This window comes from Nicotiana sylvestris, chromosome 1, assembly GCF_000393655.2.
Source record: "Nicotiana sylvestris chromosome 1, ASM39365v2, whole genome shotgun sequence".
NCBI lineage: Eukaryota > Viridiplantae > Streptophyta > Magnoliopsida > Solanales > Solanaceae > Nicotiana > Nicotiana sylvestris.
The window spans coordinates 133,461,964-133,534,052 of NC_091057.1; the positions used below are offsets into that span (position 1 = coordinate 133,461,964).

Here is a 72,089-nt window from a genome sequence, read left to right on the forward strand (position 1 = left end):
TACTTTGGTCACTTGGTGACGACGGTTGGGAAATCCTTCAATGAAGTAGTAAAGATAGGGGTCATGATAGAGGAGGGTCTGAGGTCTGACAAAATCCTGAATTACTCAGCGCTCAAGGCAACGACCCAAGCTATTCAGAACGACACGGGAGGTGCCCTGGGAAGGAGGAAGAAAGAAGAAATTGCCACGATCGAGGCAAGCAGTGGGTCCAGGTCTGGTAAGCCATACTACAACCAACCCAGACCCCACGAACCAAGCTACCCATATAGCCCACCTCAACACCACTATTCACTTCAAGAACCACACTTCCCCGTGCACCAAGCTCAAACATATACTCGGCCTCCGGTTCGCACGCAATGGCGCGTGTCGGCTCCCCAGAACACACATACACCACCGCAAAACACCTATCCACCGCCGAGAGCCTACAAGAACCCTCCAGGGGTAGGTTTTCGGGGAAAGCAGGCTTTCAGAAATGAAAGAATCCAAAGAACATTCACTGAGTTGGGGGAAACCTATACTATCGTGTTCCACAAATTAAGGCAATTAGGTTTGTTGAGTCCTGTTGAGCCCCGATTGCCAAATCCCCTTCCCAAAAATACGGACCACTCGGTGAGCTGTGAGTATTGTTCGGGGGCTCCCGGACATGATACCGAGAAGTGTTGGAAGTTGAAACATGCAGTACAGAATCTTATTGACACCAACAAGATTGAGGTTCAGACACCAGAGGCTGAAAGCAAAGATTCCTTATTTTGAAAGCAAAGATCAACAGTTGAATGGCCACTCCTCTTCTTATACGAAGGGAGTCTTGGTAGTGGGCTCTGATTTTCTTTTCTTGTTTGGATTATTGCAGAGTTGTAATCCAGTTTTGTTTTAGTGTGAAACTCTGTTATCCCGTATTTCTATAAAGCGAAAGCTTTTCTCTTCTTATTTTGTTTTGAGTCTATTTTTCTTCCTTTTCTCTTTCTAAACAATGCTCTTTATACTGATTCCAATGACATGGCATGCATAACGGATCTTCAACTTAGTCTAAAAATCAATCTGATTTCGAACTGATTATACAAAAGGTCAATCACGATGACGAATTGGGATACGATGATAATAAAGCCTTCAAAGAGACAAACAGAGAGTTAAGCTAGTTGGAAGAGAAATCCAAGCCCAACTTAAATGACGCATAAGACATCAATTTAGGGGATGCAGACGATATCAGGAAATTTAAAGAGGGACAGCAAGTGTTGAAACGGATCCTCCCACATCAGGCCAAAACAAAATGGCAAATTTGTCCCGAATTGGCAGTGGCCGTCTATTGTGACCAAGATGTTATCCAGTTGCACTTCATGTCAGACAGATGTCGAGGGAAGATGCATCGACATGGCTATTAATTGTTGTTTGTTTGTTTATACTTGGCATTTATCGGAGAATGAAATGACGGAGGCAATTTTTTCTTCTATCCAAACATTTTAACCTTTGCTTCCCCTTTTGAGCCTTATTTATTCTTTCATACCCCTCTTTTGGAATCAGTAATGAAAATAAGAAAAAAGAGAAGAAAATATAATGATAATAAAAACAAAAGAAAAGTCAAAAAAAAAAGGAAAAAAGGGAGTTGTGAACTACGTTTGACCTGATTCCTCAAAGAAGGATACGTAGGCGCCTCACGGCTCGGTCATAGTGTAACCAAAAAATAAGAATCCCCAAGCGAGAAACTGGGGCAGAAGTTATGTTTGTAATGTTGGGAAAGAAGTTCGATTCCAAGAGTTGTAATGGTTTTTACCCATCAGAATTATTTTGAACCCTTTTTGATGCCCTCTTTTTCTTTTAGCCATAAACAAAAAAAAACCCATGTTAATGTCCAAAAAAGACCTCCCGATCAGAATCCGAGGAAAGCCAAGTTAAGCAAATAAAAGCAGAGAAAGTCGGCAACGAATTGATAACCTAAAGAATCCCCAGCAAAGAGTCATATCGGCACCATAAGGCGACGAGAATTGAGAGAAATGAGAGAGTCTCATCAGTGAAAACCCCTCGAAGGGCACTATGAGGCGACAAGGATATAAAGGGGGCTAGCAAGATAAGATTGGCAAAAAATGGGCCGCATCCGGCGAAAGTTGGGCTTCTGCACATCCCCAGTAAAGAGTCATGTCGGTAACACTCCAATCTCCAGCTTAGAAAATAAAATGAGAAGAGTCTTATCGGTGAAAACCTTCACAGGCACCATAAGGCGACGAGAATTGAGAGAAATGAGAGAGCCTCATCAGTGAAAACCCCTCGAAGGGCACTATGAGGCGACAAGGATATAAAGGGGGCTAGCAAGATAAGATCCGCATCCGGCGAAAGTTGGGCTTCTGCACATCCCCAGCAAAGTAAGGCCGTCAGAAAAATTGATCGATATGAATAGACTGAGTTGGTTAATCCAGAAATGCATGACATGATCATTGGGATTGATTGTACCATTCGGATAAGTTCTTTTCTTTCTTTTTCCCCAGCATTTGTTCAGAAAGACTTCTTCTTTTTCTATTTTTGAAATTCTTCACTTTTTCATTTCTTGGTTTAAAGATTTTACCTCCCCAACAGTTTATTTTTGAAAAGGATTTTCAGAGCTTGCTACCAGTTGCCAAAATGATGCAGAGCAAAATGCGAATAGGACATGCCAAAGATAAGACGATAAAGCGAAAAGAAGTTGGTCGCAAGACCAAATGTTGAATGGGTCTAGACCCCAAGAGGACCAAATTTCCAAGGGTAGCCGGAGGAAAACAGGAAAGCAACAGTTGAGAAAATAAAAGGAAAATTCATTCCCAGCAAAATAACCCCCAGCAAGTTTGATAGTGTAATGAAGCACAAAGCGGGGGAGAGAGGAAAGGAGAAACCATCCCCAGCAGGAGTGGCACGACCACTCACCACCGCGTTTTAAAACTAACAAAATTTTGTTTGATTTGAAGCAGGTAACGGCAATGGCATTGATGCCAAAACTGCGTGCCACAAGGGATATTATCAAACTGGGGCAGAAAATTTTCCTTCCATTTAGAAAATTTTCTGGAAGTCAGCTGATAACATTTTATCCCCAACAGGTAAGTAAAGAATTCCCCAACAAATAATAATAATAATAATAATAAATAGAAAAAAAAATATATAAATAAATGGGGAAGGTAGAAAGGGAAAATTCATCCCAACAAGTATTCAAGGTAAGACATCTTCAAGTCTTAAGGATATTTTGGGTTCATCCGCCCTCGAATAGGATATTTTGGGTTCATCCGCCCTCGAACAGGATATTTTGGGTTCATCCGCCCTCGAACAGGATATTTTGGGTTCATCCGCCCTCGAACAGGATATTTTGGGTTCATCCGCCCTCGAACAGGATATTTTGGGTTCATCCGCCCTCGAACAGGATATTTTGGGTTCATCCGCCCTCGAATAGGATATTTTGGGTTCATCCGCCCTCGAATAGGATATTTTGGGTTCATCCGCCCTCGAATAGGATATTTTGGGTTCATCCGCCCTCGAATAGGATATTTTGGGTTCATCCGCCCTCGAATAGGATATTTTGGGTTCATCCGCCCTCGAATAGGATATTTTGGGTTCATCCGCCCTCGAATAGGATACTTTGGGTTCATCCGCCCTCGAATAGGATACTTTGGGTTCATCCGCCCTCGAACAGGATATTTTGGGTTCATCCGCCCTCGAATAGGATATTTTGGGTTCATCCGCCCTCGAATAGGATATTTTGGGTTCATCCGCCCTTGAATAGGATATTTTGGGTTCATCCGCCCTCGAATAGGATATTTTGGGTTCATCCGCCCTCGAATAGGATACTTTGGGTTCATCCGCCCTCGAATAGGATACTTTGGGTTCATCCGCCCTCGAATAGGATACTTTGGGTTCATCCGCCCTCGAATAGGATACTTTGGGTTCATCCGCCCTCGAATAGGATACTTTGGGTTCATCCGCCCTCGAATAGGATATTTTGGGTTCATCCGCCTTCGAATAGGATATTTTGGGTTCATCCGCCCTCGAATAGGATATTTTGGGTTCATCCGCCCTCGAATAGGATATTTTGGGTTCATCCGCCCTCGAATAGGATATTTTGGGTTCATCCGCCCTCGAATAGGATATTTTGGGTCCATCCGCCCTCGAATAGGATATTTTGGGTCCATCCGCCCTCGAATAGGATACTTTGGGTCCATCCGCCCTCGAATAGGATTTTATTTTCTAAATTGTTGTTGAAACCAGGCGCCCACCTGTATAACGAGAGGAATACATTTTGTTGAACCCAGGCGCCCACCTGAATAACGAGAGGAACACATTTCAGTATTTGCATTTCATGTTCCAGGCGCCCACCTGAATAACGAGAGGAACACATTTCAGTATTTGCATTTCATGTTCCAGGCACCCACCTGAATAACGAGAGGAACACATTTCAGTATTTGCATTTCATGTCCCAGGCGCCCACCTGTATAACGAGAGGAATACATTCCAGTTTTTATTTCAAGTGTTGAAATTGGGAGCCCGCCCATAATAACAGAGGCATACATTTCAGTCTTTACTTTTCAGGTGTTGAAATTGGGAGCCCGCCCATAATAACAGAGGAATACATTCAGTCTTTAAATTTCTTGCTAGGCGCCCACCTGTATAACAAGGGAATACACCCTAATCTAGTGTTTAGTTCACTCTCAGCGCTGCATCAGTAGTATCAGTGGGCTACGATTTTGCTAACGACTCACAAACCTTCCCAGTGCCAACTGGGTTAGGAAATTTTGTTTGTTTTGATTGTTTTGACTGTCAGGGACCCGCCTGTAGAACGGAGTTTGTGGTATGTCAAAGATCGAAGAAGTCAGGAGTCCACCTGTCAAAGATCAAGCAGTGACCCACTGGAAAGCAGAAGGATTACAACAGAAATCCCTAGCACTCAATCCAAGATAGAAGCAACAAGAAGCTCGCCCCAAGAATGCAAGTCAACAGTCTGGGATGATCAACAAAAGCTGGTCACCAAAAAAAAAAAACAAGAAGAAAAAAAAAAGAAAAGAAAAATGAATGAATCCAAAGCACGGAAGTGGAGAACAGATGTGATCTGCTCAAGAACTAGCGCCTACAACTAGCAAGTATCAAGATTCAAATCCAAAGTCTGTATGAAGCACCATTCAAGACTCAAGACCAAGTTTCAGAAGACTTAAGAGATAGGAATCCTTGTAACTAGTAGCTGATAGGCTTAGTTAGTCTTTTTCAGTTTTCATTTTTGTTGTAACGACAGGACCGCGGACCGGAACCTCAACGGAACGGCACCTCGATCGGCTCTTCACCTCGGTACACTTCACTATCTCTCTCATTTCCGAACTACACGTGGCCTGATTCCTGTATAACCAAGGATATGTAGGCAGCTCAGATACCAGGGCTCGGTCACATTCCCTCCCTTTCCTTAAGTGTAGTCCGTTCAAGCAATGGTCGGGTCAAAAACACGTCTAGTCGTTCTTTGTCGGAAAACTCTTCGTGTTTCCAGTCAAAGAGGGCAGCTGTAAGCACGTGATTTTTGACCCTTCCCGAAAATTTTCACATTTTTAGTGTGAATATGTGAAATTGGGTCTAGTATAGCTATTTTAACTATTTTTACTTTATTTCGTTGCAAAAAGAAAATTTCAAAAAATATATATATAAATTTTAGTTTATGTATTTCTCATAAACTTGAAAAATACAAAAAATTGCACTTTATTTTTGTACCTTATATAATTTCGAAAAAATACAAAAATAATAATTCTATTAAAGTTTTATAGGCATTTTTAACTTTGGAAAAAATACAAAAATATTATCTCATATTTTATCTTAATGTTTAAAAAACGAAAATTACAAAAAATATAGTTTTATTAATATTTTGTAGCTATTTTAAATCTTGGAAAATATTCAAAAAGATATAGTTTTGTTTAAATACTAGTCTTATTTTTGGTAGTTATTTTGCTTACATAGGACTAGTTAAGCAACGTGTTCCTATTTCTCGGGTCCTGGCAAAAGAATAATATTCGGGTTTAAACTACCCGGTTTTAGGCCTAATTTTCGGACCGAGCCCATAATAAACCGTGTCCAGGACACGTGGGGAACCCCACCACGCGTGGGGGACATATGCCTTGAACCCCACCACGCGTGGGGCTCATTTTTTGAGGGCAAAACATTACAAATACACGGACAAAACATGAAAGGGAGGAGGATTTTTGAATTGAAAAAAAACGGACAGATTTTCAAAAAATAACTGGGAACACTGTTCATTCATCTCCTTCCTAAAAAGGAAGAAGATAGAAAAAACCTAAAGGAGGGGCTACTGTCCGAAAAAACTGAGGTCCAAAGCAGCCCAACTCCCCGTCGCCTTCCTCACCAGCGAACACCTCCGTTCGACGCCATAACCACCAACCAAACGACACCATAACCACCAGCTGACCCCTCCCCGTCACCTCCACGCCATAACCACCATAACCAACACCCAAACCCACCATTCCTCACGTCTCAAAACGCCATAACCACCAGCTCCACCTTCTCGTTGTCACTTTCCAGTCGACAACCAGTCCCTAACCCCCTAGCCTGCGAGCTCCAGCTCTACCCAAAACCACCATCGTCTTCCTCCTTTCCTCAAGACCGAGAAAACCCTAGCAAAAACCTACCCGAACCAGTCACACCCCCCACGACCACCTGCCGAACCAGCAAACTCCGGCGACCATCGTCATCATCTTCTTCGTCATTCAGCCCGTCGCCCCCTACTGCTGCTTCGTCGTCAGGGAGGCAGCCGTTGCTGCGTCGGAGATACAGCAGCAACTAACAATCTTGGGGCGTCGACAGTTGTGGGGTCCAAGCTTTCCATCGAGGTCGTCTTTGGTTCGTCGAGGTCCGGTACGTCGAGGTTGTTGTCCGAGGTTTCGTCGCAGGTCCAACGCATCGGACGTTAATCTCAAGTAGGTTATCTCTGCCCGTGTCCTTCATGTTTGCTGTTTAGTAATATGTATAGGTGTTTTGTTGAAATACAATCCTAGTTCATGCGGATAGTACGCGAAATTACGCGAGACATATATACATGATGATTGCGAATTGCTATATTTGATAATTAAATCCGTATGGTATTGAAATTTGGCCGTGAATGTCTCTTCCGTTGTTTCGTTATTTTTAGTAGCTATTTGACATTTTGTTTCTTCATGTTTAAATTGTTGTTATCCAAATATTTGTCGTAATAGAGGTTTGCATGAAAGGTGTTAATTATTTAGTTTGTCTTAATAGTTGTTTATACATGTGGTAGTAATGTTGAAATTATAGTAGCAATTTTAATTCCGCGGAAAAATACTCGCTTCATCAAATAGGTTCAATCTATAACCTATGACCTCGCAAAGTAGCAAAGAATGTAGTTATTTTAGCCTTATCCCTTTTTTTTCTTTTGAAAATAAATAAATAAATAATAAATAAATAAAAAAACGAGACAAGCTTCACCATAAATGAAAAGTGTACAGACTGCGGAGCCCTCACAAAAATGTATGTATTAAATACTTAGATTCCGGGATAGGCCGTTTAGCAAATTTCACGGCCCTACCCAAAATAATAATGCGCTAGTTGCTTTAGGCGCGCCTTTAATAATATTATCTCCTTAAGCTCGGGTGCACATTTATGTGACCCAAATCCAAGTCTCAGCGAAATCGAAATGTGTCTCTAATCACGGGTACATTGATTGTGACGTGGTCTGAGATGCGTTTCCACGACGTTGCAAATTCCTTAAAAAAAAAACAAGAATGAGATGAGCCTCCCGAATAAAAATACAAATTGCGGGGCCCTCAGTGAATACTTGTTTTAAATTACTTAGAATTCAGGAGGGCCGCTTAGCGAATTTCGTGGCCTTCCCAAAATAATAACACGATAGTCTCTTTAGGCGCGTGTTTAATAATCTACTTTCTTAAAACTTGGGTGTGCATTTCATGCGACCCAGATCCAAATCCCAAAACATCAAATAAAATATGTTCCGGATTGTGGGTGCATTTCATGTGACGCAGTCCAAAGACATGTTTTAAGCGATGTTCACATTCTTGTAAAAATAACAATAATAAAGCGGTAAAAAGTTAAAATTGGCACATTGGTTCATAATTGTATTTAAAATCAGATAAATAAGCCGAATATAACAGTTGAGCGACCGTGCTAGAACCACGGAACTCGGGAATGCCTAACACCTTCTCCCGGGTTAACAGAATTCCTTATCCGGATTTCTGGTACGCAGACTGTAATATAGAGTCATTCTTTTCCTCGATTCGGGATTAAAATTGGTGACTTGGGACACCCTAAATCTCCCAAGTGGCGACTCTGAAATAATTAAACCAATCCCGTTTCGATTGTCCTTTAATTGGAAAAAACTCCCCCTGCGCCCCCCGGGCTCGGAAAAAGGAGGTGTGACAGCTATTGTAACCCCTAGCAGCCCTCTACCTAATTTAGATAACTTTTTAGCAACCCCTACATTATTTTAAGTGCTTTTAACTCCTATAAATAAGGAGTTCTTCTCATTCATAAGACACAACATTTATTGATTAAGTATATCATACTTTGAGAGTTCTTTTGAACCTTTGTTACTTGTGCTTTGAGATTTATCTTTCAACCTTTACTAGTTCTTAGTTCAAGGTAGTAAGATTACTTCTCTTTTATGATATCTTTGATTCCTTTGTGGTATTCTTAGAAGGCGATTAATACTAGTTATTAATTGTTGTCTCAAGTTACTCGTAAAGTGGTCAAGATCCGAATCTATTGTTTTGATTTGCTTTTTAAGTAAAGGCGTTTGATTTCTTCCATAAATCAAGACGTTGTTACTTTGATCTTGTCAAGGCTATAGAACTTGCGTTCTTGGAAGTTCTTGGAATTCTTTCCTTGAATTCTTCCCCATATCCTTTATTTTCATCTCTTTAATTCTAGTTGTTCAATTCCTTGTTGTTATTGCTTCCGCATTTACTTCTCAAATTCTTACTCTAATTTGGATTCCCGACCTAGTTGTTATCAAGTGGTATCAGAGCGGTTTTATCAAGATTTCGTTCTTGGTAAGTCTTGGGATTTCTTGAATACTAAGAGCAAAGAAAAGAAAAGAAAAAAAATTGAAAAAAAAACGAAAATCAGTTTTTAGAACAAAAAATAGAATTGCGTGCTCTCCGGGATATTTTTTTTGTATCTAATTTGTTACCAAAAATTAATAAAGGAAACAAGAAGAGGGTATCCTAGATTTTCTTACTCTTTCTAATCTAAACATATAATCCTTTCCTTTTTGTTCGCGTCATGTTTCAACCGAGCCTAATAGTTCTAGGATTTGGTTTTTCTTTCATTAGTTCTCCAAAAATCTGAATTTTACTACTAAGAATTTCATACGAGTTGGGTTTAATTATAAATCTACAAAGTATTTTGTTCAAAGGTTATTCCGAGAAAAAAAAGAGTCAATTTTTGTGATACAGTTTACACTTTTTTTTAAAGATGTCACGTACAGGTAGTGATGATGAACGAAGGGTTCTCCAAGAAGCTGAAATCAAAGCAAGAAATGATTTTACCTTGCAAGCTATGCATCAACAATTTGAAAGGTTGAATTTGCAACTCCAAGAGATGAGGGATACCATTGCTGATCAAAATGATACAATAGCTGAACTTAGGAGGGAAAATAATGTTAGACCCCAAGCTAGGAGAAATGTACCCCATGCTCCCATTGTAAATCAAGAAAACCCTATAGATGATTTTAATGATATTGATTTTGATAGGGTGGGAAGAGATAGGAGGGGACAAAGAGGTAGAGTAGAAGATGACAATATAAGTAGTATAAAGATGAAGATGCCATCATTCAAGGGAGCAAGGGACCCAGACTTGTACCTTGATTGGGAGAGAAAGGTTGAAGCCATCTTTGATTGTCACAACTACTCTGAGGGTAAGAAAGTTAAACTTGTTGTTGTTGAGTTTTCTGACTATGCTGCTATTTGGTGGAAAAAGCTTGCTAGGGACAGATTGCAAGAAGGACAAGCACCAGTTGCTACTTGGGCTGAGATGAAGAGGGTGATGAGGAAGAGATTCGTGCCATCACACTTTCAAAGAGAGCTACAACAACGTCTTCAAACATTGAAGCAAGGGTCCATGTCTGTGGATGAGTACTTTAAGGCTATGGATATGGCTATGATCCAAGCTAATTGTACAGAGGAAGAAGAGGCTACAATGGCTAGGTTTTTAAATGGTTTAAATAAGGAAATAGCTGATGTAGTAGAATTACAACAATATGTAACAATAGATGAGTTAGTTGATTTGTGTGTAAAGATAGAAAATCAAAATAAAAGAAAGCAGACTAGCTCGTGGAAAGGTCGGACAAGCACCATCTCCAAGAAGCCATGGCCATATCATGAGATGAAGAGTTCTTCTAGACCTCAAGAAGACAAGGGTAAAGGTAAATTTGAGAACAAAGAGGGAGGTAAAACCTTTAACCCTAAACCTTTTACACCTTCTAGTTCTATTCAATGTCATAAATGTAAAGGAAGGGGACATATGATGCATGAATGTCCAAGTAGAAGAAACATCATTCTTAGAGAAGATGGAGGATATGAGAGTGAAAAAGGTGAGGGAGAAGAAGAGGGAGATGTGAGTGATGAAGATGATGTAGAACTACCTAATGAGGGCATGATTGGGGTAGTTAGAAGGATTATGACTATCAATTTGGCAAGCAATAGTGAAGAACAAAGGGAGAATATATTCCATACTAGGTGTGGGATAAAGGGAAAAACTTGCTCTATGATCATTGATAGTGGTAGTTGTGCTAATGTGGTGAGTTCATACTTTGTGGAAAAATTGGGACTTGCATGCATGAAACACCCTACTCCATATAGACTCCAATGGTTAAATGATAGTGGTGAACTAAAGGTAAACAAACAGTGCATGATTTCATTTAATGTTGGTAGATATGAGGATGATATTCTTTGTGACATAATACCTATGCAAGCTTGTCATATCTTACTGGGTCGTCCTTGGCAGTATGACAGGAATGTTTTTCATGATGGAAGAAAGAATAGATATTCTCTTGAACTAAATGGCAGGAAATTTACTCTTGCACCTTTATCTCCTTCTCAAGTGTTTGAAGATCAAAAGAGATTAAGAGAAACAATGGGAAAACCAAGGGGAGAGATAAAAAGTGAGCTTGAGGAAAAAGAAAAGAAAGAAGGCCAAGAATTAGAAAAAAAGAGAGATGGCCGAGAGAAAGAGAGAGAGGGCAGCAATTTGAGAGAAGAGATAAAAAAGGGTTTGAATGAAAAAATAGACAGTCTTGGTGAGAGGAAAGAGGTTAAGGAAAGAAAAAAAGAGAGTTTTTATATAAAAACCAAAGAGTGTTTAAATGCAAGAAAAGAGGGGCTGCCCATAATACTACTTACTTACAAAGAGACTTTGATTAATTCTGAGTTGCTAACTTCTTCTTTGCCAAGTAGTATTTCTTCTCTTTTGCAGGATTTTGAAGATGTCTTTCCAGAAGATATTCCTAATGGATTGCCACCTTTACGTGGCATTGAGCATCAAATTGATTTTGTACCTGGATCACAAATCCCAAATAGGCCAGCCTATAGGAGTAATCCAGAAGAGACAAAAGAACTTCAAAGGCAAGTTGAGGAGTTGCTTGAGAAAGGTTTTGTGAGAGAGAGCATGAGCCCTTGCTCGGTTCCCGTCCTATTGGTACCAAAAAAGGATGGAACTTGGAGGATGTGCGTGGATTGTAGAGCAATCAACAAGATTACGGTAAAGTATCGCCACCCTATTCCTCGTCTTGATGACATGTTGGATCAATTACATGGATCCAAAATCTTTTCTAAAATTGATCTAAAAAGTGGTTACCATCAGATTCGAATGAATCCTGGAGATGAATGGAAAACTGCTTTTAAGACCAAATATGGGCTTTATGAGTGGTTAGTTATGCCTTTCGGCTTGACTAATGCACCTAGCACTTTCATGAGATTAATGAATCATGTTTTTAAGGATTTTCATGGAAAATTTGTTGTGGTGTACTTCGATGATATCTTGGTCTTTTCTAACACTTTAGAAGAGCATGTAGAACACCTAAAACAAGTTTTTGAAGTTCTTAGAAAGCAATTTTTATTTGCTAATCTTAAAAAGTGTACTTTTTATGTGGATCGTGTGATTTTCTTGGGTTTTGTAGTTAGTTCTAAAGGAGTTGAGGTTGATGAAGAGAAAATCAAAGCAATAAAAGAATGGCCTAAACCTAAGAGTGTAACTGAAGTTAGGAGTTTTCATGGACTTGCTAGTTTTTATAGGAGGTTTGTGAGAGACTTTAGTACCATTGCTTCTCCTTTAACTGAAGTTATTAAAAAGGATAAGATTTTTAAATGGGGAAAAGAACAAGATGATGCTTTTAACTTGTTGAAAGAAAAGTTATGTTCTGCTCCATTGTTACAATTGCCTGATTTTTCTAAATCTTTTGAAATTGAATGTGATGCTTCGGGCAAAGGAATAGGTGCTGTTTTGATGCAAGATTCTAAACCTATTGCCTACTTTAGTGAAAAGTTAAGTGGAGCCACATTGAACTATTCCACTTATGACAAAGAGCTATATGCTTTGGTAAGGGCTTTAGCCACATGGCAACATTACTTGTGGCCAAGAGAGTTTGTCATTAAAACTGATCATGAATCCTTGAAATACTTGAAGAGTCAAGGTAAGCTTAGTAGAAGGCATGCTAAGTGGGTTGAATTCATTGAAACGTTTCCTTATGTAATTTCTTACAAACAAGGGAAAGAAAATGTTGTTGCTGATGCACTTTCAAGGAGGTATGTCTTAGTTTCTACCCTGACTTCTAAATTAATGGGTTTTGATCAAATCAAGGGACTTTATGCTAATGATGTTGATTTTGGCAAAAATTTTGCAGATTGTAAGTTGAGTCCTTTTGAGAGGTTTAACCTCCAAGATGGCTTTCTCTTTAAGGAAAATAAGTTTTGTATTCCCAATTGCTCTTTGCGTGAAGTATTTGTAAGGGAAGCACATTGTGGAGGGCTTATGGGACACTTTGGAGTCTCAAAGACACTAGACATACTGGCTGAAAATTTCTTTTGGCCTGGAATGAAAAAAGATGTTGAAAGAATGTGCGCACAGTGTTTGGAATGTAAACAAGCTAAATCTAAAGTGTTACCACATGGTCTTTACACGCCATTACCTGTTCCTACTTCACCTTGGATTGATATTTCCATGGATTTTGTGTTAGGTTTGCCTAGGACAAGATATGGTAAGGATAGTATATTTGTTGTGGTAGATAGGTTCTCCAAAACGGCTTATTTTATTCCTTGTTTAAAGACTAATGATGCCTCACATGTTGCTGATCTTTTTGTAAAAGAGGTTGTCAAATTTCATGGTATACCTAGAACTATTGTTAGTGATAGGGATGCTAAGTTTTTGAGCCACTTTTGGCGTGTGTTTTGGGGGAAGTTAGGTACTAAATTGTTGTTTTCTACTTCTTGTCACCCACAAACTGATGGACAAACTGAAGTAGTTAATAGAACCTTAGGAAACATGTTGAGGGCTGTTTTGAAAGGTAAATTAACTTCATGGGAAGATCACTTACCTATGATTGAATTTGCTTACAATAGAACAATCCATTCTTCTACAGGTATGTCTCCTTTTGAGGTTGTTTATGGTTTTAATCCCTTCACTCCCCTTGATTTATTACCATTACAAACTAATGATATTGCTAATCTTGATGGTAGGACAAAGGCTGAGATGATGAAAAAAATTCATGAACAAACAAGGCTTGCAATTGAGAAGAAAAATGAGCAAACTGCCTTGAGAAAGAATAAGGGACGAAAGCAAGTTATTTTTAAACCTGGAGATTTAGTTTGGGTTCACTTTAGAAAGGAGAGATTTCCTTCCAAAAGGAAGTCAAAGTTGCATCCTAGAGGAGATGGCCCATTTCAAGTCCTTGAAAGGATTGGAGACAATGCTTACAAGTTGGACCTTCCTGGTGAGTTCCAAGTAAGTGCCACATTTAATGTTGCTGACTTATCTTTGTTTGATGTAGGATCGAATTCGAGGACGAATTCTTTTCAAGAAGGGGGGAATGATAGCATCAAGAACAAGGATATAGTTAAGGACAATGATAGAGATGATAGAGTTTTGGAAGCTCCAAGGCCATTTACAAGATCTCAAGCTAAAGAGTTGCAAGCTAAGGTTGCTAGACTTCAATGGCAAATAAAGAAGCTTTTAATTGTAGAGGAAGAGCTCAAGCCCAAAGGAGATGAATTGTCCAAGTTTTACAATTATTTGGTAGTCCAAATTGAAGTCCAAGAGGAGGAAGATTGGGTTACCAAATTAGCCCTTGAAGTCCACCAATAGGGCTCAAAATGACCTTAAAAGAGGTCCAAAAGGGGTGTTTCAAAAGGAGCCCGATTGGAGTCCAAACCAATGGCCCAAACTAATAGTTTTAAGGCTCAAATCTGCCCCAAAAGGATTTGGCCGCTCCCCACTTAATTTTGATGGCTTTTGTTACCCCTTAGGAGCCATCTACCTAAGTTTGATGGCTATTGTGACCCCTAGCAGCCCCCTACCTAATTTAGATGACTTTTTAGCAACCCCAAACATTATTTTAAGTGTTTTTAACTCCTATAAATAAGGAGTTCTTCTCATTCATAAGACACTACATTTATTGATTAAGTATATCATACTTTGAGAGTTCTTTTGAACCTTTGTTACTTGTGCTTTGAGATTTATCTTTCAATCTTTACTAGTTCTTAGTTCAAGGTAGTAAGATTACTTCTCTTTTATGATATCTTTGATTCCTTTGTGGTATTCTTAGAAGGCGATTAATACTAGTTATTAATTGTTGTCTCAAGTTACTCATAAAGTGGTCAAGATCCGAATCTATTGTTTTGATTTGCTTTTTAAGTAAAGGCGTTTGATTTCTTCCATAAATCAAGACGTTGTTACTTTGATCTTGTCAAGGCTATAGAACTTGCGTTCTTGGAAGTTCTTGGAATTCTTTCCTTGAATTCTTCCCATATCCTTTATTTTCATCTCTTTAATTCTAGTTGTTCAATTCCTTATTGTTATTGCTTCCGCATTTACTTCTCAAATTCTTACTCTAATTTGGATTCTCGACCTAGTTGTTATCACCAAGTCTCCCTTCGTAAGGTAGAAACATATATGGTCAACTTTTTTTTGTTGTTGCATTTGGAAGGATATTTTTATTTTTCTCTCTTTTGGGCCGGGTGTTTTTGTGTGTGTGTGTGTTCGGAACATCAGCCTCCACATTTTCAAGCTTCAGCGCCTCAGAAAATCCGTTGGCAATAAAGCAACTTTCTTTACTATCTTTACTTTACATATGAGCTGCTTTTAAAATGTAACATAACCACTATCAAGGGAACAAGTAGTCTAATTCCTGCCTTCTCATCAGAAATACATCCAAAGCTAAACCAAATTCATTATGTGTGGGCTAAGAAATTCTACTGTGGTGTCATTTTACAAGTCAATGAGGTAAAAAGGTTCCTATAACAGACTCAAATACAAACCTCCTCCTCCCCTCCCCAAACAAATCCCTGTACAAATAGTGATAAAGCAAAGGACAAATGATTAATAATATGAAAAGAACCATGTATAACACAGCTTGAAATTCATCTGATCTAAAATTCTTCACGGACTTCAGGGTCCTCATAAGCAGGAGCCTCATAACTACCAGACTCTTCAGAAGCTTCAAGGCTCGTATACGTAGTTGATTCACCATAATACGAGTCCTTGGGGACCTCGGAACTTTCAGCTATACTATCCTTGTAAAATTCATCTGACAGGGTGGCAGCGACTTCTATTTCCTTTAGTTGGAGAAATACAAGTAAATGATCCATTCCGTTAACTAAATCATACACCATCAGCCCAACCTTTCCTCCAACCCAACTGCCCAACTCGCTTCCAACCAGGTAACCAAACCTACCCATGGTCTGCTCCCCTAGATAGCCAACCCAATAGGCACCAAATAAGGTACCCGAACCCCTCAGGAACCCCTCAGTTGGTGTACCCCCAAGATAAAGTGCTTCAAAAAAGTCCCATCCCCCAGAAATAATCGGACCAACAATGCGCTTGGTTTGTCGCACTGCCAGTTTTGCAGCTTTTGCTCCTTCTTTCTGAGCTAGCTTAGCTGCCTCTTTTGCTGCCATGCCTTGTGCCACGGCATCAGTCAGAGCAGCCTCAATTGCTGAGTTCCTTGCTCTCTCCACATGAGAAGACCTGATGTTATAAGCGTACAGCTTCACGCCTTCCTTGACCAAACATGCTACGGTTCCTGTACTCCCATCAAAACAGTGCAGCCAAGTAAACTCCCCACTCTTCGATGCAGCCTCTTGACCAACCAACTCCCTACATTTTTCAGCTGTAAAGCAACAAGATAATAGAAAATTAATTTGTATACATAAAATAAGGTGGAACAGAATAAGCAAAGCACCAAATAATGGTATGTAGGACTGTTAAACTGAAGAAAATCCTTAACCTTAAAAGTTAGTGACCATGTCAATAATACAATTCAAAGCACAAAATACGAAGAAAAAATTGCCTCAATATAGCCCCTTGATGAAACTGATGCTAGGCAGGGAAATAAAAGCAGATTATGAAGTATGGACATAAAAGTGTCCTGTAACAATTCACCTTACCTTATCCCCAAAAGAAGTGTCCTGTAGCAATGAATGCACAATATGATAACAAAATTGCAACATCTCAAAGGTTTAAAAACTTCCAACATTCAACGCAAAGTGATTGCTATATTGAGAACAATGAACATGGTTAGCACTCGACCCACCTAGAACCTAACTTCAGGACTTAAGCATGAAATACTTCTCTACAAGATATTAACCACGATAGGTAAAAAGAAGTAAAAACTTTAAGGAGTCAAAAACCACAAGATTAATCTAGAGGGGGCAAATGGAAAAAATGAAGAATTGATAATGCGGGCTATAAAATTGATTACTCTATAAAAAATGGAGTGCACTTTTAGCTTCAGGAGTTGCTCTCAGCAATTGACTCATCCAGCATTCTAATGTCAAGTGAAAGTCGTCTGCAACTCCAGGTAGGAGATTGGTCAGTATGTCGTACTATCTTACCATCATACGCTTGAATAACTCATTCGGTATTGATATTGCTAGTCAAAATTTACAGGATCCTCGTGACAGCCATTGGGAAGCAGTGGTATGCATCCATCAATATATCAAGACCCACCAGGGACAAAGCGTTCAATATGAAGGCTGAATGAATGCTTATATTACAGGAGATGCCTATACAGATTGGTTAGGCCATCCAGATAGTCCATATTCGAACACTATGTTTGATAAACGGAAACTTGACATGTGTGATTTTGGAGCAGCATCTTTTGCAGAATTAGAAGCGATAGAAGTCTACCGAAAACTACCATGAGTCAAGTCCAGTTGGACCAAGAAGCTTGCTTTCATCATTGACACCCCTAGGAAGAAGAAGATTCTTATGGTGTCAGAGAACCCCTTTTGGCTCCATGAAAAACTAAGAAGCAAGATGTGGTTGCAAGGTCCAAGGTATAGGATGAGAACCAAGCTACCACCGTAGCGACATGTGAGCTTATGTGATTAAAACAGCGGTTTCAAAAGTTAAGTTCGGAAAGAATACAAAAATGGAATTGATAAATAACACAAGGCACGAAATACACTGTCTCCGCTTTAGTCTTCCATATAGTAATTACCAAACATATTTGAGATCGATAAACACTTTATTTGTGAAAAATCCAATCTTAACTCATCTCCATCGATTCCATTAGTCCAAATGATCAGCTAGCAGATACATTCAACAAGACGCTCTGAGGCCTGGGAATTAATCATATATGTGACAATCTAGGAGCCTATGACGTATATGCTCCACCTTGAAGAAACATGTCAACAATATTTCCAGATTCATCTAAAATACTCCAGATTATTCTGTAATGATTAAGATATTGCTTCTATTTCACAGAATCCTTGTAAATATGTTTACTTGTTAAAGCAGGCAAACAATTCCTCAATAAAGAGTCGTGCATCGACTTTAACCATCAAGACAAGTAGTCTTTGTCTCCTCTCATCTCTCTTTTACACGGTTCAGCATTCCAACTAGGTATGTGCTTCACAAATCACAAAGATAGTTCTCATGCCTTTTTATCCTAGAATGGTAGGCATAATATATAAACAACAAAAATTCATAAGCCGAGTATTGTTAACTTCACAGCATATTTACCTCTCACTATCATTAAATCAGGAATTGGAGACCTACGATCTTGTGATATAAGCTGACCCATCTTCTTTCCTTTTCTCCATCTTATTCTTTCATTTGTCTTTTAATTTCTCTTAATCATAGATGGGGTTCTTTACCCTTTTTCGATCATAAAAACCGTGTTTACCATGTCAACTTCTTCTTCTTTGGCTATCTCTTTATTTTATATCCTCTCAAATGATTAAAAAGAATCTAATGTTTCCACTTCATGTCATAGCCACCAGATTAAACCTCCTTATAGATGCCTCTCCCGTTTTTATTTTTTTATGGAGAATATCTTCTACACCACTAATGACAAGTATAATATCTAAACCAAGCATGTCACAATATTCTAATTTAGAATCTATTATTCAAACTAAATATGCCATAATATTTTAATTTGTAATACATTATTCAGATACTATAATATTCTAATTTGGAATACAACAATCAAACTAAATATACCATAATATTCTAATTTGGAATACAATATTCAAACCAAATATATATTCTTCATTAAATTATTGTAATTTGGTATATTGGATTTGAATACTGTATTCCAAATTAGAATATTGTGGTATGTTTGATTTGAATACTATATTCAATATTAGAATATTATCGTATGTTTGATTTGAATATTGTATTCCAAACTAGAAAATTGTGGTATATTCGGTTTGAATATTGTATTCTAAATTAGAATATTATAGTTGTTTGATTTAAATATTGTATTCTTCATTAGGATATTGTGGTGTATTGGTTTGAATAGCATATTCTAATATTTTATTTTAGTTTAGACATTGTATCCTAAATTAGTAGGGTGGTTCAAAACCGAACCGTAACCATTAACCGAACCGCAAAAACGGCTTATTGGCTTACTGGTATCGCTATCGGGTTATCGGGGTAATGGTTGGTGAACGGCTTAAAATTTTATAATTGACGTCTTAACGGTTTGGGGGCGGATTACTCAATTTCCTTATCGGGTAAATTGTTAACCCATTAAGAATTTTATATTTATACTTTTACCCTATATATATAAATTAATATTTGAAACCTTAAATCCCTAATTTATCAAATCTCAATTCGTCTTTTTTCTCTTCTTTATCACCTAAATCCCTAATTAAAATTTCTCCCGATCTCGTATGTATGATTGGATTTGTTTGATTTTCCTATGGAAATGGTATTTAAGTGATTAGATAAGTTAGATGCAAAACAACATTGTTAAACTAAATTGAAGAAGAATCCGAGTGCAAATCACCTTAAACTTTGTTAGTTGAAGTGGGAAATCAAGGTCAAGCTGAACCACTAGGAATTTTTGACTTGAACCGTAAATGCATGACAAACAGACTTGGCACAAAACCAATCAACTGGATAGGTATATATACATACATCTGAGCAGATGTGATGCTTTACTCTAAATTTTTCCTTATCTCTTAAATCAATTTTTTTTAATTGTCTATTTGATTTAGCCGATAAACCATCCAATAATCGTTAATCCGATACCAATCCGTCTGATGTCTTATTAGATGGCTAGTGGATTACTACATTTATAAATTGATAACCGATAAGTCAAACCGTTAGCGTAAATATCCGCTTGATAAGCACCCCTACAAATTAGAACATTTCACCTTATTTTGTTTTTCTTTTGATTACATAGATGAAAGAGAAGAAAAAGATTATGAAGGACTTCGTAGAGAAATTACTGGGATTTGGACTTTTGGTGAACATATATAGTTCCAATTCCTTAAAACGTGGGATGATGGAGTGTTATAAGGGATTTATTAAGTTGAAGTGAGAGATAATTTAGTTCCTTAAAAAGTGGGATTTATTTAATGGCATATAATAATATTAAATGTTTAAAAAGTAATAAACTTTTATAAAGTAGGTATACAAGGTAAAATAAATGTTTCAAAGGTATATGGAGTTAACTGGCATTTCCAATGGCATACCATGTAGATTTCTCAAAAAGGAATGCCAGCAATTCACCTTGTTTTTCAAAAATTATGCTGATGCGTATTTCGCAACAGAATGTGGGATATAAGGGATAGGAAAGGATATACCATCTTGGTGAGAGGATAATATCCACCTAATCTATGAAAAACATGGGTTGTTTGTAAGGATGCCAAGTAGTGTTTGGTTGGTGTTGTTGAGCGGATGATGGGTTGTTTGTAAGGATGCCAAGTAGTGTTTGGTTGGTATTGTTCAGTAGATGAGTATCAGTCCTATACTAAATATTTGGTTTGCAGGCAGGGGGTTTGATTGTGCATGCTAGCTTTGAGCCGAGGGTCTATCGAAAACAGCCTTTCTACCTGCACAAGGTAGGGTGTAAGGTTGTGTACTCACTACACTCCCCAAACCTTACTTGTGGGATTATACTGGGAGTATTGTTGTTGTTGTTGTAGCAGACACGGGGTTACAAATGTGGATGTCCCCCTAAAGGAATTGGATTTCATGATCTTTATCAAACAAAAGGCAGTGGATTCCAAGATATGCAGAGTACTTGTCTTCCTTTAGTTAAAGGATTTAATTAAAATTTAAAAGATCTTAAATCTAATTATTCATTATGGATACTTGAAGAGAAATACAGGGCTGTTGAAGAAGTGGAGAACCCATGGTTTGATTAGTCTCCATTGCACAGGGATTTGGTAGGGAGTCATGCATTTTTTTTAAAACTTTCTCTAATTAGTCAAGAGGAACCAGTACATTAGGTAGGTGAAATCCAGGTTTCTTATATACGTGGTTCTTTACCATTTTTTTTCAATCATAAAGCCCATGTTACCATGTCAAAATAAGAAAAGAAATAAATGAAAAGCAGACTCCCCAAACTCTACATCACAATCTACTAATCTAGTATACTTGCATAAGCAGTACAATCTTTCATTCTTGTAGCCTCAAGAATGTCGATACCATGATACTGTGAGATGATTGTGCTTCATCTAGACTTAGCAACTTTAAAAACCATTAATCACAAGAAGCTTAAAGAGATGTTTCAACTTTGCAACGTTCTTCTAAAGACTGTCCATAATAACTATCTTTTGATGAAGACTCCGTAATAATTATGTCATCAACATAGCTCAATGCAATTTCTAAAGCTAAATACAAAACTTGTTATATTTTGGTAAAAGAGGAGGTACATGTGAGTATATAAACAATTTGGACTTGTTTGCTAATTGTGATTAAGCTACATCTTCACTTGTATATAATTTTTTCCACACTAACGGTACTGAAGAAATGGTAATTACTTAAATTATCAAAAAGTTGCTAAACTATGTGTACTTTTCTTTGGAACCATCTTGGAGCATATTCAATGAAATGATTATTTGATTTATCAAAGAAGAAAAGGGGCAAGACATTACTGTTCGCGCATTCTTTTTCTTATTTCTCACACAGTGTAATATGGAAGAGTCCTTCCCATCCAACTATAATTTCCTTACTTTCTAACTTAAAGCAGGAAAGTCTGGCTGGGGGAGTGATAAATAAAGCATTTGACTAAAATGATGTAGCACGCTTGCAAATTGCAAGAAAGAGTAGCTATCACTACTGTAGGAACTTAAAACTTAATGACACTGATAAAGAAAACTGAGTCTTTTCCCCATTTCATAGCACAGACTAAACATAGATAAAACGTGCACTTTGCCAAATTTATTTCAACTTTGACAGATTATATGCACCTTTCTATATTCATGTATCAGCCAAGAACCCCTAGATCTAATCTTTTACACAGTGGTACCGGCAACAGCTGCTACCCTCTTTCACTTCAATTTCTTTTTTGTAAAGCTACATCAAATACAAAATCCTGTTATATTATATACATTTACCTCCAAGTCTCTACAATTAAGAATTAATCTGGATCAAGTTGTCCAAACAAACTAACAGAATTCTCAAATCCACACTGTTGAACTCTCACTTATGCGTAAGTTATCACCCACACTATATGCTTGATAACTTAAAAATGTAATTTCATTTCACTACAAATCAATAGAGCTGTTAAAGTGGTCGGGGCCGGATCTACCATGTATCCTAACCCGGTAGCTTTTGTCCAAACCATGTATCTGTATTAAGAAATCCACTAAAAATCTATACATATTTGATTGTGAACCAAAATATTATTGCATGTTAACTTGAGGTCACTGTAGGAACCCATAAACTTCAAATCATGAATCGGCATCTGCGGGCGGTCAACATCTTTGTTGCACATAAAAGCCCAAACGAAAACTAAAGCTAAGTAGTCAAAAAGGTAAAAATCAAGGATTTGTTAGATCCCAAATGATTAAGCTTAAGTCAACTTCAAGATTTGTTCAAATTATACCCAGCCCTTAATAAACACACAACACTCAACTTGAACAAATACTTATAAAGTCGATAGCAATTAAACATTTTTAGACCAAAAAAAAGGAGGTAAATTATGTGAATCAAAGAAAAACATCGATTTGGGTACATACCAGTGATGCTAAGAAGGAGGAGACCAACGAGAAAGAGAAGAACTTGAACCCTCTTTTTCTCAATCATTGAACCTTAAATTACTACACCACAACCCTAACGGAATAAATCGCGTAATCTAAGAAGCCGGGAACGATGGATCTGCAGCAGTTGGGTAGAGTATAAACTTATCTCAGAAGGCAAAGAGTGGTTTAAAATAAATGTGAAAGCAAAATAGAACCTTAAATATTTTATCTTTAATTTTTCAGTTCGTTAATAAGCGGGAGACCACAAAGAAAAAAAAACTGACCAAAACTTACTGGGAACAGGCACACCATACTGTTCAAGCCCTACCGTTAAACCAAGCTCATTAGTCATTTCTTTCGGAATTAAATAGAGAAATTATTATATTCTTATTCATAATACAAAAATTCTCGTTAATGGTAGATTGATATTCCTAATGCAGAGTATAACACAACAAATTAAATGCTGCCTTATTTAGATACTTTAATAATAAAATTAACTATATTAATCTTTATTATCTCTTTAATTTGTTCATTGAAAATATAAAGATACTCCAAGACCCTTTTCTCCAAGGGTAACTTTAGAACAAAGAAGTTAATTTCTTCTTGATATCTGAAAAAATCAAATATTATGAACCACAAAGAAAAGGCCAAAAAATCAATTAAAGTGAATTAGAAAGAGTGAAGTTTTAGAGATCCAACATTGTATTCATAATGCAGAAATTAAATTGTACTAATGCAGAATATTTATGTTAGAAGACAAACGATGTACTCTATTGTGTTAGAATCATTTTCTTCTATGTAGCCAACCTAAAGACCATTTTCGTCTTGTTATTGTATATGTTAGTTACTAAATGATCTACAATCTGTTTACTAACTACGTTTTTCTTTTTTCTTTTTGGGAGGCTCAGACAAATGATGGGATAAAGAAAGAAATGAACTTGAACCTTTAGAATACAATACCTGTTTAAGCTGTCACTTTATCTCTGCCAAATTAAATTTACTACTGTATAATTTATTTGAAAGTTAGGCCACTAAATTCTCTCCAATGAAGGTTCTCTTTACGATACATCCAAGAAAGTAAAAAAATTGTTGAGGGAGAGATTCCACGTGCCACTTTTCCAAACCTTTTAATTATTGGATCGACCTTCTCAAGGGTTTTAGTTTAGGGACAATGTTCAAATATTTATCAGCTTTCAGTTATTTTGCCTTACCTTAGGCGCACAACGTGCCATCGGTAATGATTCTACTACGGTGCGTCGGTGCCCATTGGTAATGATTCTACTACGGTGCCACAAATTAGCTGACAATTAATTTACTCCTGTAATTACTGTTTTGTGTCATATTTGCTCTTTGTTTCCAGCTCAACAAATAGAATTCTCGTTAGTTTTCATTATTGTCCATGTAAGCTTGACACGTGTATATGCATGATAAGCTTTTCTATGTACGATCAAGAAATAATCTGTGTAAATAACAAGCCGGTCCAGCTGTAAGCATAGTTTCCTCCACATAATGATCTCTAGAAAAATGGCAATAATGCCAAAGCAGATTAACCAGAACTACTTCAGAACTACAGTACATGTTTGGGCTTAATCATCATCACCATCATGATTAAGGTCCTTTCAGTTCGAATTGAATAAGCACCCCTACAAATTAGAACATTTTCACCTTATTTTGTTTTTCTTTACATAGATGAAAGAGAAGAAAAGGATTATGAAGGACTACATAGAGAAATTACTAGGATTTGGACTTTTTGGTGAACAAGTATAGTTCCAATTCCTTAAAACGTGGGATGATGGAGTGTTTTAAGGAATTTATTAAGTTGAAGTGAGAGATAACTTAGTTCCTTAAAAGGTGGAATTTATTTAACGGCATATAATGATATTAAAAGTTTAAAAAGTAATAAACTTTTATAAAGTAGGTATACAAGGTAAAATAAATGTTTCAAAGGTATATGGAGCTAACTGCCATTTCCAGTGGCATACCATGTAGATTTCTCAAAAAGGAATGCCAGCAATTCACCTTGTTTTTCAAAAATTATGCTGATGCGTATTTCGCAACAGAATGTGGGATAAAAGGGATAGGAAAGGATATACCATCTTGGTGAGAGGATAATATCCACCTAATCTATGAAAAACATGGGTTGTTTGTAAGGATTCCAAGTAGTGTTTGGTTGGTGTTATTGAGCGGATGATGGGCTGTTTGTAAGGATGCCAAGTAGTGTTTGGTTGGTATTGTTGAGTGGATGAGTATCAGTCCTATACCAAATATTTGGTTTGCAGGCAGGGGGTTTGATTGTGCATGCTCGCTTTGAGCCGAGGGTCTATCGAAAACAGCATTTCTACCTGCACAAGGTAGGGTGTAAGGTTAGGTACTCACTACACTCCCCAGACCTTACTTGTGGGATTATACTGGGTGTACTGTTGTTGTTGTAGCAGACACGGGGTTACAAATGTGGATGTCCCCCTAAAGGAATTGGATTTCATGATCTTTATCAAACAAAAGGCAGTGGATTCCAAGATATGCAGAGTACTTGTCTTCCTTTAGTTAAAGGATTTAATTAAAATTTAAAAGATCTAAAATCTAATTATTCATTATGGATACTTGAAGAGAAATACACTGCTGTTGAAGAAGTGGAGAACCCATGGTTTAATTAGTCTCCATTGCACAGGGATTTGGTAGGGAATCATGCATGTTTAAAAAACTTTCTCTAATTAGTCAAGAGGAACCAGTACATTAGGTAGGTGAAATCCAGGTTTCTTATATATAAAACCCGTGTTACCATGTCAAAATAAGAAAAAAAAATGAAAAGCAGACTCCCCAAACTCTACATCACAATCTACTAATCTAGTATATTTGCATAAGCAGTACAATCTTTCATTCTTTTAGCCTCAAGAATGTCGATACCATGATACTGTGAGATGATTGTGCTTCATCTAGACTTAGCAACCTTAAAAACCGTTAATCACAAGAAGCTTAAAGAGATGTTTCAACTTAGCAACGTTCTTCTAAAGACTGTCCATAATAACTATCTTTTGATGAAGACTCCGTAATAATTATGTCATCAACATAGCTCAATGCAATTTCTAAAGCTAAATACAAAACTTGTTATATTTTGGTAAAAGAGGAGGTACAGGTGAGTATATAAACAATTTGGACTTGTTTGCTAATTGTGATTAAGCTACTTCTTCACTTGTATATAATTTTTTCCACACTGAGGGTACTGAAGAAATGGTAATTACTTAAATTACAAAAAGTTGCTAAACTATGTGTACTTTTCTTTGGAACCATCTTGGAGCATATTCAATGAAATGATTATTTGATTTATCAAAGAAGAAAAGGGGCAAGACATTACTGTTCGTGCATTCTTTTTCTTATTTCTCACACAGTGTAATAGGGAAGAGTCCTTCCCATCCAACTATAATTTCCTTACTTTCTAACTTAAAGAAGGAAAGTCTGCCTGGGGGAGTGCTAAATAAAGCATTTGACTAAAAGGATGAAGCACGCTTGCAAATTGCAAGAAAGAGTAGCTATCACTACTGTAGGAACTTAAAACTTAATGACACTGATAAAGAAAACTGAGTCTTTTCCCCATTTCATAGCACAGACTAAACATAGATAAAACGTGCACTTTGCCAAATTTATTTCAACTTTGACAGATTATATGCACCTTTCTATATTCATGTATCAGCCAAGAACCCCTAGTTCTAATCTTTTACACAGTGGTACAGACAACAACTGATACCCTCTTTCACTTCAATTTCTTTTTTGTAAAGCTACATCAAATACAAAATCCTGTTATATTATATACATTAACCTCCAAGTCTCTATAATCAAGAATTAATCTGGATCAAGTTGTCCAAACAAACTAACAGAATTCTCAAATCCACACTGTTGAACTCTCACTTATGTGTAAGTTATCACCCACACTATATGCTTGAGAACTTAAAAATGTAATTTCATTTCACTACAAATCAATAGAGCTGTAAAAGTGGTCGGGGCCGGATCTACCATGTATCCTAACCCTGTAACTTTTGTCCAAACCATGTATCTATATTAAGAAATCCACTAAAAATCTATACATATTTGATTGTGAACCAAAATATTATTGCATGTTAACTTGAGGTCACTGTAGGAACCCATAAACTTCAAATCATGAATCGGCATCTGCGGGCGGTCAACATCTTTGTTGCATATAAAAGCCCAAACGCACACAGTGGGTCGTAAAAAACTAAAGCTAAGTAGTCGAAAAGGTAAAAATCATGGCTTTGTTAGATCCCAAATGATTAAGCTTAAGTCAACTTGAAGATTTGTTCAATTTATACTCAGCCCTTAATAAACACACAACACTCAACTTGATCAAATACTTATAAAATCGATAGCAATTAAACATTTTTAGACCCAAAAAAAGGAGGTAAATTATGCGAATCAAAGAAAAACATCGATTTGGGTACATACCAGTGATGCTAAGAAGGAGGAGACCAACGAGAAAGAGAAGAACTTGAACCCTCTTTTTCTCAATCATTGAACCTTAAATTACTACACCACAACCCTAACGGAATAAATTGTGTAATCTAAGAAGCCGGGAACGGTGGATCTGCAGCAGTTGGGTAGAGTATAAACTTAACTCAGAAGGCGAAGAGCGGTTTGGAATAAATGTGAAAGCAAAATAGAACCTTAACTATTTTATCTTTAATTTTTCAGTTTGTTAATAAGCGGGAGACCACAAAAAAAAAAAAAAAAAAAAAAAAAAAACCTTACTTGGAAAAGGCACACCTGTACTGTTCAAGTCTTACCGTTAAACCAAGCTCATTAGTCATTTCTTTCGAAATTAAATAGAGAGATTATTATACTCTTATTCATAATACAAAACTTCTTGTTCATGATAGGCTGATATTCCTAATGCAGAGTATAATACAGCAAATTAAATGCTGCCTTATTTAGATACTCCCTCGGATCCACTTTAATTGATTTTTTGGTGATTCTCACACATGTTAAAGGAATCCACATTTTAACACTAATTAACAATTAAATTAACTATATTGATTTTTATTATCTATTTAATTTGTTCATTGAAAATATAAAAATACTTCAAGACTCTTTACTCCAAAGAAGTTAATGTCTTCTTGATATCTGAAAAAATCAAATATTGTGAACCACAAAGAAAATGCCAAAAAAATCAATTAAAATGAATTAGAAAGAGTATAGTTTTAGAGATCCAACATTGTATTCATAATGAAGAAATTAAATTTTACTAATGCAGAATATTTATGTTAGAAGTCAAACGATGTACACTATTGTGTTAGAATCATTTTCTTCTATGTAGCCAACCTAAAGACCACTTTCGTCTTGTTATTGTGTATGTTAGTTACTAAATGATCTGCAGTCTGTTTACTAACTACGTTTTTCTTTTTTCTTTTTGGGAGGCTCAGACAAATGATGGGATAAAGAAAGAAATGAACTTGACCCTTTAGAATACAATACTTGTTTAAGCTGTCACTTTATCTCTGCCAAATTAAATTTACTATAAGTCCATAATTTATTTGAAAGTTAGGCCACTAAATTCTCCCCAATGAAGGTTCTCTTTACGATACAGGAAAAAATTGTTGAGGGAGAGATTCCACATGCCACTTTTCGAAACCTTTTAATTATTGGATCGACCTTGTCAAGGGTTTTAGTTTAGGGACAATGTTCAAATATTTATCGGCTTTCACTTATTTTGCCTTACCTTAGGCGCACATCGGTAATGATTCTATTACGGTGCTACAAATTTGCTGACAATAAATTTACCCCTGCAATTACTGTTTTGTGTCATATTTGCTCTTTGTTTCCAGCTCGACAAATAGAATTCTCGTTAGTTTTTATTATTGTCCATGTAAGCTTGACACGTGTATATGCATGATAAGCTTTTCTATGTACGATCAAGAAATAATCTGTGTAAATAACAAGCCGGTCCAGCTGTAAGCATAGTTTCCTCCACATAATGATCTCTAGAAAAATGGCAATAATGCCAAAGCAGATTAACCAGAACTACTTCAGAACTACAGTACATGTTTGGGCTAACCAAAAATGAACAGAAAAGGCTTAGGACTTCACAGGTTTTGCTGGAGAACCAATCAAAATAAAACACACAATTCTGGGATGTGATTAAAGGAGGAAAACATTCTACTAAGACAAGAAATATCTGAATCCAAGTCAAAGAATTTGAAAACAATATCCAAAATCCTAACTTCAGTAGACCACCTCAACCGTTTTTACAAGGTAGCATTATAAAACTTCAACACAATCATAATTTAGTTAACCTCAAGGGCTACATCATGCAGTAAAGAGGAGGAGCACCAGAATAGAGAAGTTATCCCCAATTATTGAACTTATCAAAGGCAACAGAGATGTATGGTCCTCAGAGGCGGAGCCAGGATTTGAAGCTTATGAGTTCAGGACTCAAGTTCTTTTAAATTACTAGGTCCTAATTTAATGTTTTGTGCATATTCAGTGAATTTCTTAAGACAAATATAAGGTTTTAACCAAAGCTATTGGGTTCGGCCGAAGGGCTGGCTCCGCCCATGATGGTCCTAGTTCCCAAGTATTACATCTGATGTAAGTTACAATGCAGATGAAGATATGGAATGTATCTGTCGAGCCCCACAAAGAAAATGAACTAGAGTTTTCCAAAGAGCGTAGGTTTAACTGTTGCTGAGACTTCCTCTACCTTTTTACATATTTTCTCTAGGCCAATCATCAAACTGTGACCAGCTTTTCCCTCTTAACATTCAACTTTCTAGAATTCCAAGAAAAGGAATTTCATTATTTAAGATTAAGAACTCACTATCACGGTTACCCAAATATCCCTTATATATACTTCATGCAAACCCTAGTGAAGGTAACCCCATTCATCAGATACTCCCCTCTCTTTTCTTCCCCAGGAAACATCTTACTGCCTGCAACTAAGGCATCAGAGTTATCTCACCAGGGTTTCCAAGAGATTACTTCAGCAATTCACCGTTTTGTTCTCATGGGCTGGGTCACCAGTATCCATTGTGGAGTTCGGTCCCAAGCTAATTGTTATCGCTTTGACCTGTGAAATTTCACGTCTAAGGGTTCTGTCACCAACGAGTGTATCTCTATGTAAGGAGCACTAGAACTCAAAACACAGTTACTCCTACTTTGAGGCCAAAACTTGGCAAGGAAAAGTTCATTTAGTTCAATTTAGAAACCATAGAGCTTGATTATAATAAAAACATATACTTTTGAAACTGATTCCCTACCATGATCAGGCCTCATTATAAGCAAGCTGAAGAGCAGAAGTTTACTCCACTAGTAGCAAGATATTACGAACTGAAAACATTATATTTACAGTTTTTACCTTTGACAGCATTTTGATATATAGTGATGCAATCCAATCTAAGAAATCGGTTTAAAACATCAATACAGACTTCAATAGTGCCCAGCAAATAGATAACTCTATTATGAAAGGTAACACCATGACTTTTATCAAAAACCTCACTACAAAGAGAGAGAAAGGAAGGCCTCATCGTAGCTATATAACATTGGGCGGAGGGATTGTTATATTCCAATCTAGGTGGAGTAAATTGAAGAAAAAAGGGATAATTTTATATAACTATTTCCTTAATAAAATATTGTGTACCATGAAATCATCCGACATATTTTGGATGTTGCGGCATCAGTTATCTAGCTATATTCTATTACCAATTGACACCATTTTGGATGCAGCTCTCCTGAAAAAGAGTGAAATTCCATCCGCCCCCTCCCCTTCTTGGAACTTATGCATGCTTTGGTGCACTGATTGAGCCTAAAGAAGACCCAAACCTAAAGGCGTTGGACAAACTGAGGCAAGCGAGATAATCATGTGTGATGAGAAGGACATCAGTAGCCAAGGGCGGATTTAGGGGGGCAAAAATTACACTATACATATAATGCAAACTCTTATTTTTACCTCTATATATTATGTTTTGAATCCCCTTGACACAACCCAAAAGCATAGCTTAGTCGTCAAGGAGATTCAAAACCTTTGTAAGGTCATTAGTTCAATTCTCACTAGCTACAATCTTTTTTAACTTTTTTTTGTTTTTGAATCCCCTTAGCGGAAATCCTGCCTCTGCCACTGTCGGTAGCATTGACAATACAACAATAATAACTACTACTGCTCTTCAAGCCCAAACTAGTTGCCTCCTCAAGAATGGATGAAGGAGGAGGATTGGGTGGCCAGTGCAATACTAGTCAATAAATAGCTTATACTATGATCCCTGAATTCTCAATATCAGTTACCGCTCCTAAGAATGGACAAAGAAGGAGGACTGAGTGGCTAGTGTAATACTAGTTAATTCATGATAGCTTTCACTATGATCATCCCCTGATTCTCAATATCAGCCATGACAGGACAAATCCGTGATCCCTCATTGTTAATATCATCATAAACAAAAGACCAGCAAGCAAGATAGAAACATCTGATCCAACAACCCCCAGATAATTCCTGGTATATACATGGTTCAAAGAGTAAGCAGACACAGCATACACTAAAGCATAACCAACAAAGACATAACTAACATGACATTACCATCCAAAGAAACCACTACTAAGACATGGACTAATGGAAGCAAAGGTATCCAACTAGCCATTAAAGACAACCAAATCGACGTCAAAATTTAAACAAGCCTGAAGAAGCAATGGGCTGCATTGAACAAGGAATCTGCAATGGCTTCAGCAAAGGATCAGCTGCATCCACAGCTAAACCAGTGTCATTAATAACATCATTTAAATACCTCAGCCTATCATCCAATTCCCTTGCCTGTGCCCTCAGCACATTATTCTGTGCAGTACAAACTGTATATCTCTCTGTGGTCTCTTCAATTTTAGCCATAATGTTCTTGTTAGCAGCCTGTAATCTGCTCACTTCCCCAGTCAGATCTTGCAGAAGCTTTTGCTTCTTCATCCTCGAGCGCCTCGCGGATTCCCTGTTAGAAATCATCCTTTTCCTCTTCTTTTCATCCATTCCTGCATACCTTTGATCATCTTCTGATGCAGATGAACTAGCACTCTGCCTTAAAGCTGACATTTTTCTTCAATATTGTGGCTATAAATTCAATAGCACCTCAATTCTGTGATTTCAGAAATGCCAATTTGTACTTTTGGGACAATCAAAGAGGTTCTTTTGCTCTTTAATAAAAGAAAGTTTCTATTCAGAGGGTGTTTCCAAAAGGGTCTTCATGAAAAAACATAGAAATGATAGAGGAACAATACAGAGAAAGATTGAAGAAGACAAATGCCTAAAAGAGTGGTGGAAATAACAGATATCATAGATTGATTCCTAACTAGAGAAACCTCAAATTCATTGTCGAAAGTAAAATCAGCAACAAATCCAAAAAAAAAACCCACCTTGGAATCTCCTAACAGAATACAAACAACAAAGTTAGAAATATAATTTCAAGATATGGGTTTGTCAGAAAAAGGCAAAATCTTTGTTTGAGACAATGATCAAAGGTTGTCAATACCGAAGCAGATTGAGAAAAAGGGAAACAGGAGGAAAAAAGAAGCAGAAATCAGTAAGCCAAAAATAGGAAAGAAGATAATGAACGACAAAGACAAAAACGGTAGGTGGAGATAATTAAGGAAGAGATTAATAAGGAGAAGCCAGAAAGTTATTTTGGGAGGAGGAGAAGAGGATTACGTTACTCAACCTATGAAAGGTGATTTTGAACTGGTAGAGGATAGTTTGAAGGCGAGAAGAATGTTCGTGATGACAATTGTAATGCACAGCAGTGGAATACTATATGAGTATTATTTCTTCCTTTTAAGAAAATTATATTAATGTTTATGTTTATCCCTTTTAAGTCTTTATATTAGAAATTCCTAACTAGTCTTTGACCGTAAAAAAAAAAAAGAGAAGAAGAAGAAGAAACCCGGTGCACTGAGCTCCATCTATGTAAGAGGTCCAGAAAAAGGTCGGACCACAAGGGTCTATCATACGCAGCCTTACCCAATATTTTTACAAGAGGATATTTCCACGAGATAAGAGGCTATTTTCACGGCTCAAACCCGTGACCAACCTTACCTTGCATTTCTGTAAGAGTTATTTTCACGGCTCAAATTCGTGACCTTCTGATCACACATCAGCAACTTTACCAGTTACGCCAAAGTTCCCCTCCCGATAGCAAAACTTATTAATAATATAATTAAAATGCTCATTTGTATTTCCACTTGTTACTTTTATACTTGGAATCCAAATTCCAAACCAGAGTAAGAGAATTTGAAACATGAATCAAATGGAAATTTAAAGAGTCGTCAATTTTGCCTTAATTTTCATGGCAAGGGAGGAAAAATAATTTTCAACAAATAGATTTTTTGGCACTTCTTAATTTTTCTCAAGTTGACTAAACTCGTAAATTCTGAATGACAGAGGATTTTTTTTTGTAAGATCTATCTATCTATATATATATAAAGTTAGGAATGAAAAAGGTGATATGACATACTTCATAGTGTAGGAGTTCTATTTATCTTTATTCTCCTTTTTTGACTTATTCTTTCTGTTTTTCCTTTATATATCTTCTTTTTTTTTTAAATTCACATCCCATAACTTACACCTCCTAGTTAAGAATTAAGATTGAAGAATGTAACGGTTCAGCATTAAAAAGAAAGGATCCAACCATTGCAATTGTAAAAAATAAAGTATAAGGCAGTTTCAATTATGAAAATAATGACAGTAATTAAAAGCTACAATAATCTTTCTATTTATTCCATTTTCCCAGTGTTTTCTCTTCATCAAGTGTAGCACAAAGAACATACTCAACAGAGAAGAATTATCTTGCCTAACAAAGTAAGAGTTCATCTACAATTTCACATGGCTCTTCATTTGCTTGATATGAATTCTGACTTCTTAATAAATAAACAAAATTTTGGGGAAGAAGATGAAATCTCTCTTATATTTAGTGAGAAAGTTTTTTATAATATATATTTTCTTCTCGAAAGGGATTTATTGGAAAAGCAAGAAGACCATATTTCACTACGCTATATCACCAGACCATGGTGCTTACTCATGATACCATGTATATGTTTTTGTTAATTCTTATTCTTCATCTTTCTATTTTATTAAGGTATGTTTATATTGTTTAACTTTTCAGTTTTAATTGGTTCTATCAATAAATAATTCTCCGAAAGTAAGTCTTATATTTTTTTTTATAGTTTCTTGACTGAATCTATATTAACTCTATTCTAAATATACTAGAAGTGTATAAGCTGTAATATGTTAATACGTTTACACTCATATCAGTATGTGTACTAATATAGTTTGTGTGTGTGTGTGTATATATATATATATATATATATATATATATATTCTATTTTCTTAATTTATCGATTAAAAAATTCTAAACATATTTTTCAGATTTTTTATTTATTTATGTCTTATTTTATAAATTTATAAAATACTAAAAGACTAAAGATTCATGGCTTATGCCCCCGCTCCACACACTCTCGGATTTTGATTTATTAGTTTTGCAGATATTAGTTTATGAGATTTGGCTAACAATCAATTATGCACTGTAGTTGTTCTTTTTCCTGAAATCTTATCTATCATATCATATATGCAGTTTTTAGGGTAATGTTCTTTAGGTTATAGCATTATTTTCAAATTAAAACACAAAAATCTCCTTTTAATAATATTAACATGAAGTGGATGTAATAATTATTTTTGTAATTTTAAACCTTGATATCTGGGGAGAATTAATTTGAATCTTAATATGTTTCTTTACATATTCTAAATTGACCAAGACTGGCTACTTGACTCATGCTTCATTGAACTCTATTCACATATGGGTAAACAAATTCAAATATAAAAACTTTTTTATTGCGTTAGGTACAATTTGACTTATTGCTTTTGTATTAGAGGGGAATTCTTCTTTTTATATATTTATACTAGCACGAAGCCTAATTAACTATTAGCTAAGTGACTTTGGATATAAAATGATTTTTTTTTAAAAAGGAACAATTGATATTGTTATATTGGAGAATATGTAAAAGATAAAGTTGATCTTACTATTTCCTTTATCATTCATTGAATGATGTTGAGATATAGAATAGACTTGATGAGACTTACTTTTTTTCTTTAAACATGATACTTACTTTGTTAATTCATAAATTTAATATTTTTGATATAAAAAAAAAAGCACAAGAATAAGAGTTACTATTTTAGTAAATATTAAGGATGACTTTGAAATTAACAATTATTGTTGCTTCCTTGATTAGTAAAGATAAAAATTTTATAACAAAAATTCTAACAATTATTATTTATTCATATTTTGATTTTCCTTTAACGACCGCGCGAAGTGGCGGGTAAATTAACTAGTTGTAAAGTAAAGATGGAATTGCAGCCTAACTGATTGCAACTCTAATCACAAATCATTCAGTTAGATATTCAAAATAATAATTAATCGAATAGTAATCATTTTAATATTTAAATAATGTCAAAGTTTGTTGAATTGGATAAGGGTAGCAACGGATGGCGCGAAAAAGATAGATTAGGATAGGACTGGACTTTATTATTTGTTCTGGATGTAGGGATTATTAAATGTTAAAGCGTGGATGAGATTAGATGAATGAGGTAAATAATTCTTTCATTTTTTTTCTCATACAATTTGGAGCTTTGATTTAAGAGGGGTTTGTTTGTAATTTCAAGAAGAACAATCAGTTTAGGAGTGCATTAGAACTTCTTCTAATAGGCCCTCGTTACCAGAATGGGTTCGTTTCCTTGTTTAATTTACCCATAAGGAGCCCTTTTCAGAAAAGGCTTCTAGATATCTCGACTAAAAAATAAGTAAAAGCTTCTAGAGACAATATTTTGGTCAAAAGCATGTCGTAAACAACGATTGTTCGATATATTATTAAATTGAATGAGTAATAATTTTGTGAAGTTCTGTTGATAAATACAACAGTCCTACAATCAAGCGATGTGCAAACTTATCATGAACAAGGTCAAAGCATAATAGAAACTAGAAATTACAATGATTCAACTCTATCTCTTGTAATCTTCTAGGTTACGCCCACCAGAACTTTACCAAGAAGCAAACAACACACGCATTACCTTTTTTGGGGGAGGGGAATTAGTGCGCTCTCTATTTCAGTCTATATGAAAAATAGTAAATACTACAACAACAGAACAAAAAACCCAGTTTAATCTCATACATGAGGTCTGGGGAGGGTAGTGTGTACGCAGTCTTACCCCTATCCTATAAAGGCAGAGAGGTTGTTTCTGAAAAACCCTCGGCTAAAGAAACAGTAAGAATAAAGCAACAAGCAATAACAACAGTAATATAATAATTAATGGAAGCGAGTAACGTGACAAAGTAATAAAAGAACTACAGAGAGAACACAAGCAATGGGGATTTCAGAACTTGGTTGGATAGTTCTTTCATGCATTTTTACAGTACCAAATAGATTAGTAAGGGTAAAAGAAGAAAAAGAAGAGGATTCCATTCCTGGTGATTCCACTAAGGAAGCATCAGGTTAGAATAAGCAGATTTGAGAATTCTATACCAATTTTCCAGCAGAAAAACATCAAGCTTCTGTTCCTGGCTCCTGCATTCTCTCTTGAAAAAGTAACAAAGAGTGCCTCCTCCAGTTCCCTACTTCAGTCACACAATTCTCTTCAAGAATACTCTTTATTATCTTTCTCTAACTTTCTCATCGAGATGTTGATACAGAGTATTGTTCCAAAAACCTGATCAAATCAAAATGTCTTGCCATGTTTTGCAGAATAGATTGATGAGGCTCAACGTGAGTACTCCTAGCCAGACAAGAGTTATCTTGGCATGTCGCTCACCATAAATCACATTGTGGAACGTGGTCATCAACAAGTCAAGGATCCAGGAAAAATATTCCATCACGGGCCTCTAGAACGCTACAAATTTTGCAATCTACACCACAAAATCATATTTCTCGAAATGCCCGAGGAATTCCAACTCATCGTTGTACCTGTCAGCCTAAATGTTATTTCAGGCACAGATCCCAAAAAAGAAAGCACAACTACTTACTTATGACAGTAAGACCTTGAAGAGGATTTTCCAAGCACAATTAAAAGGTTAATATCAAAGCAAGAGTAACATACTATGATTTCCAATGGGCAAGCTAGAATACAGTGAAGACCAATCTGGAATTAGATCAGGAACAGATAATAATTCAAAAAATTTAACAGGGGTCCATTATAATTCTTAATTTTATTTTAAGGAGGAAATGAAATAAATAGATAAGAACAAGAATTTTCAATCAGAAATCCAAAGACATTAGTGTATGGGCGAAAAACTTCACGTCATATATTTGACCTGGTCAGCGGAGATAAAGCCTTTGAAGGCCATGACGTGTTGAACTGACCCTAAAAGGTCGAGGTCAAGTAAGGAAGGCAAATTGTCGTCGAGGACGAGGTGGCTCGACAGAAGACGAGGACGAATACCCGACCTCAGTACGCAGTAATGGCTAGTTTAAGGATTTAGATTTCCTAAGAGAATATTCTTCTCTGTTGTACTATTTAGGGTTTTATGGCCCATATACCCTTATAAATAGGAAGAGATAGAGATGTAGTTCTAGAAAGGGAATCGAACATTTCTGTAAAGAACAACATTGACACTATCTGTGAAGATTCTCTCTTTATTGAATACATACAAAGTTTACCTTTATATTCCTTATCTTCTATCTTTCTCTCCCGATCCAAGAAGAATCGGAAAATTCAATTGCTTATCATCATCCATCATTGTCAGAACGCTCAATGGAAAATCTCACCCTTGTCGGGTGAACCTTGTTCTATTTATTACTTAAATGTCATTTATTGCTATCTTTCGCGTTCTTAAGTCATTATTGCTCTCAGACACTCTTATCTTACAACACACATCTGATACTCTCCATAAAAATATCAGATCTGCTACTTGGATATTAATATTGACTTGGATTAATCATTTTCTCTACAAATCTAATTGTATTTAAACCTAGATCTAAATTTGGGTTATACAGTTTGGCGTCGTGTGTGGGGGATTTCTTAGTCAAATTTTTAATTTCCATTCGGATTTACAACTTTCGTGACTTGTTAACCTAATATGTTGTAAAGTTATCCTTTCTCTCTGCGAAGCCGCAGTGTCGACCATAGAGGACCTCGATCCCGTCCTGCTAGACCACAGCGACCCCAGCAAAAAGGCCTACATCGGTTGCAAACTCCAAAACCCAGGTAAATTTAGTCAATTCTTAATAGTTAGCAGATTTATTTGCCTTTAGCCATGCAGATAGGCCCTGCATCACCAAAGAGATAGCCACGCACAAGCTAAATGTCGACCCCTACTACCCCCAATAAGGCGGGTCCAGCGAAAGTTCAACCCCACCATCAATGAAGCTGTCCACGAGGAGGTAGAGAAATGATTAGCCAATGGCTCTATTAGGGAGTCTAAGTACCCCAAGTGAATTGTCAACGTGGTAATGGTCAAAAAGAAGAACGGGAAATGGATGATGTGCGTGGACTTACCGATCCGAACAAAGTCTGCCCAAAAGATTCTTTCTCATTGCCACACATCGACCAACTCATCGACACGACAACAAGACATGAGTTGCTAAGTTTCCTGGACACTTACTCAGGCTACAATAAGATACTCATGGAGGAAGACGACCAAGAAAAAACTACGTTCATCACTCACAGGGGAACGTACTGCTACAGGGTCATGCCATTCGGGTTGAAGAACGCGGGAGCTACCTATCAAAGGTTGGTCATGAAAATGTTCAAAAACCGGGCATATCTGCATGGCTAAAGGCAAACAAATTTGCGTTAGCTATTAAGAATTGACTAAATTTACCTGGGTTTTGGAGTTTGCAACCGATGTAGGCCTTTTTGCTAGGGCCGGTGTGGTCTAGCAGGACGGGATCGAGGTCCTCTATGGTCGACCCTACGGCTTCGACCGTCTCTAGGTCCATAATGGTATCTTTGGCTTCGACCTGCAGGGACCTCGACCCTGCTGATTACTTTGCTTCCTTTTCTTTCTTTTTTTGGGTCGTCGTACCGTTCTGGGCGATCCAATAGCATTCCCGAGATGTGTGTTGTTCTCGTCGTATGTTGAATATTCCCCGGGGGTCAGGAACTTGATCACTTGGTACAAGCTGGAGGGGGCTGCCCTCATAGGATGTCGACCTATGATGGCGGTGAATGCGGTAACCTAATCCATGATATGGAATGTGGTCTCTAGCGTCACCCCACCAGCAAGGACGAGGAGTGTGATCTTGCCAGAAGTTCGTTCAGCTGCATTGTTAAAACCGGTTAGTGTAATGCAGTGGGACACTATCTTATCCTCAAGTCGCATCTGTACGAGGAGTCGAGGATGGATGATGCACGCTCCACTTCCGTCGTCTACCATAATTCTCCTAGCATCAGTATCAAGCATCCATAAAGTAATGACAAGTGCATCATTGTGAGGGAATGTCAAACCGTCGACATCTGACTCGTCGAAGATGATACTTTCTTTGAGGTCGTCATACCATTCGTGGGTGATTGATCTCTTGAGTTTGTGAGTGGTGGTGGACTTGATGTCATTGATGGAGGCATCGTCACTGCCACCAATAATCATGTTGATGGTACGAGCGGGCGAGGGCCGCTTTGGTGGGCCTAGGCGTTCTCGACCCCTTACTAAGGTGTTCCTGCCTTTGTCGCTGAGTAATTCTTTGAGGTGTCCTTGCTGCAGCAGGTTCGCTACTTCTAATCTTAGAGCGTGGCAATCTTCCGTTTTGTGTCCACGTTCTTGGTAGAACTCACAGAAGGCGTCTGACTTCCTGGTGCCTGGGTCGGACCTCATCTTTGGTGGTCACTTCACCTTTTTTCCGAGCTTCTCGAGTGTGTAGACCACCTCTGTAGGTGACACACAAAAGTTATAAGCAGATAGTAAGGGGCGCATACCTTGATCGTTTTTGTGAATGTTTGATCTCGACCTAGAAATATCGTCTTCACAGCGGAAGTTAGGGACGGGTGCCCTGATGTAAGGTTGATGCCGATCTCTGCCCCATTGCAGTACTGGAGGGTCTCTCCTCGCGTTGTCCCTGAGTTCCCTCCGGGGTTCGGATTGTATTGAGGTGAGTCGTTGGGTTGGCCCATTGAGGTCTTTGTCATCTGCCTTGACCTCGGCACAGTAGGCATTGATCTCGTCCCACATAGCCGGCGGGTACTTCATTAATCGACTCAGTAATTTTCTGGTCGCCTTTGAGCCTTCTTTGTGCAGCCCGTTTTGACAGGCTGCTATGGCCATTCCTTCGGAGAGGTTTGGTAAAGTCATCCTCACCATGTGGAATCGGGCTAGGAACATTCACCCTCGTTTAGGCTTTCTTGGCCTTAGCATGTGCCGTCACGAACTTGTCTTCTATCTCTTCGAATGTTTCTATGGAATAGGCCCGCAGCTGTGAATACCACGTTAACGCCCCTCCTGTGAGGGTTCCACCTAATTTTTTCAACAAGATGGAGGAAACTTGTTCTTCGGTGAGGTCGTTGTCTTTTACGGCGGTGACATAGTGAGTCGCATGGTCTTCGAGATCAGTCGTTCCGTCGTAGATTCGGAGGTACAGGGGCATCTTGAAAGTTTTTGGTATGGCATGAGAAGTCGCTTCCTCCCTGTACGGCTATTCCACAAACCTACCAGCGTCTCTTTTTGGAAGCAGTTTGGGGGCATTTTGTCTACTCGTTCCTGATGCTCCTTCATTTGTTCCTTGAGCATCTTGTTTTCGTTTTCCATTTCCTTCATTCTCTTTAGCACGGCGGCGAAGACGCTGTCACCTGCACTGTCAAACAATTGTATGAGCGATACCTGAAGTAGGAGGGTCGGGTAGCTCGCCTTGCTCGTTCCTACGCTGTGTTGCATGGATCCTGGTGGTCTCCATGGTCGCGCATGGAGCTTGCTTGCTTATTACGCTGTCCAGAGTGTCGCTCAACCATGTTTTGAGGAGCTTTTTCATGGCGGGTGGCGCTCCCTCTCCCGCAGGCGTGGAAGCCCCCATCCCATTCGGTTTAGTGGTGTTACAAAAGGGTGTAGGTAGGCGACTTCCCTAATCTGGGGGAGGCCGTAGGGTTTACCCTCCTCATCTTGGGTTTCATACCCTTCGTCGATGTCACTCATAAGGTTGAGCGGGACATTTTCCGTTGCCTTTGCTCTGTTTCCTTGGTTACTTGCCGTAGAATCCTTGTATACGCAAAGAGAAAGGATAACTTTACAGCACGTTAGGTTAACAAGTCACGAAAGTTGTAGATCCGAATGGAAACTAAAAATTTGACTAAGAAATCCCCACACACGGCACCAAACTATATAACCCAAAATTTAAATCTAGATTTAAATACAATTAGATTTATAGAGAAAAGGATTAATCCAAGTCAATATTAATATCCGAGTAGGAAATCTAGTATTTTTATGGAGAGTATCAGATGAGTACTATAAGATAAGAGTGTCTTAAAGCAATAATGGCTTAAGAACGTGAAAATAGCAATAAATGGCATTTAAGTAATAAATAGAACAAGGTTCACCTGACAAGGGTGAGATTTTACACTGAGCTTTCTGGCAATGATGGATGATGATAAGCAATTGAATATTCTGATTCTTCTTGGATCGGGAGAGAAAGATAGAAGAAAAGGAGTATAAAGGTAAACTTTGTATGTATTCAACAAAGAGAGAATCTTCACGGAGAATGTCAATGTTGTTCATTACAGAAATGTTTGATCCCCTTTCTAGAACTTCATCTCTTCCTATTTATAAGGGTACATGGGCCATAAAACCCTAGATAGTACAACAGAGAGGAATATTCACTAGAATATTCCCTTAGGAAATCAAAATCCTTAAATTAGTCGTTACTGCGTACTGAGGTCGGGTACTCGTCCTCGTCCTCGCCTTATGTCGAGCCAACTCGTCCTCGACGAAAATTTGCCTTCCTTACGTGACCTCGACCTTTGGGTCAGGTCGACACGTCACAACATCGACACGTCATGGCCTTCAAAGGCTTTATCTCCATTGACCAAGTCAAATATATGACGTGAAGTTTTTCGTCCATACAATTAGTAAACAAACAAAACTAAATTAGAAGTCATATTCTGACAATGCTATGCAGCTTCATTCCAACTCCCACCACCATAAGCCCGGAAAACATTACCTACTCTTGAATTAAAGAGAAAGAATGAGTAGGGAATACTAGTTTCATCTAAATCAAATCATCTACAAACTGGAATTCCTAGTAGCAAAATGAAGATAGTAACACGTTCCTATTATTAGATCAATAGAGTTCAATGTCTACGGTGTTATTCATTTCTGTTGCATTTATATGCAGTGGCTGAAAATGTACAAGTAGTCCTGGATGTCTCCTACTATGAGCGAAAGAAGCTCATAAGGTCCGGATGTTTCCTATGTCCTGTACAATGGTCCTCCTCTTACACCAAAAATGTAAATTTTGTAAGCATCTAAATATTGTAAGCATGACAGTACACATGACTTGCAAATCATTTATTGTATGAACCATTTTTCCAGGAGAATAAAATAAGAGTATGGAAGAGCAATTCAAACTCTTTCAGATATTTTTTCTTTGAACGGGTAAGTAATGATTATATTGATAAAAAAGATAGTCTCAAACTCTTGCAGGTAAGTTTCTAGGACAATATCAGCAACCTCATTTATCTGGCATACTTTTATCTTTTGGATGTTTATACTTACAGTTTCATCATTTAAATGATTCAATTAACTCAGAGCTAGCATCATGTCTAACCGACCATCTATCTAAGGTTCTCATAAAGTTGAACCTTCCTAAAAAGGGCAAACAATCTCCCCAAGAGCTCAAATTACCATTTTATTTTGACATTCATGCATGGCTCCTCACAACAACTCTATATCTTCCATGCATTTGAGCAGTATTTCAGTTTAATCTTGTATTGATTCAAGAACATTAATCTATCCATCACAGACCCCTCGCAAAACTAACTCAACTGTTACATGATACTCAGGGACCTGAGTACATTAATATGTTGTGTATCATATTATACATCAGTTGACAGATTTTAGTGGTAAAGACTCAACAGCGAAATGAACATCACCAAATATTGGATGAAATCAACCATCATTTCTCGGAAATAACAGCTCATCCATTGACACCATTATGACGTATATCTCAGTATAATCACATAGAAGGATTGCACAAAGAAAATGAAAAAACAAGAACTAAAGAACTGTTATCTAATTTCACCTTTTGCATCAGTTGCGAGTTGCGACTATGTCTGAGCACAGAAGATTGTTTTTGTGGCGCAAAAGAGAAGCAGACACATCCTCCATTGAGTTGCACCCATTCAATATGACTAACCAATCCTTGATGTACACAAAAAAAATTATGAAGATGAGATAACCTCCATATAACTCGTATCTTTAACTACTCTAACCAAAAGAGAGAGAGAGTGTCAAGAGAAGAAAAGCACACACCTGCATTGCACTGGAACCAAGAACCACAAAGATTTTCGCTCCCTCTCGAAGAACAGGGTACTCAAAAGTAGTTTAAGTGTGAAATAACAATGACAGAATACGGGGTACCAAAAGCAATGACGGAATGAGTCTATTAGACCACTCTCAAAATTCTCGGCCATAATTAACAATTGACAACATCATTGTAGAGGTGTCCATCTATGTCAGGGACAAATCCCTTCTCTATCATTTCTTCTCTGATAATGTCATAGGTAGTTCTATTGGGTACCAATCCTTTTTCCAACATCTCATTCAAAAAAGCATTTGCTTCTCCCAACTTATCTTTTTGACAGAAACCTTTAATCAAGACGTTGTAAGTAACAACATTCGGTTGTTTTCCTTCCTTCTCCATTCTTTTCCTAATAGTAACAGCTACCTTGGGGTTTCCTTCTTGGCAATAGCCAGCCATCAAAGTGTTGTAAGTCACATGACTTGGGATCAGCCCTTTCTCAGACATCTCATCCAGAAGTCTAACTGACCTTCTTGATTCTCCCCTTTTGCACATTGCATCTATTCGAATATTGTAAGTTACTACATCAGCCCTCACACTCTTCTCCTCCATTTCCTCCAGTAGCTTTTTTGCTGCTTCAATATTTCCCTCTCGATAATAACCACCCAATAAGCAATTATATGTCGAAATGTTAGGACAAATCAGTTTGTTCGACATCAACTCACGTAGTGCGACTGCTTCTTCCATTTTGCTAGCCTTACAATGAGCATCAATAACTGTATTAAAAGTAAGTACATTAAAATCTAACCCTTGCTTCATAACATCATCAAACAACTCTTTAGCCTCTCTGAACATCTTCATTTTTGAAAACCCATTTATCAGTACATTATAAGTCCGAATATTAGGCTCCAACCCCAAACGTAACATTTCTGCACGTAAACCAAGAGCCTCATCAACTTTCCCATCACCAAAGAGCCCATTAATTAACGAGTTAAACGTTACAATGTCCGGTCTCATCCCTTGAAACCGCATTTCTTTAAAGAGCTTCATAGCTGCCCCAACATTGTCATCCTTACAAAACCCATCAATAAGAGTATTATAAGTTCTCTCATTTGGACTCACCCCCTGCTCCACCATTTCTCTCAAAAATGCATCAGCTTTATACATCTTCCCATCCCCACCTCTCTTGCAATACCCATCAATCAATGTATTGTAAGTAACCACATTCGGAATAATCCCCCGAACCTTCATATCTTCCATCACATCCTTAGCCTTATTCAACTTCCCCGCCTTACACAACCCATTAATCACAATATTAAATGTGTACATGTCAACCTCAATTCTCCTCCTAATCATCTCCTTATACAAAAGCTCTGTTACCTCAAATTTCCCCTCATTCACCACCCCTTTAAGCATCGGTTTACACGACAATACAGATAACTTAAATTCATAATCTCCAGCTCTATTGAAAGCCTCCAGAGCTAAATCCAGCTTAGCATTATTAACATAAGCTAATACCAACATGTCAACAATAATAGAATTAGCACAAACATTATCACTACAAGTCAAGAGTGTATGAAAAACAGAAGAAACCGTATGGGTTTTCCCATACTTAACAAAATCATGCAATAAAGATCGAACCTTTGGGTATCTTTTATCATTGACTAACAAAATAAGCAGTTTGAATAAATGGTCAAGAGGGTGGTAAACCTGATAACCATGTTGAGACCATTTAAAGAAAGGCAAAATGGAGGTAGAATCAAAACCAGAATCAAAAAGTTGTTGGAGAAAATAAGTTGGGCTAATGGGTTTAATTAGGTCCTTCAGTTGAGACCAGTGCTGCTTTGAAATCAGTTCTGAAACTCTAGATTTGAAAAGTGGGTTTGAAACCAAATTGGGTGTTGAAGTTGAGGATGAGGTTGGCTCTGAATTAACTGAAGATTCTGTGAAAAGGCACCGAAGGGGTATTCGGGTGTGTAGACAACGCCGAAGGTATGATACCGACATGGATACAGGCGATGAAACTGCAGGAGAAAATTTGATTAGCAACAGGGATTCGTGCAGAACATTGAGAAACACGAGCACACTACTAAAATAGGACTAAAATAGTCCAATCCCTATAAATTAAGGGCCATTTTGATCATTTTCTAGCTTGTGGTTTTGAACACAACTATTCGTTATAAAAGCCAAAAAAATTAACTATGTTATGAAACAATAAAAGAAGAAGAATAGTATTGTAGAGAAAATGAGAGAGAGAATTCTTATTGATATTGAGATGAATTACAATGGAATAAAACCCTCTATTTATAGGGAGAGGGTGACTTAGCCACCAAGTAATGAACCCTACAATCTCTCTAAATATAGACATTCACCATAAATAAAATTCTATTTATAACACTCCCCTTGAATGTCTATTCAACAAATAGTATGCCTCGTTAAAATCTTAATTAAATAAAACCCAGCGGGAAAAAAATTCTAGAGAAGGAAAAAGAGTACACATATCTAATAATACGCCTTTTGGTTGCCTCGTTAAAAACCTTGCAAGGAAAATCCAGTGGGACAAAATCTTGTAAGGGAAAAAAAGTGCAACGTGCATTAACTCCCCCTGATGAGAGCATCAATTCACATCTTTAAGCATTTGCATTCCAATCTTGTGCACCATCTTCAAAACGGTCTTTGGTAGAGACTTGATAAACAAATAAACCATATTAACTCGAATGAATATATTGCATCTTGAAATCATCATTCTTGATAGAGATGTAATGTCTTCATAAACTTCTGTAGAATGACCTTTTCAATATCTCCATAGAGGTATTCTCGCTATCACATTATCATGCTTATAGTTATAGCAAGATACATATGTGCACAAATTGCACTTAGGATGTGGTACTTCAAGACCCAGAATTGTATATGCTTTAAGCGACTTAAATCCTTCATGGATTGTCATATAAGTTAAGTCATATAAGCCATATAATAGACTTTAGATGCATATCAAGTTTTTATGTCATGCTAGACATATAAGATATCGGAAACTGATTGCACATACCATTGACTTTATACTTTCAAGTATTTGAACAATATAGACAAAACTATATGTCTTTCATATCGAATCAATTCTTCTTGAATTATGTCTCTTCCATTTGGCCAATACTTTTATGTCTATATTCGATAGACTTAAGATCCTCATCTATACTTAGCGTTGTGATAGATGTCGTCGACAAACATTTTATATCGGTTCCAATATTTTTTCATAAAGACATAACATAGAGATCTCTTCATTCATATATTCAGGTACTTGAATCTCTCGTGAGATTTTATGAAGTGTTATGTCGTGTGATCTTCTAGATCACTTGCCTCCTTTATTATGATCATTTTGATCATTTGCTCGTCTTCTTTATCAAGAAGTTTAGTTGAAACCAATTTGTCTATATGGTTTAAGCGTACTATAGACTTTGTCTTCTAGGACTTAATAGGAGCATTTGCAATGAGAATATAGTTACTTTCTTTTGGTCAGCAAATGCGTCTAGCATACTTTGCAATATATTGCAGATGAATTATCGTTTTATGAACTTCAAGTTCATATTATCGTATTTGAGGATCTAGATATACAAATGATAATTCATTCCACGTAACTTTTTCTCAACTGTTTATCATGTCTCCCTCTCATGTTAGAAAAACTAACTTGCTTCCTCAACTTTGAAAGCTCATCTTTGTGTGTCATGGTGTTAATTAAAATATACACCGCACATCAATAATAATAATAATAAGATAGAATTATTTAGTTCCTGGCCCTGAACCACTTGTGAGGGGATAATGTAATATACTTTCGTATATAACCTATATCAAACTGATATAGATAACTTTGGTATAAGCAATTGTTTAGCTATTAAGTGGAGGCACTCAATAAATCATTTTGCTAAACCAACTGTGATGCAAACCAACTTATCACGATGAACTATCTTGAATAAAAAAAATCTGGAATATGCTCTAAATTAAATTATTGAGCAGTTACCTCGCAAACACCAGGTTGCAGGTTAATAATAATCGCACATGTAACCATCTCATAGATGCATCTTGCGTGGTATACCTGGCAGGTGACTGTGCCCATATTCACCTTTGATATTTCCAATATTCATGGGATTCAATCTCAATTTTAGTCGGTATATTAATTAACGAGAACAGTCGACATAGGAGAATTCATAAAGGACTTTCTAGTTCTTTAATATTTACCCATGTGAATTTTCTATTATTTTTGCACATCATACTTAAATTGATATGGTTAAACCAATTATGCCAATTGAATAAATTATCAATATTGATAAACTTCAGGTTTACACCATGACGTGTGCAATTATCAATAAACTCCAAGTTTATTATGATATGGGTTTTTATATCAATAAACATCCATTTTAGTATGGTATTCTTTTATTTGTGTAGTACAAACTGGAGAATAAAATGGGTAATTTTTTACATACATATTACCCTGCTACAAGTTGTAGTAATAGAAAACATCAAATATTTTCTTTATTTATAGTCTCAATATAACCAAACCGCTTTCGCGTATAATTTGGAAACTGAATAAGCTTCATTGAGACTTACTACAACATAATACCTTATTGGTAATCAATTGCGTTTCTCCAAAATAGTATAATTGGCTCTTGCAGAGTTCCCAATTAATTTTGTAGTACCGCATATTCATCAACATCCATATGGTGAATATCTCTTTTAAGAAGGAAGTTATACCATTATGGTTATGATCAAAATTATATGCAAGATATGTTTCTTGCATTACTGTTGTCTTTAAATAATCATATTGCCGAAATATTTTTGCGTATAATAAGTACGTGACCAATGACCATTTATGCCATAATAATGACATTATTTTCTTATTTCCTCTCAAATCACCTTCTAGAGGTGAGTGTGGTATATACCACTAGCGTGGTATATACCACTAGCACACTCATATTCTTCCAAGAATGAATATGTATTCATAAATCACATGTTGTCACATTCACATCATGAATGAACCATAATCATCTCTATGTGCTTTACAAAATCTCATGTCAAATCGATGACAAATATTACTTTCACATAGTGAAGATTATTTTGAGAATCCTTATTGTTCTCGTTGTTACAATAATGACGATTATAATTTCGTCTATTGCCACGTCCACATTCATTGATACATTCATAGTAATAATTTTGTCTTCTTTCAGACTTATTACATACTGCAATCACATTCTCTTAAGGGAATGAGAATGGAGCAAATTCAATGGGATGGGTTTTTAATTCTTTGCCCACAATCATACATGAATTTGATCATGGCAAGGCATATAAATTTTACCACTTTGGGTGGTTATAATTTCTTTCAAACTCCATTAGAGTTACAATCACATTTTATCGTCTTTGCTTGTATTTAAAATCAAATTATAGAATGTCAAAAATTTGAAAGAGAAAAGTAAAATACTTACCTTAAATCCAGAATTTAATCATGAAGGAAGTTCATGGAACAATTGACAATCATTATGCTCAATCTCAAAGCTTCTACTCAATTGATTAGCGTCTCGTACTGATAACGTATTATAAAACAATAAAAGAAGAAGAATAGTATTGCAGAGAAAAGCAGAGAGAGAATTCTTATTGATATTGGGATGAATTACAATGGAATAGAACCCTCTATTTATAGGGAGAGGGTGACTTAGCCACCAAGTAATGAATCCTAAAATCTCTCTAAATATAGACATTCACCATAAATAAAATTCTATTTATAACAAACTAATTTTTTTTTGTCAAAATAAAATTTTCATTCAATCAAGTAAAGATTTATACACAGCTAGCTCTTTTGGACTTAAGAGTTAGTGTAGACAATCAATTGCGTCGAAAAAATAAAATCAAGATCGAAAAATATTGCAACAATTGTAGTATTTGATTTCGGGTAATTTAAGTGTTACAATCTCTATGATTCCTCTGATTCTACTTTTCCAATATAAATTCAAGGGCCTTTGAGCTTGAGCTTGAATCTGAATTTGATTTATCCATTATGAACACTTTGATTGTTGCCACGAATTGTATCACGAACAAGTAACCTTGATCTTGAACGCCTTGTATTTAATTTGATTTCGTTCTTGATCTTGAATACTTGAAATTTGTGTTGAAGTGCTTGAATTCTTGAACATTTGCAGTTTGCAGAGAATTCTGGCATTTGATCCACGAGCTCTCTTGTGTCTTCTTGTTATAATTCCTGGTGTCTTTTCTGAGTTATAAAGACCCCTATTTATAGTTGTGGGATGGAAGACTTGTGATGAGCACAAACTCTTTCCGACCAATCAGATTGAAGAGTGACAAGGTCGCATTTGATTGGCCAGAACATGTCACTTGCACATGTTGCGCAGTTTCATTAGCCTTTTAATTTGATTTGGCATACCTTGTCATTTTGACACGTGGCATGGTCTCATTGGCTCTTCTGTTTGACTTGGCATGCCACATCATTTGACACGTGGCATCAAACTGGACCTCTAGGAAGATGACATCTTGGGCTAAACTCATCACTTTAGCCCAATGTATTAAGACTTATTTATTTAATCCATATATATTGAACTTATATAATTAATTCAATTATATTAGCCCATAGTATTTATTTGGACCAATATATCGTGAATTTAAAATATAATCCAAATTATTTCATGGATTTAATTTTAATAAAATTTATATGCCTACAGTTAGTTCTCTAGGAAAATTAAAATTATGCTATAATCTATTTATGTTAGGTAAAAATTCAACCTATCTAGTATACGCTTCCATTTACAATTGCTTTGTCCTTTAACATGTAACTGTATAACTGATAATAGGTGAATTTAACTATAATTAGGCCCTAAATAACCACCTTCTTGTATAGTTTGGATGATAAAAGTGATAACAAAATGCTCTTATTAGTGTTTTTCATGCTTTGCAGGTTATATATGACCAGAGAAGGCTATGGAGTACTTTTGGGATCAAATATGGAGAAAAAGAGGCCGATCGTAAAATTCTGTCAAGTAAACCACGCAAAAAAGCTCAAGTCAGAATTGAAAGAGTACTGTCGCGGTTCCACCGCGACCGCGGAAGAACCACGGTAGAAAAGGGCTGCAAACAAAGTGAGAATCAGAGAGCAAGTTTGGCCGCGGTTTGACCGCGGTGGAGGCAGAGAACTTCAGGGACTAAAGTGCAAAATACGAGATTTGTAGCCCAAAACCCTATATTAAACACTAGACTTCGCCCAAGAGAGACATGTATTATTTTGGAGAGTTTTTTTGGCAAGAGGAACAAGTGTGAGCGAGCACCCAAAACATCTTTCTTCTTTTCTTTGATTTTTCTTGCAAGTTTTATGATGAATATTGTTTTAGTTTGTTTACCCATAGTTATGAGTAGCTAAATCCTTTGTCTAAGGTTTTGATGGAACCTATTGGGGGATGAACTTCTTGTTTATGTGAATACAAATTGCTAGTCTCAATCTTTATTTGTTCAACTTTGTGTATGTTGTAGTTAATTGACAGGATCCTCAATTAGCTGTGCCTATTTAGTGTGCATAACTCGGGAGAGAGTGCATATTTAGGTTATTGTTGAACAACACCACTCCCAAAGTATAAGAGGGATCTATAACTGCGGGTTTAAAGGCGGGATTAGGGATAACGAAGCCTTGAGTGCAATCTAAAGTGAACCGTGTTAATTAGAGCTAGCTAGTGTACCTCGGGAGAGTGCATTGAGTATATTACTGTGATTACTCGGGAGAGAATTTACGGTAAGATGAGCGTTCATGATTGATAGAGAGGTGTTGGTCAATTTGTATGAAGCATAAACAGAAGGGATTCCATCAATAGGGGAAGTCATTACCTTAGCGTTTTCTCATTATTGTTTACAACCTTAGCATCCTTAGTTTACAGCTGTTTATTTACTTGCAATTTTAGTTATTGAAGACACCATCAACTGTGATTCAAATGTTTGGGAAAATTGGTTATCAAGAGTTTAGTAGTTCTAAAGATAGTGATTGATAGGTTAATTCTCTGTGGATTCGACTCTGGGCAGAATACACATGTTATATTTGCAACGTCCGCATTGTCCTTTTTATAAGGCATAGTTGGGCATGATCAAATTTTGGCACCGTTGCCGGGGAACTAACGGAATTATCAATTACCATTAATAGAAATACAAAAATTCTTAGTGTAGTCAGTTTTCTCTACACCAAGTTTTGATTGAAAATTTTGACGGTTGTTGACGTGGTTGCACAGGTGTATGCCTAGAAACTCTACGAGGACTGGCGAATTACTTGAAGAACTCTCAGACCCCGAGAAAACATTCCAAAAATTGAACTGTGCCAACAAAAGACTTCAACAACCTCATCAAACACACAAACTCGAAATTGACATGGGTGACGTAGACAACGTCAACGGAAACGTCAGAGATATGGCACCTCCTATGCCTGAGGCTGCACTATATGACTGGGCACAACCCACAGCTGACAATCTGGCCACTGCCATTGTTGTGCCCACGATACAAGCTGAATCGTTCCAAATCACGAACAACATGTTGCACTTGCTGCAAAACAAGGGACTATTTTCTAGGACACCAGCCGAAGATCCTCAGCAGCACTTGAAGAACTTCCTGTCGATTTGCAAAACTCAAAGGCAACCCAATGTAACTTGGGAACAATCAGACTGTTATTATTTCCATTCTCGGTGACAAGAGCTGCTTAGGTCTGGCTAAACTCACTCCCCATAAACTCTATAGAAACTTGGGATGAGTTAGTCAAGCAATTTCATATCAAGTTCCACCCGCCCAACAAAACAGCTCAACAAATTGATGAGATCGTGAGCTTTAAACAGAAACCAATGGAGACACTACATGAGACATGAAGCCGTTTTAAAGGAATATTGGTTATATGTCCACACCATGGTATTCCAGATCAGATGTTGGGACAACGGTTTTACATGGGACTATCAGATAGCATGAAGAACATTGTAGATACCTCAGCTGGTGGGGCATTTTTGAGCAAAACATGGAGAGAAGGTCAGAGTCTACTTGACAAAATGGCTCAGAATTCGGGGTGGACGACGAGAAATGCACCTATCACTCTAGTGGTACACTCAGTGCCTTTTAACCCATCAAATTCCATGGCTGAAAATGTGGCGACCCTTTTGACACAGATGAGCATACTCACCAAAAAGGTGGAGGAATCAGGGCAGAAACAGCAAGTGCACATTGTAGATACTTCCAATGGAGGCTTGTGCACATCTTGCATTAGTCAGCCAATTGGTAATCCTTGGAATGCAGAACATGATCATCAGCAGCAACACCCTGAAGACATGAAATATGTGTCAAACTATGGAGGCCAGAGACAGGGCAATCAGAACTGGGGCCAGCAAACTCAACAGCCATACAGGCCACCTCAGCCACAGTACAACGCTAGAAACATGGGAGGTATGAGACCTCCCAACAATATGGCACCTTATCAAAGGGCACAAGGGTACAACAATCAGCAGCAAGGGTATCCCCCACCTCAGCAACCGCATGGTGGAAAGCAAGAAGATAGGTTCACGAGACTTGAAGCAATGATGCAACAGGTTATTGGGTCCAATGCAAAAATAAATGAAAGAGTAGATGCATATGACGTAGCAATCAAAAATATTGAAGTGCAATTGGGCCAAATTTCAATGTCTCTGAACAATCGTCCTCAGGGAACATTACCAGCAGACACCCAGATTAATCCAAAAGATCAGGGCCCAAAGCAGCTGATGGCGGTGAGTCTCCGTAATGGCAGGGATCTAGATGTAGAACAAGAGAGAGCCCGAGAAAATATATAGGCTGAGACATTCATTCCAGGGCCCATTGAGTTGGATGAGTCTACGATACTCACAGAAGTAACATTCCAACCTTCTTTGGAAGAAAAGAACATTTAGCAGGAGACCGGGAAAGTAGCTGAGCCAGCTGAAGAGCCAGTAGTTGAAATAGAATCTGATAAAGAGAAGTCCCAAGTGATTGGGAAGAAGAGACCTCCTGCACCCTTTCCACAGAGGCTGGCCAAGCATCAAAAGGAGGAGCAGTATAAAAAGTTCTTTGACATGCTCAAACAAATCCAGGTAAATATTCCACTGATTGAAGCTTTAAAGGAGATGCCTGGGTACGCAAAAATGATGAAGGACTTGATGTCCCGGAAATTTGATTTTCAAGACTTGGCTATGGTTACACTTACTCAGACCTGTAGTGCAGTGGTGACGAGACCTATTGCTGAAAAGCTGTCTGATCCAGGTAGCTTTACAATTCCATGCACTATTGGGAATTTCGTCTTTGCTAAGGCGCTCTGTGATTTAGGGGCCAACATTAATCTTATGCCCCTGTCTATCTATAAGAGGTTGGGCATTGGGAGAGCTAGACCCACCTCCATGCTGCTGCAGCTGGACGACAGGACTGTGAAGCGTCCATTCGGTATCCTTGATGATGTGCTTATTCAGGTGGGGAAATTTGTGTTCCCGGCAGATTTTGTGATCTTGGATTGCAAAGTGGATGAAGAGATTCCTATAATCTTAGGAAGACAATTCTTGGCCATGGGGAGAGCCCTGATTGACTGTGAGACTGGGGAGCTCAAAATGAGACCCAATGACGAGGAAATAACGTTCAATGTGCAGAAGTCTATGAGGCGACCAAGCGAGTTCACCAATTGCTCTCTTATTGATGTCGTGGATGTAATTGTAGAGTTTGATGATGAGGTGTTGACAATTTAGGACCCCCTTGCTGCATGTTTGATGAACTTGGATGAAGTGAATGGTGAGAATTTGGTGGAATGAGTGTTGGCATTGGAAGGTAGAGGGTTCTAGGAGAGAAGTCTAAAGTTTGAGCCCTTGCACTTAGAAAAGAGAGAAACTCCTCCAGCTAAGCCATCCATTGAAGAACCACCAAAGCTGGAGTTAAAGCCATTGCCAACCCACCTCAGGTATGAATTTCTGGGATCTGACTCCACATTACCTGTTATTATCTCATCTAGTTTGTTAGATGTGCAGGTTCAAAAACTTTTACATGTACTAAAGGAGTGCAAAACTGCCATAGGGTGGACCATGGCAGACATCAAGGGGATCAGCCCCGCCTACTGCATGCACAAGATTCTGCTGGAAGAGGGGCACAAACCTTCAAAGGAATATCAGAGGAGGCTGAACCCTAACATGAAGGAAGTGGTGAAGAAGGGGGTGATAAAGTGGTTGGATGCGGGAATTATTTTCCCAATCTCTGACAGCAGTTGGGTGAGCCCAGTGCAATGTGTTCCTAAAAAGGGTGGCATGACGGTTGTGACAAATGACAACAATGAATTGATCTCAACAAGAACCGTCACAGGCTGTAGAATTTGTATGGACTATCGAAAGTTGAATCTAGCCACCCGAAAAGACCACTTCCCACTTTCCTTCATTGATTAGATGTTGGACAGATTGGCAGGGAGGTCACACTTCTGTTTTTTGGATGGGTACTTAGGGTACAATCATATCTCCATTGCACCGGAGGACAGAGAGAAGACCTCATTCACATGCCCGTATGGCATTTATGCCTTTAGACGGATGCCCTTTGGCCTATGCAACGCACCTGCCACATTCCAACGGTGCATGATGGCCATATTCACTGACATGGTTGAGGACGTAATGGAGGTGTTCATGGATGACTTCTCAGTGGTGGGGAATTCATTTGATGAGTGCCTGACAAATCTGACGCGTGTGCTGAAACGGTGCATCGAGACCAACTTGGTTCTGAACTGGGAGAAGTGTCATTTCATGGTACAAGAAGGCATAGTCTTGGGGCACGGGGTATCAAGCAAGGGAATAGAGGTGGATCACACGAAAGTTGATGTAATAGCAAAGCTGCCTCCACCAACTTCAGTCAAAACCATCAGAAGCTTCCTTGGACATGCCGGCTTTTACCGGAGGTTCATAAAAGACTTCTCCAAAATCGTCAACCCCCTATGTAAGTTGTTAGAAAAAGATCACCCATTTTTGTTTTTTGATGATTGCAGGATAGCATTTGAGGAGTTGAAAAGGAGACTGGTCACAGCACCCATCATTGTTGCCCCCAACTAGGAGCAACCATTCGAACTAATGTGTGATGCCAGTGACTATGCAGTGGGAGCAGTGTTGGGCCAGCGGAAAGACAAACTGATGCACCTAATCTACTATGCTAGCAGAACGCTGAGTGGAGCCCAGTTGAACTACACTGTGATTGAAAAGGAGATATTGGTTGTAGTGTTCGCATTTGACAAGTTCTGATCCTACCTGATAGGGTCCAAGGTAATTGTATATACGGACCATGCAGCTCTCAGGTACTTAATAGAAAAGAAAGAATCTAAGCCACGCCTGATTCGTTGGGTGTTGTTATTGCAAGAGTTCGATCTTGAGATTCGTCACCGTAAGGGCACTGAGAATCAAGTCACTGATCATCTATCACGACTTGAGGGAGCTACAAATGTAGTTGAGGTTGAGGAAATACTGGAAACTTTTCCAAACGAGCAGCTGCTCGCCACCACTCATCAGGAAGCGCCATGGTATACAGACTTTGCTAATTACCCGTCCAGTGGTATAGTTCCTCACGACCTTTCATCGGTCCAAAGGAAAAGATTTTTTCGTGAAAGCCGCCAGTATTACTGGGATGAACCTTATCTGTTTAGAATATGCCTTGATAATATGATCCGGAGATGCGTCCCCGAGATAGAGCAATTTTCTGTTTTGCAGGCTTGTCACGCAGCGGCGTATGGTGGACACTTTGGAGGGTTTAGGACAGCGACAAAGGTGCTAGAGGCTGGATTCTTTTGACCAACAATGTTTAAAGATGCTCACCTATGGGTGAAGGGCTGCAATGAATGTCAGCGGACCGAGAACATTTCCCGACGCCACGAGATGCCCATGAACCCAATTCAAGAGGTGGAAGTGTTTGACGTCTGGGGGATTGACTTCATGGGTCCCTTCGTCAGCTTCTATGGTAATAAGTACATTATTGTTGTTGTAGACTATGTGTCCAAATGGGTGGGAGTTGCGGCGTTACCCACCAATGATGCAAAAGTGGTGGTGGGATTTCTAAAGAAGAACATATTCACCCGCTTTGGGACACCACGAGCAATTATCAGTGATGGAGGCACTCATTTCTGCAACAGGGCCTTTAAAAAGTTGCTTGCTAAGTACGATGTGCGCCACAAGGTGGCTACTCCTTACCACCCGCAAACTAGTGGACAGGTTGAAGTGTCCAACAGAGAAATCAAGAGTGTGTTAACTAAAACTGTGAACGCCACAAGAACTGATTGGGTGAGGAAGCTAGATGATGCACTCTGGGCTTACAGAACTGCCTTCAAAACTCCAATTGGTATGTCACCATACAAGTTGGTGTTTGGGAAGGTCTGCCACCTCCCAGTGGAACTTGAACATAAAGCGTGGTGGGCACTGAAACAACTGAACTTAGACATAGAAGCTGCTGGCACGTCAAGAGTCACTGAATTGCATGAGCTCGATGAGTTCAGATATCTTGCTTTTGAGAGCACAAAATTGTACAAGGAGAGAATGAAGAGGCTGCACGACCAGAACATTGTTGAGAGAAATTTCAAACCCGGGGACATGGTATTGCTATACAACTCAAGACTACGTTTGTTCCCAGGTAAACTTAAATCACGATGGTCTGGACCATTTCGAGTAGTTGAAGTTTTCCCTTTAGGAGCTATTGAGATTGCCACAGAGAAAGACTCTCGTACATTCAGAGTCAATGGTCAGAGATTGAAGCCATATGTGGGCATGACCGAGAAAAAGGAAGTATCTGAACTGCACCTGACTGACCCACAGAGGTCGAGCGAGCCTTAAATGCGCTCATCATGCGTCGTGCCGCGATGTTAAATCAGGCGCCGCGTGGGAGGCAACCCATGAAATTGTTGTAAGTGTAACACATTATAAAAAAAATAAAATAATAATAATAATAAAATCAGACAACTGCCCAGACCGCGGTTCCACCGCGACCGCGGTCAAACCGCGGTCAGAGACCCTCTCTGGACTTCGTTCACCGCGTTTCTACCGCGAACGCGGTCACACCGCGGTGGGAACCCCTCTCTGAACTTCATCTACCGCGGTTCAACCGCGATTGCGGCAGACCCCGTCGGGCCCAGGTCATATGGCTCGTAAGAAGCAAAAGAGATCGGCAGGCACATCCCAACAGCCTACATATGATGCCTCAAGGTTCGAATCAAAATTGGCAGAGGACGACTTTCATGCCAAGGCCTCAAAGAGCTTCATCCCTAAGATTCCGATTGACAGGGCGACCCTTCGTGCAAAAAATGAGGAGATGTATGAGGAAATCCGGCGGAGGGAAATTGAGTTCTTATTTGATGAACCCGAAACGGTGAACAAGATGCTTGTAAGAGAGTTTTACGTGAACTGCCCATCACATACGTTGCGGGAGGTGACTGTGCGGGGCAAATTGGTAGATGCCTCAGTTGATACTATTCAACAGGTGTTGCGGCTGCCCCGGTTTACTGGTGACGTCGACTATTACCAGGACGCACCAGGAGTCACTTGGGATATTATGACTGATGCACTCTGCACAGGGGGGCAACCAATCTGGATACGAGACCATATCAGCCTGAACTCCAATTCATTCACCCATTTGGCTAAGTGTTGGCTCACTGTCATTTGCAGCCGGTTTTTGCCCTCGGGAAACACGACTGACGTGAACTTCCAAAGAGCCCTCTTGACGTGGTGCTTTGTCACAAAGAAAGATTTTGATGCGGCAAGACTTATTGGTGATGAAATGATCATATGGTCCCCGCTGAGGTCAAAGGGATTCTATTTGCCCTCCCTGGTGACTACATTGTGCCTGCTAAAGAATGTCTCAACCCATCCTACTGATGGAGAGTTGCCCCCTAGAGCAGCTTTCAGAGCTTCGGGCATCAGAGTGGGCAGGAGTAACCGCACCACCATTCATATCGATGATGAGGATGATGACCCGGTTCCCATGGCACCATTAAGGAGATCCTATGACAGTGCCGAACCCTCTCGGCGCCCCCATGATGGGGTAGGCTTATCCCGATCACAGTCTACCCAGCCTATGTTGCGTACTATGGAGGACGAGATCGCGGATCTTCGCACCTCAGTGGAGGGCCTACACACGCGTATGGATGCCATGTCTCAGCAGCAAGCCAAGTCTGAGAGTCGGTTCATGTCCTGGTTCCGTGCTTTGGGGAGAGCTTGTCATATGGACCCTAGCACCGTCTCCGACTCTGATTGAGGCTCAGAGAGGTCTTCTTAACCTTCTGCTCGTTATTTTTTATATGACATGGGGACATGCCATAATTTTTAAATGTGGGGTAGGAGACTTGCTCGGGTAATGTATTGTAGTGTATATAGACATGATGTATGTTGTAGTATTTGATTGGTGTTGTTGTGTATAATTGACTGTACTCACAATCGAAGTAACTAACTTGGCCCAACGACGGACACTTGTCGACGGGTCTCTTGAGGGTCAAAGTTGGATTTAAAAATAAATAAATTGTAGAGGACTCTTCCTGAGGACGGACCACTTGGACAGTACTCTTGAGGGAAGTAGTCCATATAGTTTCTTTATTTTCTTTTTTAGGTAGTGTAGTAATTTTCCCTTGGTTTTTCTTTTGACCACGGTTCTTTTCCAAGGGCTTTTCTTGAACCGGGTTAGGTAGATTTTTCGTTTGTAGTTTTAGGACCAAAATGGGTGAAGGCTAGAATGCAACCCTTGATGTACACACCTGAGAATAACAAAAACGAACATGAGGGTGCGACGTCTAGGCTCGTTTGTAGACTCATAAATCTATGCCTTAATTTTGCACATCCTGTCTTGCTTGAACGCTCGTATGAGTGTGTTGATAAACTGATTCGGAATGAGTTACATGCCAAGTGTGTGTGAGCTATTACTTGTATTCTGTGCTTGCATGTGATACCTAGAACTTGTCTTGTGTGTTTGCAAAACGAAATAAAAGCTGTTTGGTTTTAGAGATGATTGAGGAATTTCTTTGTGTAGCCTGTATATTTGTAAATCCACCTGTATATATTGCCATAGTTAACCCCCTTTGAGCCTGAATCCTGTTCTTTGATAACCCTATAATGACCTATATCCCTGTGTTTGAATAGTTTGATTGTTTGACTCTGTACCTCCTAGAAGCACTTGAATTACTAAAGAACATACAAAAGTCAAAGTGTGGGGTGGTAAGGAAGTAGAAAAAAAAGGGGGATCAGGAAAGAAATACTTGAATGGTGCAATGGACTTGTAAAAAACAACAACAATTGCACCTAAAGAAAAGTGGGGGTCACCTATGAACTGAAATGTGGAAGAACGAGTGGGCTGAGCATGGAAATTGAAATAAAAAGAAAGTGTGTATTAAAAGTGCTTAGAAAGGCTAGCCACTATATCCAAATATATCCTACCCGTCCCTTAGCCTACATTACAACCAAATAAATACCTCTTGATCTTTGACTGAATAGTTCGATTAGTAGAGTACTACACGAGGGGCAAGATTATGGTGTGTCTGTGTGGCATGTGAATGTTCCTTGCCGAGAGTGAGTGAATTCTGCCTATCTTTGGTTCCTTGTTACTTGAATTTTATATGTGTGGAACTTCTCTCAAAATTATGATGTGAGGGCATGTGACTCAGGAACAAAAAAAATGAGTTTTCACCTCTATTAGAGTAACTAGAGTGAGCATGAGTGTGTCATGGTGTTAGAGTCTTAATCTGAGGCGTGACTGTTGCACTGCTTAGGTTGTTCCTTCATAATGGCGAGTGTGGCATAAAAAAAATAAAAAAATTGGGTAATGCATCGAACGATTAGGCCTAGAAGTGTGGTGTAACTTGCTCGAGGACGAGCAAAGGTTTAAGTGTGGGGTGTTGATAATAGGTGAATTTAACTATAATTAGACACTAAATAACCACCTTCTTGTATAGTTTGGATGATAAAAGTGATAACAAAATGCTCTTATTAGTGTTTTTCATGCTTTACAGGTTATATATGACCAGAGAAGGATATGGAGTACTTTTGGGATCAAATATGGAGAAAAAGAGGCCGATCGTAAAATTCCATCAAGTAAACCACGCGAAACAGCTCAAGTCAGAACTGAAAGAGTACTGGAACCGCGACCGCGACAGAACCACGGTAGAAGAGGGCTGCAGACAAAGTGAGAATCAGAGAGCAAGTTTGGCCGCGGTTTGACCGCGGCGGAGGCAGAGAAATTCAGGGACTAAAGTGTAAAATACGAGATTTGTAGCCCAAAACCCTATATTAAACACTAGACTTCGCCCAAGAGAGGCATGTATTATTTTGGAGAGTTTTTTTGGCAAGATGAACAAGTGTGAGAGAGCACCCAAAACATCTTGGTTTCTTCTTCTCTTTATTTTTCTTGCAAGTTTTATGATGAATATTGTTTTAGTTTATTTACCCATAGTTATGAGTAGCTAAATCCTTTGTCTAAGGTTTTGATGGAACCTATTTGGGGATGACTTCTTGTTTATGTTAATATAAATTGCTAGTCTCAATCTTTACTTGTTCAACTTTGTGTATGTTGTAGTTAATTGACAGGATCCTCAATTAGTTGTGCCTATTTAGTGTGCATAACTCGGGAGAGAGTGCATATTTAGATTATTGTTGAACAACACCACTCCCAAAGTATAAGAGGGATCTATAACTGCGGGTTTAAAGGCGGGATTAGGGATAACGAAGCCTTGAGTGAAATCTAAAGTGAACTGTGTTAATTAGAGCTAGCCAGTGTACCTCGGGAGAGTGTATTGAGTATATTACTGTGATTACTCGGGAGAGAATTACGGTAAGATGAGCGTTTATGGTTGATAGAGAGGTGTTGGTCAATTTGTGTGAAGCATAAACAGAAGGGATTCCATCACTAGGGGAAGTCATTACCTTAGCGTTTTCTCATTATTGTTTACAACCTTAGCATCCTTAGTTTACAGCTGTTTATTTAATTGCAATTTTAGTTATTGAAGACACCATCAACTGTGATTCAAACGTTTGGGGAAGTTGGTACTCAAGAGTTTAGTAGTTCTAAAGATAGTGATTGATAGGTTAATTCTCTGTGTATTCGACTCTGGGCAGAATACTCAGGTTATATTTGCAACGTCCGCATTGTTCTTTTTATAAGGCATAGTTGGGCGTGATCAATAACTATTTCCTTCATTCTCTGTCTATCCTCTTGCTTCCTTTGTTGAAATCATCTTGCATTTCTCTTCGCCCAGATATGATAGACAATTGCTACTAAGAGAAATCTTAGAATGTGAGTCCTTGGTCGATTGTTGATTCTGCTTGCTATCCAAGTGACTTCTTCCTGCTAAGTGCCTATGTTCCTTTTTATTCCCAACCAGCCTAGTAGGGTATTCGACACCTTATGTGAATAAGGCCAGTCAAATAGTATATGCTCCAAGGTTTTCTCTATATCAGATGCACACAGTACACACTCTTTTTTAACATGTGTTCCCCATCTCTCTAATCTGTCAACGGTAGATAGAATGTGCAGAATTGATAACCAGAGAATGAATTGATGCTTGGGAATGATACTTTGCACCAACATTGTTTTCTTCCAATCTACTTTATGAAATTGAGGAGTAAAGAATTGATATATTTTCTTAATGTTGAACTTTCCCTGTATCTCAAAGCTTTTTAACAGTGCCTCAATGTCCCCATGATTCACTAGTCATCTCCTTGTTTCAATATCTTCCTAACTAGCTAACAAGTTTGTTTAGGAATAGGACATTTCATTAGATCTCTCTGCTTTATATAGAAGCAGTGAATCCATTTTACTCGTAGATTATCCTTTTTCTGAGTAACAACCCATAATAACTTACAGATTGCTGAATTGTTCCATTTGTAGAAGTCCAGAATATTTAATCATCCAGCAGACCTAGGCATGCATAGTTTTTCCCAAGCTACTAGGCTTTTATGGAAACCTCATTTGTATATGCCCATAGGAATATTCTGCATATATTTGTTACCATATTGATGATCTTTTTTGACAATAAAAAGATTTGAGCCCAGTAAGTATGCAGCTCAAATAGTACACTTTTAATCAACTGCATTCTCCCACTGTATGATAGAAATTTAGTAGACCAGCATCTAATCTTTGCAATCATCTTTTCCACTAGAGGCAGACATTGGTGTATTGTGAGCTTCCTTGAAGATAGTGGTACTCCCAAGTATCTGAATGACATTTCCCCAGCAGAGAAGCCCATTTCCTGAATGATCTGGTGTTTGAAGTCACTGGACACCCCTGCTACATAGAGTGAACTTTTATCCGTATTGGCTTTAAGCCCAGAAACTTCAGAGAAGTGATTAAATGCATGTAACATTAACTGGATGGAGATTCTATCTGCCCTGCTGCACATTATCAAATCATCCGCAAAATAAATGTGTACTAGTCTAACTTTGAACATCTAGGATAGTAGTTGAAGTCAGGGTTTTATTTCAGGTTCTTTAGGGATTTGTTCAAATACACCATAGCCATATAAAATTATTAAGATTACAAATAATAGTTTTAAAATATGCACACAATATTTTCCATTAAACAAAGTTTCTATCTTGCATAAGATATAAGATTTGAAGATTTGCACGTTATATTTTTTCCATGGGACAAATTTCAAAAAATATTTAGATAAAAAATTTAACTGTTAAGCTCTTAGATTGTCTTCAAGAGAACGCTATTGGATACCTTTTTGCTGAAAAGCCGGGTACGAATCTTCGCCAATTATATCGCTAGTAAGAGAATAAATCTACAATTTCAAAGTTCTTCCATCAATCGTGAAAGAAGTTATTTTTCTAAGTAGCTTTAAAATGTTTACCTTAAAGTTTAAGAGCCCGTTTGGATTAGCTGATTTGAAATAGCTGATAAACATTAGGTGCTGAAACTGATTTAATAAATAAGCAGATACGTGTTTGGGTACAAGTGCTAAAATTATTAATAATAAGTTGCTGCAGTATTTGATAAAAAGTGCCGAAAAGCTCTTTTTCTGTTAAAATGACTTAAATAACCTTAGAATTGTTTACTTAGAAGGGCGTAATTTCAAAATTTTAGATTCCAGATCGATTCAAATATAATATATTTTATTTGTCATTTTATTTTAAATACAATTGTGCTTAGATAAGATAATTTTTATGATAAGCATATAATCATAAGTTATAATAATTAATAAATTGACAAAAATTTCTCAGTAAAAAATAAACCTAAATAGGACAAATTATTTGAAGAGAAACAAATATTGTCTTCATCACCACAACACCTAGAAAGCAATACATCAAAAAATTGATATGTCCTCATTTATTACATACATTTCAAAGATTAATACACAATCATATAGATATAAGTATGCGAAGGAATAAGGAATTTGCTTATCTTAAATAGTCAATGAGAATTGCAGACTTGAAGAGGTGGGGGAGGGGGAGAGGGAGAGGGGTGGTTTAGGTTGAATACTTGAGGCAGTGAGTATCTATGCAGAAGTTTTGTTCTAAAAAGAAATATTTTAAGGATAAAATAGTAAATCTTGGCCAAACTTAAAGTTCTTATAAGCTAAAAATTCATTAGCTGGGGGTGACCAGCTTATGGCTTTTGGCTTATTTTTGACTTATAAGCACTTGGCTTATAGACACTTTTAACTTTACCAAACGTGTAGATAAGCCGAAAAGTGCTTATAAGCTAGTTTGACTAGCTTATAAGCTTAACCAAACACCCTCTAAATCTTTATATGTTTAGTTATGAATTTATTAATAATAGTATTAGCTTTCTTCAATATTTAACTAGTGAAATATGTCTATCTTTTGAGATTTTAAATTTGAATAATTTTCTTATCCTTTATATATAATATTAAAAAAGGAAAAATAATTAATTTTTGGATAAATTTATCTATTATAGCCAAAAAGTATTTAGACGTCAAATGTTATTATATGTGTATAACAACCATTCATTATAAAAGCCAAAAAATATCGGAACAAACGAGACGGTTATAAAGAGGGTTGACGGTATTACTATTATTGGCATTGCTTATGCATCCCAGTTAGCCAACTTAATTAGGTTTGGCTAGTTTTGTGTAAACTAAAACCTATATGAATAATTATGTTAATTTTTTAATTTTTTTATTTTTTTGATGCGTGTTCCTAGATTGAACCTTCTTCCCTGAGTCGAGGGTCTACCGAAAAGAGACTCTCTATTTTTTTTAAAGTAGGAGTAGAACACACTACCTTCCCCAAACTTCACGTATGAGAATACATTGAATTTGTTGTTGTTGCTATTGTTGAACCAAAAAAATTGCTTTTTATTTTTTTCATGGGCAAAAGAGTCACGCATTGGATCCTAATAATCCAAGCTAAATAGCCTGGAGCCCTGGACAGTGGATCATTATATATCATTTGAGGTATTAATGTGAAAACAAGAGGAATTCTATGCAGTGATTAAAGATATTTTGATATTTTGTATCGTCCATTGTTATCATTTAATTAGGGATGCCATCGTTGAATGATATAATTTTGATAAAAAATCATAAGAGTATAAACATTATGTGGTTCGCTTAACGTAACTTGATACTTTAATGAATGTTCTAAATATGACCAAAAGGTCACATGGACAAATACAGATACAAAATTAACTTTGTCATTTAGTTACGTCTCATATAAACAAAGGTCATTTTAGGGGTTTATCTATCTCATATTTTATATGGAATCTATATCTATATTATATTAAAAGAGGAGTAATATACATTGTGGTTAAAGCAAGTGGCAAGCTAAAATGAAGTCACTTGGCAATTTTAGGATAACATTAACAACTAAAAAATATATATAGAAACATAATTAATGGAAGTAGTTTAATGAGTCTTATACATAATCTAAATAGATCTTAGCCAAATCTAGTCTATATATCTATAATTAAATTTATATGCATATTTGTATCTATATCTATATTTATATTTATATATTGATCTACACATAGATTTTTTTCTATATTAACTAGAAATATGGAGGCGAAAAATTAATTAAAAAATTAATTAAATCTATAATAGAAAAAAATAAAAATATATAAAGACGTAAATTGAGATAACCTATAACTATTTATACTTTGGAGTAAGTTAAAATATAAAATAAAACTAAAATTTACTTAAGATATTAAGGATTTATTGAGTTTAAAAATTAAATAATTTCAAGCAGCAAAATAAGATCTTACATAAAGTATACAAATTATTTATAAGGTAAGAGAAAAATTAAATAATTAACAAAAGATATTTTAATAACAAGAATAATAAATTCATATTAATACTGATAAATCGTGCAAACGAATATTTTATACGTAAATATTACTAAACATTTAAATATAATGTGTTCGAACAATTAAGAAAATATTTTTCTATGATTATATTTGAATTAAGTTCAGTTAGTTTAAATTTGAAAGCATAACATAATTTTTTAAAAATATATTCCAATTAAGAAAATAGAATGATAAAAATTATTTGAATTTGAGATGAGAAAGTTTTTAAATTTTTATCTATATTGTATTGGAATGAGTGTGGTAAAAATAGATACTAAATTCAAACAGGCTAATAGAAATTCACATGATAGTGTAATAATATTAGGTATTGAATAATATAAAATCAAAAATAAAGAATAAATAGAGAAAAAATAAAAATTCATATTTTTTATCATAGGAAAAAGGGTAAAACTTATTTAAATTTGAGATGAGAAAGTTTTTTATATTATGCTAAGAAAGTCATAATATAAGTCCACATAACTCAAGTCTAATAGTTAAAATCAAAAACTAAAAAAATTGAACAATAAAAATATATTAGAGATAATGTAAGGACATTTATAAATCATAAGTTTAGAAAATAAAATAAAATAAATATACAATACTTAAAAATATTATTAAATTTAAATAATTTAAAATTTTCGAGCAATGTTTTTAAAATAAAATAAATATTTATTTCATAATTAAAAAAAATTATATATTTATCTTATATTATTAAAGAAAGTAGTTGATAATGATATTAAATAAATTTACAAGTTAACAAAAAGCCACATAAAATGTAATAAGACTATATATTAGATTAAAAAAATAGCAAAATTATGTTAAACTATTAGAAATTTACTATTAGAAATTAAAAGAAAAGACTATTTGAATTTGAGATTATAAAATTCTTAAAACTATGATGTGAAAACTCAAATTATGGATAATACCATGAAGTTGAAGTCTTACTTATGAAAAATAAAATAATAATAAAAAATAAAAAATTTAAATTACAAAATAAATTTCTAATGTAGGTAATTTTACAAAAATTAAATTTGTATATTAAAAGTAAAAAAGAAAGAAAATTTATGTAAAGAAATAAAATGACAATGAAAATATTATTACAACATTTATATATAATATATTCAAAGAATTAAGAAAATATTTTTCTATGATTAATATCTGAATCGAGTGCAGTTAGTTTGAATGCATAGCATAATTTTTTAAAAATGCGGTCCATTTTAGAAAATAAAATTATAAGAATTATTTGAATTTGAGATGAGGTTATTTTTTTATTTTTTAAAATATTACGTAAAGAACTAAAATACAATATTTAGAAATAATGTGTTCAAATAATTAAGAATTGTTTTTCTATGATTGAATAAAATTTTAAAAATACAAAATAAATTTCTAATATTGTTAATCTTGCTAATGAAAATTAAAAATTAAATTGTATCTTATAGCTAAAAAAGAAAAAAAATTTAACTACATCTAATATAAAATTAATTATAAGAGAACTCAATACATTTGGAACATGATAATCAAACAACTTATGTATTAATATTTTAGACTAATTAAAAGTTACAATTTAAAACAAAATATGACATTATTTTGGCTCTGGGTTAAACATTAATATAAAAACTAATTAATATTTGTAGTAGAGAAGAGAATGTACATAAAAATAAAAATAGAGGTAGTGTGAGGATACTTATACTTTAAATTAATTTAAAAATATATAAAATAAAATAATAAATTATATTTAAAAATATTTTTGATAAATTTAAATAATTAAAATATTATGATTAAATATAAATAATATAATAAATATAATAAAAGAACAAAAAAAAGAATTTATGTAAAAGTGATGTGATGAATACGATATATTTGACTTCTAGATAAAAATAAAGTGATAATAAGAATTTTGTTAAGATAATATGATCTAATGTGCTCGAACAAGATAGATCACAATATGGCATGTTTAGTATTCTTTAATATCGACAGCGGAACGAAATACAAGTACCAAAATCAAGGAGTCAGGTTGCTACAAATATATATTAAAAAGATTGGTTGTTCACTACGAGATTTGAACAAGAATTTCATATCATGTTTCATAATTAAATTCTCATGTTATATAATTTTTATTTGAGGGGTTTATATTTTAAGGTTATTTGTACATGATTCAAAAAACCTGCATCGCAATTTGAAATGATTTGTGCGCGCATCGCGCGGGTATTGATACTAGTAGTTATTAGTATCATTTGAGTATAAAATTTATATTAGTAGCTATACTCGCAATTACATATAAGATAAATATAATCTTAATTTTATATCGAGATTAATGTCCTTATCTCGATACCTAGACGATCCTTGGTACGCTGAAAAATCACATAAAATGAGATACTCTGAAGGCACAATTAAATTTTGGGAGAAATTCAAAAATAGCCAAATTTACAATTGGTCGTTCAAAAATAGCCCAGTTTCAAAAGTAATCGAAATTTAGTCACTTTTCATGTAAAGATAAATTTGAGCGAAAACACTGTTCAAAATCCGAAAAATACGTCAGTATATTATGCTGGAGTTCCAGTATAACTATACTTGAACTCCAACATACCAGGATAAGTATGCTGGAACTCCACCATAATATGATGGAGTTCCAGCATAAGTATACTAGAACTCCAACATAATATACTGGAGTTCCACCAAGTATACCGGTCCAACATAATATACTGGAGTTTGGAGCATTCGTGCTCCAGTCTCCTGTATATTATACTGGAGCCAGCAAAGTATACCGGTCGAGCATAATATGCTGGAGTTCATACACAGGTGCACCGAACTCCAATATATTATGCTGGACCGATCTCTGTTGCAACAAAATAGTGGCTATTTTTCATTGACTTGATAAACGCTGACTATTTTTGAATGATCAGTCCGAAATTAGCTATACCGTGCTATTTTTACGTAAATTTTGGGAAATTTACATGCCCATTTAATTATTGGGCCCATTTGATATTAACTTTGAGCCCAAATTTGACTTCAAAATCAAGCTAAGAAGAGAACTCGTTGAGCCCAACCCATATCATGCCACTAGTCAATGTAGGCCGCATTTCGACGGGAGAAATTCAAAAATAGCCAGATTTACAAGTGGTCACTCAAAAATAGCAACAGTTTCAAAAGTAATCAAAATTTAGCCACTTTTCATGTAAAGATAAATCTAAATAAAAATACTGTTCAAAATCCGGAAAAATAATACATTATAATATACCGGAGATTTGAGCACCGGTGCTCAATCTCTAGTATATTATACTGTGATGACCCTAAAACAAAATTCTGTGTTCTGAGGCCTTGAAAACCTCATTTAGAGTCACCTCGATTTACGTGCGCAGTTCGGGCGCGTATCCGGAAAGCTTAAATATGATAATCTGTGAAAAATGATAAGTTTTGATTATAAAATGAGCTAATTTGACTTCGGTCAACGTTTTGGTTAAACGGACTTGGGCCCGTGATTTGACGGTCCCGGAAGATCCTAGGAAAATATGGGACTTGGGCGTATGTCCGGAATCGAATTCCGAGGTCCCAAGCCCGAGGAATGAATTTTCAAAGGAAATTGTTTTTTGGAATTGTTTAAAGAAATTTGAAATGAAATTTAATTAGAACATGATGGTATCGGCCCCGTATTTTGGTTTCGGCGCCCGGTACAGGTCTTATATACTCCCTCTGTTTCAATTTATGTGAACCTATTTCCTTTTTGGTCCGTGCCAAAAAGAATGACCCCTTTCCTTATTTGGAAACAATTTACTTTTATGCAATGATTTATAGCCACACAAAATATATGTCTTATTTTACACCACAAGTTCAAAAGTTTTCTCTCTTTTCTTAAACTCCGTGCCCAGTCAAATGGGTTCACATAAATTGAAACGGAGGGAGTATGATTTAAGACATTTCTGTGGAATTTGGTGAAAAACGATGTCATATGACGTGATTCGGACTGAAATTGCCAAAATTTATGTTTAAAGAAGTTTTGAGAAAATTTCATTGATCTCGAGATTTAGTTTGATGTTCATGATGTTATTTTGCTGATTTGATTACACGAATAAGTCCGTAGGATTTTTTTGAGGTTTTGTGTGCGCTTGGGTTGGAGTTCCGAGTGCTCGGGTGTGTTTCGGGTAGGTTCCGGGGTGTCTTAGGCTTAAAAACTGAGATGTTGCAGACTCAGAGAGGTGGAGGACCTCTGAACAGGGCAGTGCGGTCCGCATGATATGGACTGCTGCCGCAGAGAGGCCCGTGCGGCCGCACTAGTTTTGGTGCGGTCCGCGGTGAAGAGCAATTCACCGGTCCGACTTCAGAAGCTATATCTTTTGATCTACAAGGAATTATGAGATGATTTAAAAACGAAAGTTGTAGCCCTACGTGTCTAGTTTCCAGAAAGGTAAAGAAATCACAATTGAGACATCTGTAGAGAACGTTATGGCCAAAATACTAAGACCTGTCACTGCAGAACACATGAAGCTTGTGCGGCCGTGGTTGATTTTGTGCGGTCTGCACAGGGCATCCGAGGGCAGTATATTTAGACGGGATTTCAGTTATTTTTCATTTTTTTTAAGACTCCAAAAACATAAGAGGTGATTTTTCAAACAACCTTTCTTCTCCAAATCAATTGTAAGTCGTTTTTAAGTAGTTTTCTTCAATCATTAATACCTTTCAACATGGATTCAACTTAAAATCACAGATTTTCATGGGGGAAATTGGGAGTTTTGGGTAGAACCTAGGTTTTTCAAAAATTGGGGATTTGGACCTCGATTTGTGGTCCGATTTTAAAATAAATTACATATTTGAGCTCGTGGGGGAATGGGTAATCGGGTTTTGGTTCGAACCTCGATTTTTGACCACATGTGCCCGTTGGCGATTTTGACTTTTGGGTAAAACTTTGGAAAACTCATTTTCATGCATTCAAATTGATTCATTTAGCGTTTATTGATGTAATTAAGTAAATTGTGACTAGATACGAGCGAATTGGCGGTGGAATCAAGGGGTAAAGCTATAATTGAACCTTGAGTTGTGTTCGTGGCATCGAGGTAAGCGTTTGGTCTAACCTTAGCTTGAGGGATTAGGAGTTGAGTCTTATTTGCTACGTGATAATTGTTGAGTATGACGTATTGGCATGGTGACGGGTATCTATACGTTGGTGTCTAGCATGACCACGAGTCTTTAAATTTTAAAGATCTTGATTTCGTTGTATCTTTCATGCCTTGGTGATGATTTCTAATTGTTGTGAAAAGTTTGTGGAAGGAATTGTAACCTTTGAACATCGAGGAGCATTGGCTCAAGTTATATTGTGAATTGTGAAAGTATATGAGATGATTGAACCCTTTAGAGCATTGACTCAAGTTATATTATGAATTGTGAAAGTATATGAGATGATTAAACCCTTTGGAAGATTGGATCAAGTGGTAAAGTGAGTTATGAAATAAAAGTGAAAGAAAGAGAAAGAGTTATTAACTTGTCCCTTTGCCGGGATATTGTTGCTTTGATGATTTCCCTTGCCGGGATGTTGAGATTATTGATGTTGTTCCCTTGCCGGGATTTAATTGTTTAACTATTGTTCCCTTGCGGGGATCTCTATTACTATTTTGTTTATTCCCTTGCCCCTTTGCTTGTGATTGTTGTTTGCGTGAGGAAGAGTGTTAAAGCACGAAGGGTGATGCCGTACATTGTTACCTATTGTGAGGAAAGACTGTAAAGCATGTAGGGTGATGTCATGCCGTACGATGTACCATTCCGTACCGATTTTCATTGATTATATGGTGAGGAAAGAGAGTAAAAGCACGAAGGGTGGTGTCGTGCACATCTTTATTATATGATTGATTTGGTGAGGACGAAAGTAAAAACACGAAGGGTGATGTCATGCACACTTTTATTATAAAATTGCTTTGGAGAGGACGAGAGTAAAAACACAAAGGGTGATGCCGTGCAAATTGTTGATTTCTGATTCTTTGTTGATATTCGAGTTATGTTATTTCTTTCCTTACTTGATACTTTCTATTCAGAACTGTTATCTCCCCCACAACATGTTTCCCTCTCCCACATTGACTGGTTATTTTCTGTATTTCTTTTTCGTTGTATATACATTTGAACTGCACAGGTTTATTTGGTAGTCTGGTCCTAGACTCGTCACTACTTCACCGAGGTTAGGCTAGACACTTACCAGCACATGGGGTCGGTTGTGCTGATACTACACTCTGCACTGTGTGCAGATCCAGGAGCAGCTTTCGGACAGTAGTTGGAGTGCTTCCTTCAATCCACCCGGAGATCCAAGGTAGACTGCATGCGTCCGCAGGCCCTGGTGTCTCTCTCTATCTCTACTTCCTGTTTCATTTTCTTTTATTCAGAAATAACGCACTGTTATTTCTTCAGACCTTATATGTAGAAATCTTAGATAGTCTGTGACACCAGGTTTTGGGTATTTGAGGTTTTAAAAGTTATAATAGACGTAGACTTAAGATATTTAATCGTTGACTTCCGCTAATTATCTAAAGTTCCGTTGTTATCATGTTATCGCCTTGTGTTTGTTAAAATGAAGCAATATGGAAGCGCAACAAGTAGTTAAGGTTTGGCTTGCCTAACTCCCATTAGTAGGCGCCATCACGACCCCCGAGGTTGGAAAATTCGGGTCGTGACATATACTGGAATTTTCCGTATTGC

General features: G+C 37.0%; 5 protein-coding genes across 7 annotated transcripts; 1 reads left to right on the forward strand and 4 right to left on the reverse strand.

Moving 5' to 3' along the window:
- Positions 1-15,346: 15,346 nt before the first annotated feature.
- On the reverse strand, positions 15,347-27,340 carry LOC104247450 (uncharacterized). The gene is made up of 3 exons (XM_009803472.2): positions 27,120-27,340; positions 22,662-22,800; positions 15,347-16,351 (listed from the first exon to the last, which is right to left on the reverse strand). The coding sequence occupies exons 2-3, from the start codon at positions 22,726-22,728 to the stop codon at positions 15,612-15,614; spliced, it is 807 nt and encodes a 268-aa protein (XP_009801774.1). The 5' UTR covers positions 22,729-22,800; positions 27,120-27,340; the 3' UTR covers positions 15,347-15,611.
- Positions 27,341-31,127: 3,787 nt separating this feature from the next.
- On the reverse strand, positions 31,128-32,430 carry LOC104247451 (bZIP transcription factor 53-like). The gene has a single exon (XM_009803473.2). It carries the CDS (start codon positions 31,732-31,734, stop codon positions 31,318-31,320), a length of 417 nt encoding a protein of 138 aa, XP_009801775.1. The 5' UTR covers positions 31,735-32,430; the 3' UTR covers positions 31,128-31,317.
- Positions 32,431-35,964: 3,534 nt separating this feature from the next.
- Positions 35,965-45,208, reverse strand: LOC104247452 (pentatricopeptide repeat-containing protein At1g09820). Of its 3 annotated transcripts, XM_070168077.1 has the most exons (4): positions 44,760-44,850; positions 43,130-44,629; positions 42,900-43,018; positions 35,965-36,644 (listed from the first exon to the last, which is right to left on the reverse strand). In XM_070168077.1, the coding sequence occupies exon 2, from the start codon at positions 44,532-44,534 to the stop codon at positions 43,293-43,295; it is 1,242 nt and encodes a 413-aa protein (XP_070024178.1). In that variant the 5' UTR covers positions 44,535-44,629; positions 44,760-44,850; the 3' UTR covers positions 35,965-36,644; positions 42,900-43,018; positions 43,130-43,292. The 3 variants fall into 3 exon arrangements, with proteins under 3 accessions (XP_070024178.1, XP_009801776.1, XP_009801778.1); XM_009803474.2 differs by having other exon boundaries at positions 43,130-45,208; XM_009803476.2 differs by having other exon boundaries at positions 35,965-36,652; positions 43,130-45,208.
- Positions 38,858-39,490, reverse strand: LOC104247454 (uncharacterized). The gene has a single exon (XM_009803478.1). The coding sequence runs from the start codon at positions 39,488-39,490 to the stop codon at positions 38,858-38,860; it is 633 nt and encodes a 210-aa protein (XP_009801780.1).
- Positions 45,209-55,942: 10,734 nt separating the features above from the next.
- On the forward strand, positions 55,943-56,968 carry LOC138874610 (uncharacterized). The gene is made up of 2 exons (XM_070153365.1): positions 55,943-56,298; positions 56,413-56,968. Exons 1-2 carry the CDS (start codon positions 55,943-55,945, stop codon positions 56,966-56,968), a joined length of 912 nt encoding a protein of 303 aa, XP_070009466.1.
- Positions 56,969-72,089: the final 15,121 nt, after the last annotated feature.

Bases quoted from the DNA above. Each gene is read 5' to 3' on its own strand.
- LOC104247452 (XM_009803474.2), bottom strand. From the start codon at position 45,125: ATGTCGGTATCATACCTTCGGCGTTGTCTACACACCCGAATACCCCTT.
- LOC138874610 (XM_070153365.1), top strand. From the start codon at position 55,943: ATGTTTAAAGATGCTCACCTATGGGTGAAGGGCTGCAATGAATGTCAG. The intron at 56,299-56,412 runs GTACGATGTGCG...GAACGCCACAAG, and splicing joins TTTAAAAAGTTGCTTGCTAA to AACTGATTGGGTGAGGAAGC.
- LOC104247454 (XM_009803478.1), bottom strand. From the start codon at position 39,490: ATGAGGTCCGACCCAGGCACCAGGAAGTCAGACGCCTTCTGTGAGTTC.
- LOC104247451 (XM_009803473.2), bottom strand. From the start codon at position 31,734: ATGTCAGCTTTAAGGCAGAGTGCTAGTTCATCTGCATCAGAAGATGAT.
- LOC104247450 (XM_009803472.2), bottom strand. From the start codon at position 22,728: ATGATTGAGAAAAAGAGGGTTCAAGTTCTTCTCTTTCTCGTTGGTCTC. The intron at 16,352-22,661 runs GTATGTACCCAA...GTTGCTTTACAG, and splicing joins CCTCCTTCTTAGCATCACTG to CTGAAAAATGTAGGGAGTTG.